At 34.9% G+C, this 72,089-nt stretch overlaps 2 protein-coding genes and 1 pseudogene across 2 annotated transcripts; all 3 read right to left on the minus strand.

Annotated features, from left to right (window-relative positions):
• Nucleotides 1–11,820: 11,820 nt before the first annotated feature.
• On the minus strand, nt 11,821–20,873 carry LOC127540101 (leucine-rich repeat-containing protein 14-like). Its single transcript, XM_051964704.1, is given in 4 exon segments — nt 11,821–12,447; nt 12,450–12,667; nt 15,645–16,271; nt 20,495–20,873. Coding segments are annotated over 4 exon segments (1,554 nt in total). The 5' UTR covers nt 20,857–20,873; the 3' UTR covers nt 11,821–12,100.
• A 13,022-nt stretch (nt 20,874–33,895) lies between these two features.
• LOC127540184 (leucine-rich repeat-containing protein 14-like) lies at nt 33,896–41,884 on the minus strand. Its single transcript, XM_051964822.1, has 3 exons — nt 41,488–41,884; nt 36,120–36,749; nt 33,896–34,802 (listed from the first exon to the last, which is right to left on the minus strand). The coding sequence occupies exons 1-3, from the start codon at nt 41,859–41,861 to the stop codon at nt 34,235–34,237; spliced, it is 1,572 nt and encodes a 523-aa protein (XP_051820782.1). The 5' UTR covers nt 41,862–41,884; the 3' UTR covers nt 33,896–34,234.
• A 27,688-nt stretch (nt 41,885–69,572) lies between these two features.
• The window catches only part of LOC127547945 (leucine-rich repeat-containing protein 14-like), a 6,512-nt pseudogene continuing 3,995 nt past the window's right edge, over nt 69,573–72,089 (minus strand).

A 72,089-nucleotide genomic window follows, 5' to 3' on the forward strand; every position in this document is an offset into this window, starting at 1 on the left:
TTGGTGGGGATGTGAGAAAACTGGGCTATTGGTGCATTATTGGTGGAGTTGTGAAATGATCCAACCATTCTGGAGAGCAATTTGGAACTATGCCCAAAGGGTTATAAAATTGTGTATGCCCTTTGACCCAGCAGTGCTATTATAGAATCTGTAACCCAAAGAAATCATAAAGGAGGGAGAAATATCCACACATACACAAATGTAACAACTCTTTTTATGGTGACAAAGAATTGGAAAGTGAGTAGATGCTCATCAATTGAGGAATGGTTGAATAAGTTATGGTATATGAAAGTAATGAAATATTATTATTCTATAAAAATTATGAACAGACTGATTTTAGAAAGAATTGAAAAGATTTACATGAACTAATGCTGACCAAAACAAACAGAACAAGGAAAATGTTGTATACAGCAACAGCAAAATTGTGTGATGATCAGCTATGAAATATTTGATTCTTCTCAGTAGTTCAGTGATCCAAGGCAATCCCAATTAACGTTGGATGGAAAATACCATCTGCATCCAGAGACAAAATTATGGAGATAGAATGTAAATGAATACATGCTATGTGCACTTTTTTCCCATCCTTTTTCTTCTTCTATCTTTTTTTTTTTTCTGACTGGTTTTACCCTTTCATTCTGATTTTTCTCTCCCAACAAGATTCATAAGGAACCGTATTTTTTAAGGCTTTTTAAAATATAGCTTTTTATTTTCAAAATACATGCATAGATTATTTTCAATATTCACCCTTGCAAAACCTTGTGTTTCAAATTTTTCTCTCTTCTTCCCCCGACCCATACCTTTCCTAGACAGCAAGTAATCCAATATAAGTTAAATATGTGCAATTCTTCTAAATGTATTTTCACATTTATCATGCTGCACAAGAGAATCAGATCAAAAAAGGAAAAAATGAGAAAAAACCAAGTAATATGTTTTTAAATGAATGAACATGTATAATCAGAAAAAAATAATTTAATCAAAAATTAAGAAAAGAGCTATATGTCTTTTTTTTTTTGGTAGCAAAGAATTGGAAAGTGAGTAAATGCCCATCAATTGGAGAATGAATAAGTTTTGGTATATGAAAATAATGGAATATTATTGTTCTATAAAAAAGGATGAACAATTAATTTTAGAAAGGCCTAGAAAGATTTATATGAACTGATGCTGAGCAAAACAAGCAGAACCAGGAACACATTATACAAAATAACAGCAAGATGTGCAATAATCAACTATTAAAGAATTGGTTCTTCTCAGTGGTTCAGTGATCTAAAGCAATCTCAATAGACTTGGGACAGAAAATGCCATCTGCATCCAGATAAAGAATTGTGGAGAATTAATGTAAATCAACATATACTATGTTCAGTTCTTTTTTCTGTTTTTTTTTTTTTATTTCTCTCATGGTTTCTCCCAGTTGCTTTGATTTTTATCCCCCAACATGATTCATAAAGCAATGTGTATTAAAAATAAATAAAATTTAAAAATAGGAAAGAAAGAAAGAAAGAAAGAAAGAAAGAACAAGTAAGGAAGGAAGGAAGGAAGGAAGGAAGGAAGAAAGAAAGAAAGAAAGAAAGAAAGAAAGAAAGAAAGAAAGAAAGAAAGAAAGAAAGAAAGAAAGAACAAGTAAGGAAGTAACAAAAAGAAAAGAACTATGTGTACACATCAAGGTGTTTGGCTTACTTTAAGGCAAAGTTACTGATCCATTCTCTTGGCAGATAGGGCCCCTACTTGTAAAGTATTTTCTTCCTTGGAAAAAATGTGCCTCATTAGAATTTCACTGGCAACACCAGCCAAAACTAAGCCTTGTATAACTTCTATTATTTATTATCTTCTTGCTTACACGTGCTTTTTAATGAAGGTGAAAAAAATTTGCAACTGAGTCTATTACAAATTTAAGTTATATAACCTGATTCTTCTATATACCTCTTATTAACTTATCCCACTCTTCACAACTACTCTTCCAAAACTTTTCATTTTTACTCAGTCCTCTGATTCCTGCTCCATCCTCCCTTTAGGCTGAAAACCTTGCCTCATATTTCACAGGAAAGAAATTGAGATCATTTACCACCAATTCTACTCCCTTCCTTATATATCACTCAGGTACCTTCCTTCACCTCTTTTCACATAATGAAGTGGTCTTGACCTTACCAAGGTTACTCCCTATACTTGTTCAAATGATCCCATTCTTCCCCATCTCCTATAGAAGGATTTCCCTTATGTCATTCTCTACTCTTAAACTTATTTTTCAATATCTCCCTCATTACTGGCTATTTCTGACTGTCTACAAACTATAGTTTCAGAGAATTTATGGCAAAACATAATACACAACACCTAATAGTGGTGATGTATTTTTGGATATGGACTATGTATGCTTTCATTTCACTTTTTGTGACTTTTTTTTTTTACTACTATGGGTTTTTCTCTTTTTTTTTTTTTTTTTTTTTGGTGCTTTTTTTTTTTTGGCAGGGGGGAGTGAAGGGGCGGGGAGGGAAGAGGGAGAATGGAATGGGAAGGAAAGGATGGAAATAGTGATTACAAAAAGAGTATGAGATTGAAATATTTTCAAAAATGCTAGAAGAAAGTAATATGTGGTTTTTATTATATAGTATTTGGTGCAGTGGATAGAGTTCTGAGGTTGATCTGGGAAAACTCATCTTTGTGAGTTCAAATCTAACTTCAAACATTCACTTGTTATGTGACTCTGGGCAAGTCACTTAACCCTATTTTCTTCAGTTTCCTCATCTGAAAAATGAGCTAGATAAGGAAATGGGAAATCATTTTGGTATCTTTGTCAGGAAAACTCTAAATGAGGTCATGAAAAATTATACATAACCAAGCAACAGCAACCACAAACAATTAATAAGATATGAAATAGAGGTTTAGGTTTATTCATATACAATCCTCTTTCTGTTCTTCTATCTAATGGGGATATTCTTTGATTTTTTTGCATTTGGTTTTTAAGTTAAAAATAAAAAAACTTTTTTAAGAGTCTTGGCCAAAAATTTTCCTAGCAGCAATATATGTAATTACAGAAAATCTGAAGCTACCCAAAGATATGAAGATAGTCCAAAAAAATTATAAGACATTAATATATTAAAATACTACATTGTAATTAAGTTTGAGACATAAAAAGAAATCTGCAAGGCATTATTTTAATAAATTTCATCAACACATTATTAAGTCTACTATCTATCAAACATTGTGTTAAGAATAAAGTGTAATTCATTTTATAACTAATCACCTTCGGTAAAATACACACTCAGACACACATACACACTCAAACAAAGGAACCAAATAGAATATGCTAGGGTATTCATGTGTGCTCTTGAGGCTAGAGTTCCAAAGTCTTTCAATCAGATATCACACTTGCTATATTTTATTTATATTTTTCTTTTAACATGGTAGTAGTTAATGTGTTCTCCATTCTTCTGAGTCTGTCCTTTGCATCATTTCATAAATGACAGGCTTCTAGGAATGAGAAGAAAAAAAGGAAGAATATGAAAATGTCTTTCTCTTGTTATCTCTTCCCAACATTTCCCTCTAACTCTCTACTTTTTCCTGCCAGCAGTAATGGCAGCCACAATCACATAGTAATAAAATTATAAGTCTGCCTGGGTAAGTCTCAGTCACAAGATCACTTATTTGGATGTTGGTTTTTTTTCCTTGAACCTGGTTCAATAAGTAGCAAGAAAAATTAGAGATTTCTTAGGCTCTCATGTTGGTTTGAATGGCCCCCAAGAAGGTCCTTCCTACAGCTATATCACCTTCAAAGGAGGTGACTGTTTACATAACACCAAACATGAAAGACACTTGCTTGGCTGAGCAGCAGGTCTGGATATTATAAGTTGTGTCAGCAAATCAATCCTATATACAGAATAAAAGATCTACTCAGAGGACCCACACATTATCATTACCTTTTAGTAACAATATAATGGTGATGATTTGTGAAGCTTATTTTCAACTTCTCAACCATGACTCAGAAGGCAGAGAAATATTTCTTCTAACACCTCAGCAATGATGATCAGTTATTTATTTCTCATTGGGTATACCTGTGTATACTGTGTAAAATGGTCACTCAGCAAAAACTGGGGGAGTTTTCATTTGGATACTGCAATAAAGCTGCTCTTTAAGCTTTGCTTTATAAAAACTTTTTTTAAAGGAAAGATTAATTTTTTTTTACTCACTATATTTTCTCCCAGGATTCCTCTTCTTCTTCCTCCCAGAGAATCATCCCATATAATAAATATTTAAAAGAAAACATAAAAAAACTTCAAAACTAATAAATATGTAGAAAGAGTAGAAAATATGTGTAATGTATCATATTTGTATCTCTTCTCTCTTTCTGAGGTCTAGCATGTTTTTTGTTGTTCATTTTTAGAATCATGCTTAATATCTATAATTTTACAGCATTTACTTTTGATTTTTTAATGGTTGCTATTTCCAGTTATACTGTTTATATTGGGATTTGTTTGTTTATTTGTTTTTGCCTCTGCTCACTTCAATCTGTTTCATTTACTGTAAATCTTTCTAAGCTAATCTGTATTCATCATATTTGTCATTTTTACAGCTAAGAAGAATTCCTTTAATTTCATGAACCACAACTTATTTTGTATTCCCCATTTTATGAACATTCATTTTGATTCCAGTACTTTACTATAAAAATAATGTTACTATAACCATTTTGGTATTTATAGTAGGTACTTATTATCAATCACCTCTTTGGGGAATAAGCCTAGTATTGAAATCTCTGCATCGATGGTTGTACACCGTTCAGTCACAATATTTTGCAAAATTTTAAATTGCTTTCCAAATGATTGTTTTAGTTCAGAGTCCTACAAACAACTCACTAGATTGCATTTTCCCCCACAACCACTCCAATATTGGCAGTTCCCATATTTTCTCACAATTCCCCAATTTTTGAGTATGAAGTAAAAAATCAAAGATTTCAAAAATGTCTTTATGTGGTGTTTTCTACATCACTATAACATTTTCTAGTGCTCCTCTTCTTCCCCATGATCATCCCTCAAAACAGTGTTTTTAAAAAATTAAAAATAATCAAAAGAACCCTGCATAATTGATGAATACATCAATAAGTCTGAAAAAAAAAGTGACATTGTAGATCTCCCACCTCAGCAAAGAGATGGGGCTTTTGGGAGGAAGGGAGGCTTTGCATATCTCTTCTGATGAGCCACACTTGTCCTTTTTACTTTCAATATTCACTTGATTTTTTTTTATCCTTTTACATTGTTATGAACATTGGGTATATTTTTTTCTTGAATTTACATCATCCACATTAGATTCTGTATATCTATACCTCTATGATCATTTCATTATTTCTTTTTTTAAAAAAATAATTATAACTTTTTGTTGACAGAACTCATGCCTGGGTCATTTTTACAACATTATCCCTTGCACTCACTTCTGTTCCGACTTTTCCCCTCCCTCTCTCCACCCTCTCCCCCAAATGGCAGGCAGTCTTATACATGCTAAATATGTCACAGTATATCCTAAATATAATATATGTGTGCAGAACCAAACAGTTCTCTTGTTGACCAGGAAGAATTGGATTCAGAAGGTAAAAATGACTCGGGAAGAAAAACAAAAATACAAACAGTTTACACTCATTTCCCAGTATTCCTCCTCTGGTTGTAGCTGCTTCTGTCCATCATTGATCAATTGATCTGAGTTAGATCTCTTTGTCGAAGAAATCTACTTCCATCAGAATACATCCTCATACAGTATCGTTGTTGAGGTATATAATGATCTTCTGGTTCTGCTCATTTCACTTAGCATAAGTTCATGTAAGTCTCTCCAAGCCTCTCTGCATTCATCCTGCTGATCATTTCTTACAGAACAATATCAATTCATTGTTTCTTATAGTACAGTGCTTTTCCATTATATTTATGTTTCACAATTTGCTTATCCATTTCTCAATCAATGGGAATCTACTTTGTTTCCAATTCTTTGCTATCACACAAAGTGTTACAATAAATATTTTGGTTTGCATTGATACTTTGTTATCATTAGACCTATGAATGGAATCTCTGCTTCAAAGGACACAGACATTTTAGTAAACTTATGTGCATAATTTCAAATTATTTTCCAAAATGGTTGTAGTAATTCACATTCTCAGCAACATTACACTAGTATACTTTATCATACCACAATCCTTCCAATTGTTTTTTATTATTTGGTCAATGTCATTTTGCAGAGTCTGAGTTGTTTTCCATTTCATGAGTTCTTTAGTTTCTAATTCTCTGTTCTAATAAAAGGAACTACTAAAATATTTTTACTTAGATGATCCTTGTTCTCTTTATTTGATCTCTTTGGAGAATAGCCTAGAAATGGCATTGCTGGGTCAAATGTTAGGCACACTCTTTTGACTTTGGAAATATATTTACACTATCTTCTAAACAGTTAGATCAACCCAGGTTTCACAAAGCCTTTGACCTTTATAACAAATCTCATTTTCTTTTTCTTTTTTCTGTCCTATTGACCAATCTGACAAGTGTGAGATAGATATTAATTTGTTTTCTCAGCTGCTCTTTTTTGTTGCTTTCTTGTCTGTATCAGAAAGATGTTTGGAAAAAATAAGGGGAGAAAATGAAATAATGAAATGGAGACAATGAATATGGATTGTCTTTTCCAAGAGTCTGTGTGTGAAAGGAGAGATTGTGGATGCTGGCTAGAGATGATGGTAAAATCAAGTGCATTTTTTTAAGGATAGGAAGTGAAAATGTTTGCAATCAGTAGGGAACTAAACAATAGATCAGAGACTGAAAATTAAGAGAGAGGGATCATCAAAATGGTAATCTCTTGAAAGAGAAGGATGAAGTATCTTATCAGAGGAATTGAAAAGAGCCTCATTTTTTAAAATTATAACTTTTTATTGATAGTACATATGCATGGGTAATTTTTAAATAACATTATCCCTTGCACTCACTTCTGTTCCGATTTTTCCCTTCTCTCCCTCCACCCTCTCCCCTAGATGGCAGGCAATCTTATACATGTTAAATATGTTATAGTATATCTTAGATACAATATATGTGTGCAGAACTGAACAGTTCTCTTGTTGCACAGGGAGAATTGGATTCAGAAGGTAAAAATAACCTGGGAAGAAAAACAAAAATGCAAACAGTTCACACTCATTTCCCAGTGTTCCTTCTCTGGGTGTAGCTAATTCTGTCCATCATTGATCAATTGGAACTGAGTTAGAGCTTCTCTTTGTTGAAAATATCCACTTCCATCAGAATACATCCTCATACAGTATTGTTATTGAAGCATATAATAATCTCCTGGTTCTGTTCATTTCAGTCAGCATCAGTTCATGTAAAGTCTTTCCATGTCTCTCTGTATTCATCCTCCTGATCATTTCTTACAGAACAATAATATTCCATAGCATTCATATACCACAATTTACCCAACCATTCTCCAATTGATGGGCATCCATTCAATTTCCAGTTTCTAGCCCCTACAAACAGGGCTGCCACAAACATTGTGGCACATACAGGTCCCTTTCCCTTCTTTAGTATTTCTTTGGGATATAAGCCCAATATAAACACTGCTGATCAAAGGGTATGCACAGTTTGGTAAGTTTTGGGGCATAATTCCAGATTGCTCTCCAGAATGGTTGGATTCGTTCACAACTCCACCAACAATGCATCAGTGTCCCAGTTTTCCCGCATCCCCTCTAACATTCATCATTATTTTTTCCTGTCATCTTAGCCAATCTGACAGGTGTGTAGTGGTATCCCAGAGTTGTCTTAATTTGCATTTCTCTGATCAATAGTGATTTGGAACACTCTTTCATATGAGTGGAAATAGTTTCAATTTCATCATCTGAAAATTGTCTGTTCATATCCTTTGACTATTTATCAATTGGAGAATACTTTGATTTCCTATATGTTAGAGTCTTATAAAATAGAGTTCACTATATATTTTGGACATGAGACCTTTATCCCAAACTTTAACTGTAAAAATATTTTCCCAGTTTGTTGCTTCCCTTCTAATCTTGTTTGCATTAGTTTTGTTTGTACAAAGGCTTTTGATTTGATATAATCAAAATTTTCTATTTTGTGATTAATAATGATCTCTAGTTCTTTGGTCACAAATTCCTTCCTCCTCCACAAGTCTGAGAGGTAAACTATCCTATGTTACTCTAATTTATTTATAATATCGTTCTTTATGCCTAACTCATGGACTCATTTTGATCTTATCTTGGTGTATGGTGTTACGTTTGAGTCCATGCTTAATTTTGCCATATTAATTTCCAGTTTTCCCAGCAGTTTTTGTCAAATAATGAATTCTTATCCCAAAAGTTGGGATCTTTGGATTTGTCAAACACTAGATTACTATAGTTATTGACTATTTTGTCTTGTGAACCTAACCTATTGCACTGATCAACTAATCTATTTCTTAGCCAATACCAAATGGTTTTGATGACTGCTGCTTTATAATGTAGTTTTAGATCAGGTACAGCTGGGCCACCTGCATTTGATTTTTTTTTTCATTAATTCCCTTAAGATTCTTGACCTTTTGTTCTTCCATATGAATTTTGTTGTTATTTTTTTCTAGGTCATTAAAATAATTTCTTGGGAGTCTGGTATAGCACTAAATAAATAGATTAGTTTAGGGAGTATTGTCATCTTTATTATATTAGCTTGAGGGCCTCATCTTCAACTGATAACAGAAAGAGGAGATAGTAGGGGGAATCTCATCCTGGTGATTCAATGTGTATATTTATGGAGAAGAGAGAGCTTCAATTCCCTCTAGCTTTCCATTCGTTCTGAGACCATTTTCTTTTCCACTGCATGAGCTTTTTGGGCTACCACAGATGTTAATTTTCAATCATTGTCGTTTGCAGAAAAAGAGAAACACAGTAAGATGTCCACAGTTTCCACCTGGTTTTTTTGGTTGTCATTTATCATCCCATGTACTCCATAGAATGATTCTGTTTTCTGATCCTTTCTCAATCAATGAACATTTTTAGTGTTTGCTCTGTTTCAGGCTCTATTCTAAGTGCTTGGGCTACAAAAATAAGCAAGAGTTCCTGCTATCAAGGAGCTTAGAATTTAATGGGGAGGCAATGTACAAACAAATATATTTAAAGTAAGCTATATACAAGTTAGAATAGAAATACTTAACAGTAGTAAGGGACAAAAATTAAGAGGGCTTAGAGAAGATTCCTACAGAAAATGGGATTTTATTGGGGACTCAAAGGAAGCTAAAGTAGTCAGTAGTTGGAGCTTTCTTTTCCAATAAAGTATCTATTTTTTATCTGTCCTTCACTTTTCCTATCAGTCTCAGATAGGGCTGATTCTAAGGGCTGATATTTTTGAAACTTTTTTTTTTCTTATAGAACTCTGTGAAGACTGAGTTAGCACTCTGGATACTTTAGAATCAGCACCCTGAATACTTTAAAATCAGCCAGAGTTAGGTTAAGCAAAAAAGCCCTTGGTCTTTATTCTTTGTCGAAGTGAGAGCAATGGACACAGAAATCTCCACACCTCTCTTCTTCCTCTCCAGCCCAGAAGTAACTCTGGCTTGTCTTACTCCACCCTCTAATCCCTCCTACAATTCTCTGTATACACCAACAAATCAAGCCAACACAGAATAGTGGGGTGGGCCATTTTCCAAGCATATGCTAATAGAGTATTGTCCAATAAGTAATTAGCCTTAAGTGCCCAGCTGTCCAAGTGCATCTGCTCAGTTTCAGGCATTATAGAACTCTAATTCAACTTTAATCCTATTTTTCTACTAGTTAGCATCATTGCCCATGTCTTAAAAAAAAAAAAAAGTCTAGTCAGAAAAACATTTTAGCCTATTGTCTCAGGAAAATTTTTATTCTGCATATTGGTTCATAATCCCCTTGATAGCAGGTTTTAGATGAGTCTATTAGAATCATAGTGGATCATTTATTGAATCAGAGTCTTTCAAAAGTTTTTATTTTTATAACTTTGATATTGTAAGATAAATTGCTTTTCTGGTACCATACACTTCACTCTACATCAGTTCATACAAACATTCCATATCTCTTCAAAACCTTGATCCTCATGCATGATGTTCCATTTCTCATCCCTGGCTTAAACTTTCACCCATATCTAGAATGTATTTCTTTTATTCTTCATTTTTATTTAGTAATCTGTCATTTAGGAAAGATTTTCTGTATTCTTTAAGTGCTACTAGATCTCTGTCTCCTTGCTTTCCGTCCCCGCCCCCCAACTCCAGGTTCATTTGGATTTCACATATAGTCGATCTTTAATTTTTTGTGGGAGAAGTGTTAAAGTAAAAACTCAAAGAGTGAACCAATGGAAATTAGAGATTAGGTCACTGTAATCACCAAAAACTATATTCTTTTACTATAGATTGCTGAAAATATTGTTTTACATATAATTCTTTGTAGCAAACATTATTTCTGAAAATATGCAGTTTTTCTAACACCTATGAAATAATCAATAAAATGCAGGGGAGAGGACAGACAAGCTGGGTGGGATGGGGAGGAGCAGGGGCAATGTCAGAAAAACCCTGAGATGGAAAAAAAAAGGAAAAGGGCAACCTGCCATCTTTAACCTCCCTTTCAGCTTTATGGTTGAAATGTTCCCCAATGAAAAAAACAAATGCTCAGGAATGGTTATTGGCTCATATGTTGCTTAACTTAGTCAGATCTGATCAGTTCAGCCCTGCCAAACTGGGGGAGATGGATCAAGATGCACCTCCTGGCCACGGGCTGGATGTTCAGAATCCCAGTTACAAAGACAATGGCAAAGATAGGATGGTTTCTCCATGATAGCACCAGGGAGAAAGTAGGGATGATTATCATCACATTTAACCACAAACTTAGCCATTCTATATATGTTGGGAAAGAGATTCTCATTCAGGTGTGAGTAGGATTAGATTGCTTATGTACCATATATGTAATATATATAGATTGTAATGTATGTGTGTGTATATATATTTAAATATATGTAATATATTAGATTGCTTGTGTACCATATAGGTAGTATGTATTACATATATGTAATAAGTACATAAACAATCTAATCCTACCCATATTTTTAAAATTAATTTATTTGTTTTTAGTATACATTGCTTTTATGAAACATGTTAGGAGGGGAAAAAAAATCAGAACAAAAGGGAAAAAACAACAGGAAAAATAAATGAATATAGTGCTGTCTTTTGAAAGGAATTGTCTTCCTTTCCCAAGTTGGTGACTCTCTCTTGCATACCTCATTTTTTTTCTCATTTTTATTTCTACCTCTCTTATTTGCCTTTTAAAGTATTTTATGAACACTTCTAAGAAACTTCTTTGGACTGAAGAACAATTCATATCACTCTGAGATTTCCTCTATGGATATTTTTTCCTCTTATGAGTTGGTGTTTTGGTCTTCACTATCACCCTAGTAGTTTTGTATAGTTAAAGTTCTTTTCTGTTTCTTGCTCACCTTCTTTGCTTTTCTTTTGGTATTGTTCTTTTTTCACTTTTATGGTTGAGCTCTGCTCCTGAGGTAAAGGGGACTGTCTCAAGCTTCTTATACAGCTGTGTCTTGGCTTTGAGTACAGGGCCCCCTTGGGTTTGCAGTGGGTAGCTTTTTTATGCATGTATATATACATATGTGCACATGTGTATGCATGCATGGGCATGTGTGTACACATGTGTATATGTGACCACATAGGTATGCACATGTGGTGTGTACATGTATGTATATGTAGATATGCGCACACACAAACCCATCTCAAAACTACCTATAGCTGCTTTATGTTAGACATGTTTTCAATTTTTGGCTAACAAAGTTAAATAATAAATTACGGTATACTCATATAAAACAATGCTTTAAATTTATATTTATTTAAAATGATAAATTAAAAACCTAGAAAGATATGAAAGGTTTTTACACAAAGATTATGAGAATAGTGACTAGTATCTTTATTGTTCTCTTTTGTAAAATGTTAGGGTTTTAGATGAGATTTATTTCTTATTTTGAATATTTGAGTATCTTTCTTGGTTAAGATTATAGTTAAAATAGTTCTCAAAAATGATAAACTAAACTATCATCATCATCTTAGGAGTGTGAGATTTCCCCCCACCCCATTCCTACTAGTCAGCTCACTACTGTAATTCAAAATAGTCACCCATCTCAGGACTGTCACTAAAATTAAACTCACTGGAAGCTTCTTCTCTTATTGCTGATGACTGTAGAATTTTATTCATCATAGAGGAAAACACCTCATTGCCAATAGGACACTGCAATAGTACAGGAGAACGATTATACTGGAGCAGATCTTTACCACATTCTGGGAAGACTAGAACTGATACTGCTTTCAGTTTGGGCAGTTTGCTCTTGCACTGCTTCATGAAAATAAAAATATTCAAGCCAGATAGAGGGTTGCCATACAGACCAAGATGGGAGAGTCTGGCACAGGAATATAGATAGGAAAAGATTTTATAAAAGTCGTGTCATTGATCCTACACATTGACACATTCAGCCACCTCAGTGACTTTGAGACTGACTTTAGAAGTTTCAGGAAGGAGTCTAGTTGATCTGTTATGTTATTGCCTTCAAGATCCAGCTTTATGAGATGGGAGCTATGGTGACTTTGGGACAGGTAGGTTAAGTCTTTGCTTGTTAGAGAGCAAGAAGAAAGTCGAAGGCTCTCCAGGGAGTACTCTAGATCTCTGAAAATAAAATAAAAAATAAAGACATGATTTATATATAAAAACTGAAATGTCCATTTCTATCTCCACTCCTTTTCCATGTTTATGGAATGCCTTCAACTTCTAGATTTCTACCTGAGTAGAACAAATTTGCCCTGTTTATGGAAGATTTACATTTTGACCAAGATAGATACAGAATAGTAATAAATAATATATAAATAATAAATAAATGAACCATAAATAACAGATAATAAATATAAATAATAAATAAATAGTAATAAAATGCGCTAATGAAGAAACTTGCTAATACTGGAGCTTTAAAAAGTTATAGTTTTAAAAAATCTATTAATGACCATCAAAATGAATTTTTTATCATAACCAAAGAAGGCCTGGGTATAGTAAAAGGATTACAAAAAAAGGCTTTGGAAGATTGTTGTGAAGAAATGAAAAATATTCAGCCCTAGAAACCTAGGAAGAGCTAAGAGAAAATACCCTGGAAACATGAGACATGTCATTCTAGCCATATAAGAATTAGAAGTAAGTCAATTTAGGATTTGCATCTCATCTAGAAACAAACAGAAGGTTCTGATGCAGATTGCTAAAATCTTGTTAACCTCACTTTTCATAAGTCCATGTTCCAAGTCTGATTTAAGCAAAATCATCTAAGATTGCGATGGCAGCACAGATAAGATTTATCAAAATATCAAAGTAGCAGCCGGAAAGAAAAATGGAAGGGTCTTCTGTAAAATTCTAGTTGATCCATGTGCTCACAAACCTAGCAATGCTAATTAGAGAGGTCCCATGGCTTCATCAACAGAGAAAAAGCCTCTACAAATGTGAAGGATGGGGGACAGGTGAGGAAGATAAGGAACTGACATTATCTGTACTTTTCTTTCCTCTTAACTAGTCAAAGGACTTTTGAACACATATATGAAACATGTAGAAACAGTTTGGTGAAAAAACATTTAAACAATATAAGGAAGCATTGGATCAAATATAGACTAGTTATATGCAAATCTAATCCCAAATATGGAGGTCAATTTGTCAGGAGAGGATAAAAAGGACAAAAAAAAAAAAAAAATCCAATCTTAGTTGTCTGAACAAGGAAAAGACAGGAAAAATGGAGTATAAAAAGATCACCTATTCTATATCACACTATCAGATTGGCAAAAATGACAAAATAGACAAATGATGATTGTTGGAAGAGATATAGACAGAGAAACATACCCACATACTCTTAGTGGAGTTCTGAATTGTCAACCTGTTTCAGGAAAGCAAAATGGAGTTATATGCGAAAAGTTATTAAATTGCATATAACCTTTGATTTAGTGAGTGGGGTTGCTAGTCATGCCCCAAAGAGATTCAAAGCAAAAGGAAATAATTCAGTTGAATTTTAAAAATATTTATAGAATTGAAAATTAAGGGGGTTTCTATCATCTGGGGAAATTACTGGACAAATTATGAAAAAGATAGATTCTGAGAACAGATGTAAAGAGAGAGTAAAAGAAAAATTAACATTATAATTAAATGACCATAAAGAATTACTTTGAAATACTAAGAACTCTAATACTTTGAAAAGCCAGGACTTAGGAAGACATATGCTAAAGCATAGGACCCGTACGGCCTTATGGAAAAATGATAGACTTGAGAAAGGAAGAGTAATACATTGTTTTGGACATGGCCAATTTATGGATTTGTTTTACATTATATGCTCATTTACAACAAGGAAGTGTCTTCCCCCTCAAATTTGGGGGCTATGATTTTGGAGAGATTATTATCATAATTGAGTGAGGTGGCACATTGGAGCATTGGGCTTGGAATCAGAAAGACTCATGTTCATCTATTCAAATATGGCAACAGATATTTTCTATCTGTGTGACTCCCTAAAACTCACTTGACCCTTTTTGCCTCAGTTTCCTCACCTGTAAAATAAGCTACTGAAAGAAATAATAAATCACTCCAGTATCTGTAAGGAAAACACCAAAGTTGGGGGTTTGTACAATAACTATAAATATGACTGATATGACTCAACCACAACAATAACATAATGACATTACTCAAACGATAAATTGTCAAAGATTCTGAAAAAGTAGTTTTCTAATGAAGAAATCAAAACAATTTATATTCACATAAACAAATGCTCTAAATCATTATCAATTGTAAAAAACATACATTAAAATAATCTTGAGATATCATTTTACACCTACCAGATTGGCTAAAATGATAAAGGGGAAAAGTGACAACTGTTAGAATGGATGTTGAATTCATTGTTGATGGAATTGCAAATTGATCCAATCAATATGTAAAGCAATCTGGAATTATCCCCAAAAGTTATTAAACTACCTATATCTTTGACCCAACAATATCACAAATTAATCTATTTCCAAAGATGATTAGGGAAAAAGGAAAATAATCTATGTTTTAAACTATTTACAGCAGATCTCTTTGCAGTGTTAAACAACTAGGGAATGTTTGAACAAATTATGATATATATTTGATATGATCTTTATATATGATATGATAGATTTTAGAAAAATATGGAAAGACTTGGACTAAATAAGAGTGAAACGAGTAGAACCAAGAGAACATTGTATATAGTAAGAATGACTTTGAGTGAATAAGTCATTTTATCTATCATAAATATTCAAAGTAACTATAAAGGATACATAAAGAAAGATACTGTCCAGAGAAATGATAAATGGAAATATGCATAATTGTACATATATATTTGTGTGTGTGTGCACGCGTGCGAGCAGGAAATTTTGGTTTCAGATTGAAGCCCAGCTTCTGTGACTCTTATCCTGACATTCTTTCCACTGCTTCCCTCTAATGACCTTACAGTGGCTATAAGATGTTTCTGAATTCAGGAATTTAACTTGTTCTTCCTAGCCTAATGGAGCAGATATTGCTGCCAAAAAATCTTCCAATATCCTGGCAGATTTCAAGAAAGGACATTTGAAGAAGATGGGGCTTAGCGTTGTCTCCCAGCCTCACTTACCCAAGTAGATATTCCAGCTGACCTGAAAGACAGATACCGCGTAAGGCAATCTCCCTGAGGTGTCTCAATTGGTTCAGCTTTTCAACCAAAAAGTCAAAGTTGGCCTTTAACATGGGATCTTTCCACCATTGTCTTTTTTCAGCAAAAGTAGGTAGTTTCAAGCTCTTTAGGTTTTGGAAGCTAATAATCTGCGACACAAGCCATCTAATATCTCCCAAGGTTATACTGCTATGAATTAGGTCCATTCTACGTAGTGCCAGAGGGTCCAAAAGAGGCAGGAATTTTGCAGCCTTACTAGCCAAGTCATAGGTACAATAGAAATCTCGGCAGAGCAGAGGCAAAGGGCTACTAACATTGTCCTGGAGAGCTACTTTTAGAAATGCTTCAGAGAAAGGTTCTACATGGAGGTCCACCAGGAGATTCACAAGTGCTTCCACTGAAAATGTTGTGGCTGGAGACACTTCTGTCACCTTGTCCCTTGCTTGACTTTCTAAGTCGCCTGTTGCCTGTTGAGGGAAGATGTGGATATTGGCTCTGCTTTTTGAGATGGCCCACAGCTTCACGAATCTCAAGTTCCAAAGAAAATGTTTATTAAATAATCCTGTCATATCTAGCAGTCGTAGCTTCCTGAATTAAGGAGAAAAACAAACAAACAAAACCCAACATACACACACACACAAAAAAAAAAAAAAAAAAAAAAAATATATATATATATATATCATAAGTTGGCTCAATTTATTTGTTGAGTTCTATTAGCTTTATGATAAGAGGGCCAATGTGGTCCAAAATTCACCTTTTCTTGCCTTTCCTCCTGTTAAGAGATCATTAAATAGAAGAATCAACTGGATAGTCAAGGATGTCATAACTAGTTGATTGGCCAAGAACAGACCTTTTTGTTTTATCCCAAAAGTAATTGGCTCCATGGATTCTTTTGGACAAATAGCCTTTTCTCCCCCAACTATAGCCTTTTCCACCTCCACAATGGAAGTAAATGGAGATGGATGCCTCAGAGTCTGACATCAACTGAAAAATAATCACAGTTCTGCATATCTTTATTTGATCCTCCTTGAGAGTTTTTGTGGCATAATCAAAAACCAGGATTCAAGGAAGACCTGGGTTAAAGTTCTACCTCTGATACATACAGATTGAATAAGTCACCTAATTTTTCAGTGTTCTAGGCAACTTCCCAAGACTGTTTATGGCAGAAAAGTTACCAACAAGCATTGATTATGTAAATGTGGGAAAGATTTATCATTGATTATGATAAATTAGTTAATTTTCCAAGAATTCTCTATTTCAGTGATATCCTAGATCCAGCCCTTATTCTCAACAAAACTGCCCTAGGACAAATCATTCATGCCTTCCTCCTAAACACACTCACACACCATTCTAATTTTGCTTATTTATGTGTCAGATTTCCAGGCCCAGCCCTTATTACCTTAAGCTGTCCCTTAATGTCCACAATACTATCCATCCTTTTTTTCTTGGCTGAGGACATAACTCCTAAAGCTATGACTTCCAAACAATTCTGAAATTCTCTCAGGTGAGAGTTGCACTGCTTGCCATGAAGGCCAGCAATTAATGAGTGGGCCAAACTTTGAAATTTCTAACTACTTGTCTTCTTCAGCGTTTTCTCACCCACTGATAAACTGTCTACACACATTCCTCAGAGTTTAGCACATCTCCACTGCCTCTTACTCTACTTAGTGATACTGAACACCCATGTGTCAATAAGTGCAACCTTCTCTCAAACATAGCTATCTATTTGCTCAATTCCAACAATCTTGCCAAATATACCACCACTCCTTATGCATGCATTTATTCTGTTTTCTAGAAGATCCTTTTTAATAAGGAGCACAACTCTTTTTTTGTTTTTTTAAATATTTCTACCTCTAGCTTCTTCAATTATCTGGTTCTCACTGAGTTGAGATTTCACTGTTCCTAGCTATCGTATTCACTATGACTGTCTTCCCTTCATAACTCTGAATACATTCATCTTGGTGGTGGAAGTCTGAAGACTCCTTACTTCTCAATGATGTAATATTTCTACTCTTAGCACTAAGAAATCACTGCTCCTTTGAAATTTACTCTATTCAAAATTATCAGCTAGGCAAGATCCTAGATGTATCTACCGACTTGTGGCCATCCTTCTTCTCACTCCTGTTCCTGCCTTTGTATTAGGGATATGCTGATGTTCTTAGCCTATTCAGCTCCCCATAATTTACTCTGCCATTCTGCCTCAACCACACTTAGAGGTTATCAACAATCATGACTTTGATCTCATTTGAATGAATCTTCACTTCTGCAGGGGATGATATTTATTTTTTGTAATGCACCTATTTGTCTACTCCTCTGCCTTAGAAAAGAAGATCTTCTATGTAGAGCCTTTCTTGATGCCCTCCAATGTTAGCTTCCTTCCTATCATGAAGAAAAAAAAATCTTTGTAAATGCAGGAAAGATTTATTTTAAATTCTTATAAGAATGGGTGCCTAGGTGAGTAGACTCACCTTTGAAATTCCAAAGGCAGATTTTTTTCCCCTATCCTGAAGCACAAGTCCCTTCTCTGATTCCCCATTAATTGGATGTTGTTATAGAATGAATCTCCACTCCTCATTGCATAGCCAGACCCTGCCCCAAACTTCCTCCTAGAAGGGGGAAAGTAACAGAGCAGGGCTAAGGACAAAGAACAAAATATTCTTTGTCAGTCCTTGCCCCCAAGGAGCTTAATTTCTTTTGGGGAAAATAACTAACTAATCTCCACCCTTGATTATTCTTTGATGTCCTTGTGGATTTCAGTTTTCTACTTTGTTTCATTTCTCCAATTTAATTTTCTATGGAAATCAAATAAATGTCCCTTCATTTCTCATACCTCGTATATATTTAAATATATATTGTCTCTCTTGCAAAATTGTAGTCTTTCTGATGGGAGAGATTAATTCTCTTTGGCATTTTTATACCTAGTGCCAAGTATAGTATCTCTTAGGGCAAGATATAAGACTGAAGATATAATTAATATATGAAATTCAATATAAATTCAATATAGGAAACTCCCTTTACCAATCCATCTTACCACCCTCTTTACAAATTCTATCGAGAATGCCTGTGATAGAATATAGCCTCTAGAGGAGACAGTAATAATTTTAAGGTCCTCTGACCTTAGGGTTCCTCTATTCTAACAATCTGTCAGTGATCCTAAAGTCTTCTGGCTTTGGAATCTGTGATCTTGAGGTCCCTTCCTCTTCCCCCCACCCCACCATGGAGTACTATTGTTCTAGCAATCTATCTGTTGGTGATTGTAAAAGTCTCTGGCCTAGAAATATAATATTTCTTCACTTAAACTTTAGGGAAGATATATTAGTGAGACTTTCTAACCTTAGAATACTGTTGTTCTGACAATCATGTCTGTCAATGATTCTAAAGTCTTCTGGCCTAGAATAGTCCTAAGGTCTGCTGGTCACTCCTCAGATCTTCCTCTAGGATGTAGAATTAGCATATCAATGGCATGAACTGGATAAATTTGTCTCCTTGCTCCAGGTGCTTCACGAAATTCATTTGGAATTTTGCCTGCTTCAATTGGCATTACAATTACATAAACTTTGCCCCTTGATTTGGATATGGGTTCAAGCCTGCAAATTCTTTTGAGACACCTGGAAACACCAGTCTGTGACCCCCATCTTTGGACTGGGGTCCCTTTCCAACAACTTCAGTGACTTGCCCAGTAACTGGTATTAGAGGTGGGCCTTGAACCCAGATCTTCCTGGTTTTGAGGCTAAATCGGTATCTGCTATGTCATTCTTAGGGACTTTATACCAACTGACTGGCAGCCATTGTACTTGTACTGTACATCTTCATCCTTCTCTTCCTTCCTTCTCTTTCCCCTTATGCTCTCTAGTCAGTTTCCAATTGTCTTGATTTTTTGAACACATCTCTTTTGTTGTTTTCCCATCTCCTGTCACATAGCTTGACCTAGCTTAGGAACTAATGGGATTGTTTGAATAGCTTCTTAGTTTGTCTCCCTGCTTCCAGAATCTCCCCATTCCAATCCAACCTTTATATATTGTCTTCAAATTTACATTCCTAAAAGGTAAGTTTGACATCACTTCCCTACTCAGTCTTCAGGTGCTCCCCATTTCCTCTAGAGGAATCCAGTATCAAGATGAAGATTTTTTTTTAACTCTCATGTTTCTTTCTGCTCCTTTCTTCTTTGTATTTATCTCTGGCACATACACTGTCCTGATTAACCTGGTTGACTAATACCTTTTTCCTCCTTTTGACCTGAGTTTTTTCAAAATTCACACTAAAATATATTCCCTCTTTACTTTTATTTCATCACTGAAAGCTTTTTTCAAACAAAAAGAAGGTATTCTTTCCTACTCAAATGATACAATAAGTTTTTAACTCTTTTTTTCTCCAGAAATTTGTTTAATTCTACTTTTGCTTGTCTTTATGTTAAATGTGCCCAACTCTGAGGGAATTACATTAAAATTTCTTATTAATATTTTCTTGTAATTTAGTGCTCATTTAGTTCACTTAATTTTACCTTCATGAATGTGGTGTTCAAAGTTCTAACATTTCTTGCTTGTGGTCATTTTTTCCATCCTCCCTCCACCTCCACATCCACTCCCACCCCCATCCCCACACCTACTCCCACTCCCTAGCATAGTGTTTTTCCCATGTGGAGGTTGCTCTGCATTAAATAATCTAAATATGTACTGTATTCATCGTCTCTTTGAATCCCCACCTTAGTATCCTTTCATATGAAAAATGCTTAGCAAATCACAGCGGAAATAAATTCACAGAATCTGTTTCCCAGAATGAAGTAAAACTTCCCAGGTATTTTAAGGACAAACCTTTTTGGGAGCTGCTGTGGACCATCCATGAGTACTTTCCTTATATATTTCATCAGTCCCAAGAAGATGGCATCAATTTTACCTCTGTTTAACTCACTACGTATGACAGACCACTGACATTCAGGACACTTCTTAGAAGATGTCCAAGACCAGCACCAACATGTTTGCATCAGCTGTTGGAATTTAAGTTGGGAGTAAGGCCACATCTTTACCAGTTCACACAGCAGCTTTTTCTTATTTTCTCTGAAAGCCACCTTGAATAGGATAACATACATGATCCGTGGCATAAATTCCAAGAGTTTACAGGTGACCTCCTCATCCTGGACCAGTTGCCGAGCACTTAGGTAAATCAGAGAGTACATGAGAAGGGCTTTGGGACCTGGGACCCAAACACAGAATTGCCAAGACCTGCCAAGGGGAAAGGTCAGAAATCGAATAATGAATCCTAGGGATTTAATAACACTATTCTACCTTCTCAATCTCACTCATCCTATTCCAGGCCACTAGTAAATGCAGACCAACAAATGTAAATTAGAATTACAAAGGTAGGTATAGGAAATGTTTAATCCCAATCTACCAGTTGCTCCTACTTCCTCAGCTTGCCCTGTTTCCTAGGCTGAGCTAGAAACACCTCCAAAGCTTTTCTTTAAGCTTCCTGTTCTTCAAATTGGGCCACCATATTTTCCCAATAATTTTATCCAATTACCTCGTCCAAGAAAGGTCACCATTGTTATCACCATCACATAAGACATAGTCAGCCTGGCTCATCACAAAGAACTCTGCCCTTAAGGTTAGATCAGTTTTCAAATCTGACACTTTTAACAGTTCTGTGACCTTAGACAAGTTGTTTAAGGTATCTGAAATTGAAAACAGCAATACCCCAACCTACCTTATAGGATTGCTAGAGAAAGGAGGTTTCTAACATTTATGCTATTATGATGATTAGCTTTGAAATAGGAAGTCCTGGAAAGTCAGAGAAGATTGACTTGCTAGAGCTAGAGCAATGGACCTGGAACTTTATTAGGAAACTTGCCCCAAAAAGAGGTCACTCAGTTCGATATAACTGAAAAAACTAAAAAATAAATGTATAAAAATAAATGAAAAAAATGAATTTCCTGCTGCCTCCAAATATCTCATTTCCAATCACATGAACTATTCCTTCTGACAGTCCTCAGCCTAAGCTCCCATGTCAACATCCTCCTACTCTTTTTTTGTAGAAATTCCAAAAGCTACAGAACTAGAAAAAAAACTAGAGACTGTCAACTCCAGCTTTCTGATTATTTTGTAAATGGAAATCAAGGCCCATAGAGGAAAAAGATTTACTACAATTCCATCACAAATTAGTAATATGGCCATAACTGAATTAAATTAGCTCAATGCCTCTCTCTTCTTTTCAATTCTTTTCTTTACTTCTGTTCACTCTTCCCATCCTCTAAAAAAAAAAAAAAAAAAAAAAAAAAAATGAGCCTAGGTAGCCTATATGGAGAAATTGGGTATGGAATCAAGGTGTAACCTCCTGAGGATATCTTCAGAAGATAAAAGCACCAAGAGTCAAAGCAGCAGCAAAACTGTAATCATACTGATCCTTCTCTACCTAAATCTTTGTCTTGTTACCCCTGAATACCCATATTCTGCCACCTTTGTGAGACAAACTTCAAAAATCCACTCACCTAAATAACAGGGTAATGGTCAGCTAAGACATAACATATAACTGGGCTTTACTTGAGGACTACTGAACTCAGGTTGCTTTGGGGCCCATTTAATTTAAAGGTATTATGTTCTTTGCTACACAGACACCTGTGCCCAACTCCATTGTTAGGCGGAGATGCTAGAGAGATTACAGCTGTCTTTATTTTATCACTGAAGTTAGTCTACATAAGTACTCATTAGTTGGCTTTTTTTCTCCAACAATTCAAGGGCTTGGATTTATGGAGGCTTGCTAATGTCAAAGTGAAGATAGATGAAGGACAAGTATTTTTGGAATGAATATGCTAGTTGCCTGGAGTCCCTTAGGGAAAGAGAAGAGTTTATGGACAAGCAATTAGCAAGGATCTGAGGGCCTCCTGTATGCTCCTCAGAACCAATTGATCTTGAGCAAGTGAATAGGAATTTGTTACAAGATTCAGAGGATTTCTCTTTTATAAAATAAATAGGAAAACAGCAGAATCAGGGAGAATATGACATGTTATCTGCCAAGAAAAGAAGCCTCAGGAGACCCTGGAGCTCTCATTTTATATATTATCCTAATGCTGTTCATTTTCTTCTTTACTAATTCATACTTTTCTAGCCATGTTTTCCTAAATTCCTCCTGTCTGTAATTACTTAAAAATCAATAATATTCTATTCATTATGATTTCTTTGACCATTCTAAAGCCAATTGTCCATAATCTTTGATGTAATATGGTTTTGTGATTTGTAATATGTTACAATGATGTAATATGATTTGGGGGAAGAGGCTTCTGCTCTAAGAATAAGTCAGTAATCCTAAATCTCTTGACTTTGGAGTCTATCTCAGGAACTTCCCATGCTCCCAACCTAAGAACAACAATCTGTCTAATTTTGAATAGACCACTCCTCAATTCATTACTGACCATCAGATAGCTTCTATCCTCAAGATAGTCCCATGGACAAAAGTCTTGAGACAATAGTGATAATGGTTAGTGAGAACCAAAGGACCACTCCTCCTTCCTACTTATGAGCCATAGAATTAGCACATCAATGATAGAAAGCTGGACTGTTTCTCTGCTAATTTCTTTTGGACATTCAGCCAGCTTTGTAATGGTGTTACAATTATAATAAACTTTGCCCTTTGGCTAAAGAGATAGGTTCAAGCCTATGAATTCTTTTGAGACATCCTGATACTACTCTATGATCCCAAACTTTCGGGGTCCCCTTCCTAACCTCAAAATCTTCTACCTTCTCTCTACCCTACGCATACCTTTTTCTTCTTATAATGAATGTTACTATAAATATTCTGGTATATATGAGACAATTCATTCTATCATTTACTTCTTTAGCAAACTTATTTATCATTGGGCAGTAGCTTTAAATTGGCCAGTTATTTTCCTTCCAAAATTCAAATTGATTTCCATAACAGATAGATCAATTTAAAATAACATATTTCTAATCTCTAACCAAATTTTTATTGCTCTATATATTTATACCAAGATAAATAGCTAATGAAAGAAACTAAATATCTTATGAAGAACTCCACTGACACACTTATTTTGCATTTTTGCAAGAATGGATGCCTAGATGAGTAGACACACCTTTGAAATTCCAAAGGCAGCATTTAAGTTCCTGCTGAAACATAAGTCCCTCCCCTGATTCCCCATTAATTGGATATTACAGAAGTTACATGACATGAATTTCCACCCCTCATTACATAGCCAGTCTCTGCTCCCAAGGAGCATTACATTCTTCTGGGGTGAGATAACTAATCTCTACCATTAATTATTCCTTGATGTGTCCTGTCCGGCAGGACAGCAACAGTGGGTCATCGAGTGGAGCCAGAGCCGAGGAGGAGCAAAGGCTCTGTAAGACAACAGTCTGTAAAACATGCCGTGTTTGGGAACAGGATCGGAGAGACAGAGAGGCAACTCAAGATTTAAGATGGTGAATGTCTCTGTTTAATGAATGAAGAGGGTTTAATTAAATATGATTTCTGAGTGGGGGGTTACAATGAGAAGAATGTCGGACCATAGGTGTGGCAGAAATCCTGGAGTATACTGTTATCTAGATCTTGGGCAGAGATGACCGATTTCTTGGGACACACATTATCTAATCTCAGGAATTTAGGGTGTTTGCTACTCTTCTTAGCTCTTTGTCTCCTGCGTCCAAGGACATGGTCTCTGGCAGTGTTCAAGGACATGGTCTCTGGCATTGATGTCTTTTCAGTTTTTAGGTTTCTAATTAATTTCATTTCTCAATTTAATTTCATACCTGTGAAAACCCAAATTTCTTACAGTAGGATGACTGAGAGAGAAATAATACTTTAGGTTTACTTTTAAAAAAAAATTTTTTTCCAGGGCACCTAGGTGGTGTAGTGGATAGAGCACCAGCCCTGAAGTCAGGAAGACCTGAGTTCAAATGTGACCTCAGAAACTTAATACTTTCTAGCTGTGTGACTCTCGACAAGTCACTTAACCCCAATTGCCTCAACAATAACAACAACAACAAAAAACAACTTCCTCAAAACAAACCTGCCAGGTAGTCTTAAATATTATTTTAAAACTATTATATCATAATACATATCATATATAATGTAATATAAAGTCATATTATATTATAAAAATATTATCAGCATGATTTTAGAGAAAATGGAAACTGAAGTCTAAAAAACGTACCTGTCTTATCCAAGATTACACAATAATAAAGGAACAAAATTGGAACTAAAGACCAGGAATCCAGGTCTACACAGTCAAGTATTTATTGCAAGTCTATTACATGCCAGGAATTATGTTTAATGCTGAGGATCCGAAGAAAGGCAAAAGACAAACCTTCCTCTTATGGAACTCATAGTCTCACAGTGGTAGGAGTAGAAGGGAAAAATAATATTGTACAAGCAAACTACATGCAAAATAAATTAGAAATCATGGAGGGAAGGCACATTTATTACATTGTTTGGTTTTTCATCAAATATTCCTCAGTTACATGTAAAAAAATTATAACATATTTTTTGAAAAATTTAAGTTTCAAATTCTTCCTTTCCTGCTCTTCCCCCACTTATTCATGGAGAAGGGAATCAATGTGCTATCAATTATACATGTGAAATCATACAAACCATATTTCCATATTTGATATATTAGAAAAATGCAAAAAAAAAAAAAAAAACAAGAAAAATAAAGAAAGTTTAAAAATGAGTGTGCTTCAATCTGCTATCAAGTGTTCACAGTTCTCTCTCTGATAGTGAATAACATTTTTCATGAGTGTTCTTTGGAATTTTGTTGGATTGTTGTCTTAATCAGAGAAGTTAAGTTTTTCTCATTCATTCTTACAATATGCTCTTACTGTATACAATGTTTACCTGGTGCTGCTCACTTCACTTTGCATCTCTTCAGATAAATCTTAAGGTTTTTCTGAAACCCTTTTGCTCATCATTTCATATAGCCCAATAGTATTCCATTACATCTGTAAAATGAACTCCTAAAGGAAATGGCAAATCACACCAGTATTTTTTGCAAGAAAACTTCAAATGGGATCACAAACAATTGAATATAACTGAAATGAATGAACAAGAAGATTCCATTACAACCATATGCCATAACTTTTTCTGTTATTCCCCTTATTATGGGAAGCCCCTAAATTTTTAATGCTATGTTAGTACAGAGAGCTACTCAAAATATTTTTGTCCATTTAGGATCTTTTATATATATTTTTTATCTCTTTGGAATATAAAACTAGTAGAGGTTTTACTCAATCAAAGGATATGCAGAGTTTTATTGTAATGCCGGGAGAAACTGAGGCAGGAGAGAGATTAGAGAGTTTTTAATATTTTATTAATGGGAGAGTAAGATTGACTGGACAGGACTCTCGTCTCAGATTATCCAGTCAGACAGAGATAAGTATACTGGGACCAAGGAATCCATATTGGTCCCAGGGCTGGAGGACCCAAAGAATCCAGCGTCCAGCATACAGCTGCCAGATGCCATACTCCAGCAATGAATGGAAGAACAACAACCTCTTAAATACATTTTTGGAGACAAAGAAGAGAAAGGGAGGGAGAGTTTTTTTATCAGGGAGGGGAAGCCAAAAAACCTAAAAATTCCAGAGACAAAGAAGTAAAGATATCATGTGTTGGTCTTGGAATATTCTAAAGGAATATTGTAAATCCATAAAAGAGTCAGGAGAGCTACTCTTTTATCTTGCTAATTTACAACCCGAGAGCGAATAATCCTTAGTTTTACTGGGTCAGAGACAGAACAGTTAAGGTAACTGAGACAGGGAAACTGAGTCAGGACAGTTAAAGAAAACTGTGGCATAACATTCCACACTCTTTCTCCTAAATATTCAAACCTTTGAATCTTAGCACCTTCCTCTAGATACCCAGGAGGTCTTTGTCCCACCTTATGTAAAGCAAATGAGCCAAAAATAAAACTAGAAAAAATGTAAAGACTCATTGGCAAGAGCAAGTCTCTCCCTGATAACCCCAGAGTTAACAGCTGTAGCTGCTCCCTTGTTGCAAGCATGTCAGGCCCTCTATAGTTCTGGAGCACCATCTCATCCAGAGAATCCAGTTTGAGATGGACAGTTAGGTCTGTGGTCATTTGTGCACTTAACTCAGTCTCTGCTTACAAAGCAGCAGGGTCCAAGGCCCAGTCAGAGAGGCAGCCCTCTCCATGGGGGAAGGATGAGGCTTGTAGTAGCTCCACCTGTCCCCACCCAGAGAAACAGGACTGCTATTGAAACAGGACTGCTATTAGAATACAGATTTCTGAACAGATTATGCACAGTTAGACCATCAAGGCAGGCAAACTCCAAACTTTTTAGGTGTCTCAAGCCAAACTTCAAGGTCCTTTGAAATACTTAATGAACTGGGGTTACAGGAATGGAAAAACAGATCAGAGAGACTGCCAGTGTCACGACAGGTGTCTGATTTCTAAAACTTTTCTAAAAAAATAATCTCAAAACTGAGTCTGCCAGGGAAATTTTAACAAAATAAGGGATTCTAAAACTAAAGCATCCAAATTCAATCTGAACTAGTGAGATAGGGGGTGGGGCAGAGATGCCTAAGGCAAAATGAATAGGAAGCTAGGGGTTCCCATTCTTTCAGGTATTTTGAAAAAAAATATATCAGTTTCCCCAATGTTCTATCTCTACCTCCCTTTTTTTTCCTCACGGAAAGGAATTATCAAATGACCATTCCCCATATAAATGCCAAGAGCAAATCAAAATCCCTATACATAACAGACTAATACAGTAGCATTTCCTAAAAAGGCCTAAAAAGCCCTCAAACATAACAGCAATAATTACACAGTTTTAACAAATCCATATCAAATCTTAAACACATAGAAATAGATAATCCAGGCAAGGTTTAACAGTCAGTCATCAACCATTCCCAAAGTCCCTCATATCAGTCCAAAGTACACTCGATGCAGGGTCAAGTCCATGGTCTCATTTTAAAACTGCTGCTTCAGGCTATGAAGTGATAGGAGGCTCTCATTCCATGCAGAGTGGGTTTGTGCTGTGGTGACAAAGCTGATCAAAGCTGATCCCGGTTCCAGAAGCAAGTCAATATCTGTAATTTGACCAAAATCTAGAACAAAAACACAAATCTAACACATAAAGATTAGATCAGTCTCATAGACTCAGTTCACCAGACTGTTGCAAAATACGAGGAGGCCAAAATGGATTGGCCAGCAGTTTCCTGTGTGACGAGACGAGTTTGCTTTACAGGCCAAGCAAACAGCTGCAGTCTTACAGACCCCTGTTAATTGTCCACTTATCATGTAGAAACCTTAAAGGAACAAAACACAAATATCCAGTAACAGACAGATGACCAGGCGAAATAGTTGCCCAAGCATTTAGGATACAATGACTACATATGACCAGACTGAAAATAGCAAAGCATGACATAATTGAATTGCATTAACAGTTCTATTGACCATTGCTCTGATCAGAGAGAGATCAGTTACAGAAGGAAAAATTCAAGAACATAACTATAACATAACATAAGCAGTTGAGTTTTAACAGCTTATCAATCAATTGTCCCAGTAACTGTCACAGGGTGGAGCTTTAAAACTCCCAAATAGCATTAGCTAATTAACTCTAAGCCCAAAAAATTTTACCTCCAATAACAAATGTCATAACAGAAAGAAATTTCACCTCAGTAAGTTCACAACTTAGAACAATTATCATATCTAGGTAGATGTTACATGAGTGAACATTATACATACAAATCAGTTTGCTTTTAAAATACCCAATACATAGAAAAACATCCCAAACTGCATATTGTCCATAACAAACATTTTCAAAAGGACAAAGAAAAACAACTATTATGTTCAGAGGCCCTTTAAATAACCTCAGGATGACCCAATACAATCAATTTAAACTTATACAAAACACCCAATTCCACATAAAAGAATTCAAGAAGGTTTTTTTTTAACATAGCAATTAAACTTTTAGAAATACTCAGACCAAAGTATGGATCACATTTATGACCATATTCCTCAACCAAGAAAACTTTTATCTATCAAAAAACAAGTATTCAATCAATTTAACCTAAAAGTAAGTATGTTCTTAAAAATCACAGTTAGCTGCACTGGCTGTAATCAGTTAAGAAAAGAAAACGGCAGGAACATACTCAGGAGGGTGAGGGGCGGAGAGGATTCCATGTGGCCATCCTTCCCCCACTCCTGACCCCTAGGAAAAAGAACTTCCCTCGGGTTCCCCACTCAATTTCCTACATGGGAATCCTTTTCAAGATTTAACCCATCAGTTTCCCAATATCAGGTTTCTTCCCAAATCCACCCATTTCCAACTTTCTCTTTCCCCCTGACTACATACTTAAACAATCTCCTTTCCTTTAAATGTTAGCACCTGCTCTTCTATATATATTTTTTTAACTTTCCGAACTTTCAAATCCCTTTCAATCTATTTTTTTTTCCTTTTTTTTTTTTTTTTTAATTTCTTCCTTTCTCTCCCTTTTCTCCCTTTTTCTCACAGGCTGCTGCAGTCAGCCAGAGACAGAGAGAGAGAGAGAGAGATTTTTCAAACTTCTTGATATTTTCTAAGCCTGTAACACAGAAGCTGAATCCTTATCTCTTACAAGCTTACTAACTTTTAACACAGACACACACAGAAACAAACATGGAGCTCCAATTTACTATGCACAGTTGCAACGTTGGTTTTCCAACCAACAACATAACAGACAAACCACACAGAACATGGAACATATGACACAGACTACACAGTTACAACATTAAGCAAACATACCATACCCAGAGGGTATTCTCCAGCGTCCCAGAAAATACCCGTCTCAGAATTTGTAAACCCGTCGGCATTTATTCTGAGACCACAGGTTGCAACAACAGAACAGACCAGAACCAGAACCAGATGGTACCGCAAAAGATACCCAGACAGACTTACTCTCCCGAATGCCGAATCAAATGCCGAATCGATTTCGTTGTCCACTGTAGGCCGGACTGAGGCTGAAGAACTGCTTCCTTTTCCTAGGAGTGCTGGTCTTTTCTCAAGGAACAGACCCAGGTCCTGAGCCCCCCTCAGGCCTAGGTGGAGACCGAGAGATCTCTAATCTCTAATCCAGTTCTCAGTTTCTATTATCTCGAAGGGACCTCCAAATTGTAATGCCAGGAGAAACTGAGGCAGAAGAGAGATTAGAGAGTTTTTAATATTTTATTAATGGGAGAGTAAGATTGACTGGACAGGACTCTCGTCTCAGATTATCCAGTCAGACAGAGATAAGTATACTGGGACCAAGGAATCCATATTGGTCCCAGGGCTGGAGGACCCAAAGAATCCAGCGTCCAGCATACAGCTGCCAGATGCCATACTCCAGCAATGAATGGAAGAACAACAACCTCTTAAATACATTTTTGGAGACAAAGAAGAGAAAGGGAGGGAAAGTTTTTTTATCAGGGAGGGGAAGCCAAAAAACCTAAAAATTCCAGAGACAAAGAAGTAAAGATATCATGTGTTGGTCTTGGAATATTCTAAAGGAATATTGTAAATCCATAAAAGAGTCAGGAGAGCTACTCTTTTATCTTGCTAATTTACAACCCGAGAGCGAATAATCCTTAGTTTTACTGGGTCAGAGACAGAACAGTTAAGGTAACTGAGACAGGGAAACTGAGTCAGGACAGTTAAAGAAAACTGTGGCATAACATTATCACCTTTGGGGCATAGTTCTGAATTTTTCTTTGGAATGGGTGAACCAGTTCATAATACTATCAACAGAAAATTAATATCCCAATTTTCCCACATCCCTGGCAGATTTGTCATTTTCCTTTTCTGTCATATTAGCCAATCTGATAGGAATTCATTTCATGGAGTCATTTTAATTTGCATTTTTTAATCAACAGTGACTTAGAGAAGTTTCCTTTTTCTTTCTTTCTTCTTCCTAGGAAAGAAGGAGAGAGGGAGGAAGAGGGAGGGAGGGGGGAGTAGAGAGAGAGGGAGGGAAGGAGAGAGTGGGGAGGAAGGGAAGGAGAGAGGGGGGGAAGGAAAAGAGGGAGGGGGGAAGGAAGGGAGGGAAGGGAGGAGGAAGGGAAGGAGAGAAGAAGGAAGGAAAAGGGAGGAAGGGAAGGAAGGGGGAGGGAAGGAGGGAGGAAGAGAGGGAGGGCAGGGAAGGAAAAAAGGAGAGAAGGAGGGAGAGAGGGAGGGAAGGAGGGAGAGAAGAAGAGAGGGAGTTGGGGAGAGAGGAAGGAAGGGAGGAAGAAATGGAGAAACAGAAAGAAAGAAAGAAAGAAAGAAAGAAAGAAAGAAAGAAAGAAAGAAAGAAAGAAAGAAAGAAAGAAAGAAAGAAAGAAAGAAAGAAAGAAAGAAAGAAAGAAAGAAAGAAAGAAAGAAAGAAAGAAAGAAAGAAAGAAAGAAAGAAAGAAGGAAGGAAGGAAGGAAGGAAGGAAGGAAGGAAGGAAGGAAGGAAGGAAGGAAGGAAGGAAGGAAGGAAGGAAGGAAGGAAGAAAAAAGAAAGGAAGAAAGAAAGAAAAAAGAAAGGAAGAAAGAAAGGAAGAAGAAAGAAAGAAAGAAAGAAAGAAAGGAAGAAAGAAAGAAAGAAAGAAAAAAGAAAGAAAGAAAAAAAGAAAGAAAGAAAGAGAAAAAGAGTGAAATATCTATAAACATATATCTACATAAATATTTACATCTATTTATATGTATATTTATTGTGTGTATATTAGATACAGGTATAATGAAAATTATAAGAATATGACTCATTTCCCCAGTTGATAAATGGTCAAAGGATAAAAAGGAAGCAGTTTTCAGAAAAAGAAATCAAAGGTATAGTCATATGAAAAAATGTTCAAAATTACTATTGATTAGAGATATGCAAATTAAATCAACTTTGATACCATCTTACACCTATCAGATTGGCTAATATGACAAAAAAAGAAAATTAATTGTTGGAAGGGATGTGCAAAAACAGGGATACTAAATGCACTGTTGGTAGAGTTGTAAATTGATCTCAGCAATACCACCACTAGGTCTGTATACCAAAGATATTAATAGGTCCTTTCTTGAGTTGAACTGCCAAGTATCCATATTTTACTGCGGAGAGTGCATCTCTAATGGGTTGGTCATGTTGTTTGAATGGCAAACAAATATTTGTCCCAAAACTATTTTAAGGACAGTTCACATAGAGGTCAGAGGAAGCCAGAGAAAATCACTCTAAAGGTTTCTATGAAGAACATTGGCATTGATTGTGAGACATGGGAGACATGGCATAGGACCACCTCGTATCGGGTGCCCACACCAAAGTAGGCATTGTTCTATAAGCAAAACACAGTTGTAGTAGTTCAAAAGAAACAAGAAACTTGAAATTTGGAAAATCTCTATCCCAAATAGTCAATAGACTATTTGTACCCACCTATGGTAGAGACTTTTGAACTGGCATTGGTATAATCATCTATGTTTGAACATACCATACTTTGATATTGACCTCATAATTTTGATCATTTTGGTCCTCAACTACAGAGAAAAAGAAATAAAAACAATACTCCAAAGAGATAAAAAAAATATTTATTTATTATATTTATAGTAGCTCTTTTTGTGTTGTCAAAGAATTTGAAATTGGAAGGATGTCCATCAATTGGGGCATAGCTGGAAAGGTTATGGTATATGATTGTGATGGAATACAATTGAACTATAAGACATGATGAGCAGAATGTTTTCAGAAAAATCTGGGAAGGCTTACATGAAGTGAAACAAAGTGAAAAGAGCAAAACTAAGAAAATATTGTAACAGTAATAGCAATTGCAATCCCAAAATTGTAGGATAAATTGCAAATAAATTATATATTCTCAGCAATGTAATGATTCAAAACAATTCCAAAGGACTCAGTAAAAAAAATGCTATCCACTCTAGAGAAAGACCTGATGTCATCTGAATACAGATTGACACATACTTTAAATTTTTCTTTATTATTCAGGGGAGGCATCTTTTTCTTTTGAAACTTGGCAAATATGGACATATCTCAGATAATTACATCTTATAATCTATATCAAATTGTCTTCTCAAAGTAGGGGGGAGGAGTAAAACAAGGAAGGGAGAGAATTTGGAATGGAAAATTTTAACAAACAAATGTTTAAATTTTTGGTTTAAGTGTAATTGATTTAAAAAATTAGTAAATGTAAAAAAATTGTTAGCTACATTAAAATGAGAATGTCTGTTATCCTCTGGATTAGTACATTGAACTTTCTTTCCAATATTTCCAGGCCATGTCCTTGTATTTTTACTTCTAAAAATCCTAAACTTTCCTTTAGATTTTGTTGGAAGGCCAATAGTATCTAGAATGTTTTGTTAATTCCAGTAATCTAATTTTCTTCTTTTTGGTTGGAAAAAACTAGTCTTCTAATTGCCATTGTTGAATTTTATGCTTCTTCTCCCTTTCAACCCAAGACCCCATTTTTTAATATCTTAAATTCTCATGTTACTCTTCTAAAATTATTTTTCCCTCAACATTCTGTTTCCAATTTTATATATTCTAAATATTTCTTGGGATCTGTTATGCTTCTCAACTATAGTCGAGATTCATGTGACCTGTGCCTTCCCTTTTACAGTAGTCATATTACATTATTCATTATAATCTTCTTTCCATCTTGAGCTTTTATTTTGCTTTTTTATTTCAGGGGGTCCTTTTTCTTTATTTTTTGGTCTATTAGTTTTTTTACAAGAACTTTCTACTTGTCCCCCTTTTTTGGGTTGATCTTATTTGGGGTATGGCACTGTTTTGAGTTGGTACAAGTAAATCTGAGCTTAGTCAAAAAAAAAAAAAAAGTTTTTCTTCCTAGGATTTTAAAGAAAAATTCACACAATTACAAAAATTAAAGGGGCATGAGCATCTAATCCTTCACACAGCTAAATCTCCTTTCCCATATTCTTGATAGGTGTTGATTCAACCTTTTTTTTTTTTTTTTTTTTTTTGAGACCTCCACTAAGGGAATATAATTTCTAGGGACTGACAGACTTTGGGAAAGCATTATTTGATAGAATATTTTTCCTTGATGTCCAATCTAGAATTTTCTTTCTGTAGTATTGATTAATTGATTTAAGGTTAGAATGAGTGTGTGTATGTATGTGTGTGTGTGTGTGTGTGTGTGTGTGTGTGTGTGTGTGTGTATACATACCTACATACACTATTACTATAAAAATATCTGTAGCTACTTTATTTGTATTAGCCCCAAATTTGAAATGTCTAAAAAAGAATGACAATAAATCATGATATACTCAGAGAATTAAATAATTGCTTTATTTTAAATGATACATAAAAACATCGAAAGATATGAAAGGCTTTTTTAAAAAGATATCATGAAAATGATGACTAGATATATATATCTCCAACTTGAGATGAAAAATAGTAATTAAAATTTTTTCTTAGTTGTCGGTAAATCCCTGTCTTTTGTAACATGCTATGGGTTTCAGATGTGATCATTTTCTTATTTTGTAAAGTGGATTATCTTTCCTAGTTAAAATTTATTTAAAAGTTTCTCTTAAAATGAGAAATTGAACTACCATCATTATCATCATGGAACTATGAGATTCTTTTCATTTATGGTAGTCAATGCATTACCGTAGATCAAAATAGTCACCCCTATCAAAGCTAAGACTTGTGGTAAACTCAATGGCAGAGTCTCCTCTTGTTTTTTGTGTGTGTTCCATTTCTCTCATGACAGAAAGAAATTTGTTGTTGTCAAGATAATCCTCCAGTAACTGAGGAAGAGGACCATGCTTGGGCAGGTTCCTACAACAATCCAAGAAAATTGAAACTGATATTAACTTCAGATTGGGCAGTTTATGCTGGCATAATCCAATAAAATAGCACACACTGAAGCTAATTAGGGGATTCCGAGATAGACCAAGATGAGAGAGCCTGGAACAGGAATATAGATAGGGCAAAATTTCACAAAAGTCAGTGACGCTGATCCCACACTTTGTCACATTCAGCCACCTCAGTGAATTTGAGACTGATTTTAGAAGTTGCAAGAATGAGTCTTGTTGCTCTGTTATATTATTGCCTTCAAGATCCAACTTTATGAGCTGGGGGCTATGGTGACTTTGGGAAAGGTAGATTAAGTCGTTGTTTGTTAGAGAGCAGTAAGAAAGTTGAAGGCTCTCCAGGGAGCATTGTAGACCTCTGAAAATAAAATAAAAAATAAAGACATGTTGTTTGTATGCTGAAACTCAAAGATCCACTTCTATTTTCATCCCATGCTTGTGAAATACCTTCAGCTTCCCGACTTTCACTTGTATTGGACACATTTACCCTATAGTTGAGAGATTTAGGTTTTGATCCAGATAAAGGTATAGAATAGAAAGAAAACACACAAATGAGGAAACTAGATAATACTGGAGATTTTTAAAAATATGGTTTAAAAAAAAAATTCAATGACGACCATGATGAATCTTTTATGGTACCAAAAGAAAGTTTCGATGTAGGAAAATGATATAAGAAAGAGCTTTGAAAATGTTGTTAAGAAGAAATAAAAAGCATTCAGGCTGAGAGCTTGAAGAGATTTGAGAGAAACTAGCCTGGGGAGCCATGTGGGACCTGTCACTCTAGAAATACTAGAATCAGAAATCAATCTAAGATTTACTTCTCATCTATAAATAAGTAAAAGACTCTAATACAGGTTGTTGACCTGACTTTTAGAAAAGTTAATATCTCAATACTATCCCAGTATCTACGAAACATTCTCAACTAAAACTATAATGGCAGTTCAGATAAGACTTATCAAAATGTCAAGGTAGTGGCTTCAGAGACTAAAGGAAGGGTCTTTCAGAAAAATCTAATTGATCCATGAGCTCAGAAACCTATCAATGGGGAGTAGAGAGATTCCATAGGTAAATGAAACCCATACTGATGTATTTAAGTACTAGAAAATTGTGAAGTTAAATGAACAAATAGGCATGGATAAAGTCAAAACAGGATACTCTAGGGACTCTTGAAGTATTAGGCAAGGCTGATCTGATATGCCATTAAGGGCAGATATTCTAGGTACAAAAGAAAAAGTCTCAACAAATATGGAAGATAGCTGAGGAATCTGAGATCGCTTGAACCTTAATTTCATTTGAATTAAGTCAAAGGTATGAACACATATGAAAACACAGAGTTGGGTAAGAAGAAGAAGGGAGGAGAGGAGAGAAATAAACTACATGAGGAAACAGGAGCTCCATTACAGACTAGTTATAATCAAATTCAACTCCAAATATGGAGATTGGTTTGTCACAAAAGGATAAAAAGGAAAGAAAAAAAGGATAGCTCTTAGAAATCTGAATAAGGGAAAGAAAAAGAAAAGGAGTAAAAGCAGATCAACTGCTGAATGATACTTCACATTCAGCAGATTGGCAAAGATGACAAAGATAAATGGTGACCATTGGAGGGGATTTGGAAAAAGAATAATAGACATGTACTCTCACTGGAACTTTGTGGTACTCTCCCAGCCTCACTTACCTAAGCAGATACTCCACCTGGTCTGAAAGACAAATACTATGCAGACTAATCTCCCTGAGGTGATTTAATTTGGGCAATTCTGCAGCAAGAATGTCAATGTTAGTCTTTAGCATAGGGTGCTTCCCACTTTGCATATCTTCATTAAAATGAGGTAATTTCAAGCTTTGCAAGTTTTGGAAGGTTGTAATCTGTAACATAAGGTGCCTGATATCCATCGAGATTAAAATACTATGACTTAGGTCCACTCTGCGGAGTACTAAAGGGTCCAAAAGAGCCAGGATTTCTAGATCACCATGAACCAAGCTGTGGGAAGTGTAGAAATCTTGGCAAGTCAGGTGGAGAGGGCTGTAGGTGTTGTCCAGGAGAGCTTCCTTTAGAAACTCCTCAGAGGAAGAGCATATCTGGAAATCTACTAGAAGTTCCACATGAGCTTCTACTGGGAAAGTTGTAACTGGGAATCCTTCTGCCACCTGGTTTCTTGCCTGGCTTTCTGAATAATGTGTCTTCTTCTCTAAGGATTTACTGTAGATTTTCGCTCTGGCAATTGAGGTAGCCCACAGCCTCATGAGTTTTAAATTCCAAAAGTAATCTTTACCAAGTAATCCTGTCATATCCAGCTGCTGTAACCTCCTACATCAAGGACAAAAGAAGAAAAATATTAACACCCGGCCCAGAAATTGTTACCTTCTGCTTATCCTCATGATAGGAGGGCCTACTAGTTTCAAAATATATTCCTCCTTTGAATTCTATTTATTAAGACGTCATCAAACAGAAAACTAGCTGTGTTGTAGACAGGAATGTCAGAGCTGGTTGAATGACTGAGAAAAAAAAGCCCTTTTTATATAATCCCATAAGTCATTTGCTCCATGATCTTTTTTGGATAGATTAAATTTTTCCCAATCAGACTTCTCCACTTCCACAATGGAGATAGATACTCCAGAATCTGACATCAATCAAAAAATAATCACAGCTCAGCAAGCCTCTATTTGAAAGAGCAGCATTCAAAGTCAGGAAGACCTGGGTTGAAGTCTTTTATCTGATGTACTAAATGGGAAGTCATATAATTCCAGTGTTCTAGCCAACTTCCTAAGATTGTTGGTGGCAGAAAAGTCAGCAACAAATATGGATTGGGGGGTGAGGGTGGAGAAGGGTAATTCATCCAATAGTTATATATATCAGGAATATATTGTGGATCCAGCCATCATTCCCATGAAAACTACTGAAACATGAAACCCCAGGCCAAATCACTCATACCTTCCTCACACACACACACACACACACACACACACACACACACACAACACACACACACACACACAAACACACATCTTGCTTAATTTCATTTTTGGCTTTCAGATGTTCAAGAACCCAGACCTTACTACCTTGGGGCATCACCAGGATCATAATAATACCCATTCTTTTCTTCCTGGCAGATAACATCCTATGACTTATATAGACTTCAGAAAGTTTCTCAGTGCAGAATCACACTGCTTGGACAGACATGAAGCCAGAAAATTAATGAGAGGGTCTGATCTTGAAACAAATCAAGGTATATATAAATCAAACATTAACTGATAAATCATAATTTCATAACCCCCATATTCAGTTACAGAACCCAATATGGGGATGCAACCCACAGTTTAAGAATCTCTGTTCTAGAACACCTTTTCCATCTTGCCTTTTTTTTTTTAAATATGTCCTTTAGCTCCTTCAATTTTTTGACATTCATCAAAATGTGGTTCCCTCCAGATTTCACTGCATTCTTGGCCATTGTATTTTCTATTGCTTTCTCTTTCTCTTACAATTCCTTAACTAACTGGTCTTGGTGGGAGAAGTCATGAGACTCCTTGATTTGCACTGACATTCTTCTCCCCCTCTTCTCTCTCAGAAACTATTCCTTCTTTGACATCCACTATTCAAACTGATCATCCAGGCTAGATGCTGAAAGTTTCTCCTGATCATTAGACATTTTCCTTCTCACTCTGGTAATTGGCTTCATAGTAGAGGACATAGTGAGATTCTCAGTCTATTCAGCCCCTATATCATTCACTCTGTTATTCTGCCTCAGCGATCAACAACCATAATTTTGCCATCATTTGTGTTCCACTTTCATAACCATGAATTCTGAAAGTTTAGTTACTAATCATAATCTCCCATCATGCCATTTCTTCCTTTATCAAGTAAATCCTAAACCTTGAGTATGCTGGAGCCAGATCAACAAGCTCTTGAGAATCACCTGTTAAATTTTTAATTTGATGTGGGAGAGAGGGAAAAAATTTGGAACATAAAGTTTTGCAAACACAGGTAGGTGAATGCTGAAAACTATTTTTGCATGCATTTGGAGAAATAAAATACTATTAATTTAATTTTTAAAATAAGTGAAAAAAGAAAAAAGAAAAAGAAACCTTCCAAATCAACTCCTGTTTTAAAACATGAGTACCTTTAGACCAAAGAATGCTTTGCTTTGGACACCCCCTGTTCTTAGAAGAGTGCTTTGCATATGGTAAGCATTTAATAAATGCTTGATTTGCCCTTTCATTCAACACTATGAAGCATAGAAAGCTCTGTATTAAAAGGTATAAAGTGAAGTAGGAAGAACCAGGAAAATAAAATATGCAATGATTACTATATTGTAAATATATAAAGTATAATTAAAAAGGAGATGGGGACTGGGATGGGATAAAGGCAGGGAGAGAACTATGTAATTACAGTCATCTAGCTCAGCTCTAAAGAAGGAAAAAGAAAATGCACTTCTCTGTCTTCTTTGCAGAAGTGGGAGATCATGAGTATAATTATTCTATATATCATACCCAACTGATGGGATATTTAATTCTAAGAAGCTAAGTGATAGAGTAGATATAGCACTAAATTTGTACTCAAGAAGACTTAATCTCAAATCATGCCTCAAATATGTATTGGCTATGTGACTCTATGCAAGTCACTTAACCTCTACCTGCCTCAGTTTCTTCATCTGTAAAATGGAGATAAGAATATTTCCCAAAACTATTATGAGGACAAAATGAAATCATATTTAAAGTGCTATGTAAAAGTTAGCTTTATTATTTTACTGAACTGCTTTCTTTTTTTCTTTCCTCTTTTTTTAATTCTTTGTTATAAGAAATGGCTTCTGGGGAGTCAAGGTAGGGTATATTTCCAAATAAAATTAATATTAAAAAATTTTCAGTATGAACATTGATACCTCAAATTGGTAACTGCTTCAAATCAGAGTTTTATTTATGTTTGTCTTGTTTATCTAATCTTTAGAAAATGATCAAGAGAGTAAAGACTGAACTTAAGAACACGTCATATGTGCTGGGGGTGAAGAGGGAGTAGCTTTTTCTCCCCTGGAGAGCCAGTTTTTAAAAATTGGTTAAAATACTTGACTCTTTTGATCTGGCGTTCCTATTACACATGCATGCATACATACATAGACATATGCAAATATATGTACATATATATACATATATGTGCATATATAATATAATGACACCCTCCCACCCCCCCACCAAGGAGTTCATTAAAAAGAGAGCTGTCATATAATCAAAACTATTATAATGGCATTTTTTGTGATATCCAAGACTTGGAAACCAAATATATGTCCATCATTTGGAGAAAAACTAAACAAGTTGTGGCATATAAATATAAATGTAATATTATTATTCTGTTTGAAAAAAATCATTAATAGTAATAAGCATGCAAAGACCTAGATGAATGTGATCATAGTCAAGCACGTAAAGTCACAAAACTTATACAATGATAATAACATTATAAATGTAAAGATCACTAGGAAATAATAGGAAATGAATGCTCTGAATATTTCTCTCATGTACCTAAAGATACATGTTGTCTCTCTTGCAAAACTGTAACCATTCAGAGATTATTTCTCTTTGATAATTTTATTTCCAGTGCCTAGTACAATTCTTGATAGGACTAGGGACAAGACAGGGGATGTAATTACTATATGAAGTTCAAGAAAATAATAAAGCTTATTTTCCATAGCACTTCAAAGATATGATTTCATTTTGTCCTCACAATAGTTCTGGGAAATATTCTTATCTCCATTTTATAGATGAAGAAATTGAGGCAAGTAGAGATTAAATGACTTGCCCAGAATCACATAGCTAATAAGTATAGGAGACATAATTTGAAATTAGGTCTTCCTGAGCACAATACATGTATACACACACACACACACACACACACACACACACACATATGTATATATATATATACATATGTGTGTGTGTGAGAAACTCCCTCAACCAATGCATGTCACCACCTTCTCTGCAAATTCTAGTGAGTGTGTCTGGAACACTGAGAGCTTCATGACTTGCCCAGTCAAGTATCAGAGGCAGGCCTTGCACCCAGGTCTTCCTGACTCTGAGACCAAATCAGTATCTGCTATGTCAGTCCAAAGTCCTTATCACCAACAGGCTGGCAACCATCTCTAAATGGTTTTACTGTGGTCTTTTAAGACCACAATCTCAGTATCATCTTTGCCTTTTCTCTTTCCCCTTAAACTCCATAGCTAGTTTCCTGTCATTTCAATTCTTTGAATACATCTCTTTTCTTATCACCTTATCTACAAATCTACAAGCCTAAAAGGTAAGTCTGATGTCACTTCCCTACTCAATCACCAGGTACTTCCCATTTCCTCTAGATTGAGTTTAAAAAAATCTTCAGTTTGACAATTACTTCTACAGTCTAACTTCCATGCCTCTTTCTAGTCCTTTTGTGGATTTATCTCACTGACATATACTATATATAGTCCCAGTCAACCTGACCTATTAGCTACTGTTTCTTCCTTTCTGAACTGAATCTATTCTGAACTAACAGCTGGTTCCCATACTGAAAATACAATCCCTCTTCATTTTTATCTTCTTCCTGCTAGCTTTGACGTCTAAAAAGAAGATTCCATCTTTTGTCACTCAGATGATACAAGTTTTTGTTTTATTTCTCCAAAAACTTATTCAAGTCTATATTTTCCTGGTTGCTTATCTTTCTGTTAAAGGTATCCAAATTTCAGAGAAACACATCACAGTTTCCTACTAATTTTTTCTTGTGATTTATTTAGTGTTCTCGCAGTTCGGATAATTTTGCCTTACTGAATTTAGGTGATCAAAGTTCTACTCAATATTTCTTGCATGTATGCTTTTCTTATCCTCCTATATCTGTTAGTTTTCTTTCCATCTTGAAATTGCTCTGTATTAAGTAATCTAAATATGTGCTATATCCATTCTCCCTTTGAATCCTCCACCCTAGTATCCTTGCATATAGTAGACACTTAGCAAATGTCAGCTGAAATAAATCCAGCAGAATCCATGTCCCAGAATGAGATAAAACCTCCCCAGGTACCCAAAGGACAAACCTGTATGGGATCTGCTGTGCATCACAGATGATTACTTTCCTTATATAACCCAACACTCCCAAGACGATGGCATCAATTATACCTTTGTTCGACTCATTATATGTGAGTGGCCACTGATACTGAGCATGTCTCTTAGAAGAAGTCCCAGAATTGAATGGACATGTCTGAAGCAGCTTTTGGAATTTAAGTTGTGAGTAAGGCCATATCTTCACCAGTTCATACATCAGCTTTGTCTTATTGTTTCTGAAAGCCACCTTGAATAGAATTTCAAACATATTCTGAGGCATGCATTTCAAGATTTTACATATTTTCTCCTCATCTTGAACCAGTAGGTGATCACTTACAAAACTTGAGAAGTACTTAGTGTGGGCCATGGAACCTGGGATCCAAACATAGAATTGCCAGTATCTGCCAAAGAGAAAAATCATAAAACTAAGATTCAGTCATAACTGTAGCCTATCTTCTAAGTAACACTCATCTCACTCCATGCAACTACAGCATTTGTTTTTCCGACATAGTCAGCAGTATTCATTTGACAAGCTATTTTTTGAGAAGTTGCATAAGTAGTAAAGTCCTTAGCTAAGGCTAGATTTTGTCTTTCCTCCTTTACTCTTGTGATTGATGTTGACCTGCAATTACTATGTTATAGTCATTTCCCTTTCTGGAAGATGCACTTTCAGGCTCTTCAATTTTTCTATCTTCCAGCCTGATTTCTTCAAGTCAGCCAGCACTTTTCTTCTCACATCTACTAATTGAACCCTTGATAGATATAGCACAGTGCTGGCCTTTATTTAACAGGCACCTCTATTTTTACTATTCTCAACATTCAACATCCTTATCTTTTTACCTGAACCACTTGTGGTTGTTGATGTTGGATAAAGTTATAAAGTTTACCAAAAAATATAAGTCCTGCCCTCAAGGAATTCCTACTCTGACAAATGGAAAAAATGCTGCAATAATTATGATATGCAAGCACATTCAATTATGAAAACAAAATAAAAACAAAATGAGCTATAAAGAGCAGAGGGTGAAAGACATGAGAAAAGAATAGTCAAGACTTCCTGAAGTAGTTAAAGTTTTATTTGAGCTTTGAAGGGTAAGTAGAAGTTCCATGGCAAATGTGGGGTCGGAAGGAAAGGGAGCTGTGGTAATAGTCTAAGAGATTCTATTAAGAGCATATTCTAAAAGAGTGGCAGGGGAATGTTTTTAACAGATATAAAAGCTGAACAAACAAAATATACTAGTTGGCTAAGAAAAATAAACTAAGGCAGAGTCTAAGATGATTTTAACATACTAAAAATGGGAGATCTCTGTCACCAGAGAGAAATAGTGAAGTCTGGATGCGAAAGAAATAATGATTTGTTTTTGACATATTTGGCTTAAGGAATTAGTAGGAAATCAAAGGGTTCAAGAATGGAAATGTGGCATTGGAGTTTAAGAATACAGCTGGTTCTAGAGCTTTCTACATATAACTCACTTGTTCAGAAAGCAAAACAACATGAGCTTGCCAAAGGAAATAAAAGAAAAAAAAAAACTAGAAAATCACAGATAGACTTTTAGAATAGTCATATGACAGTCAAAAAGTGACTGAGTAGAAAAAATGATTGGAGAAATAAGTGAATATCAACTGCTTAAGTTTAAGAATAATCAGTAAGCAAGCATTTATTAAGCATTTATGCATTGTCAGGTACAGTTCTAAGCAGTGAGGCTATAAGGAAAGGCAGAAGATATTCCTTGCGATGGAAGGATTCCAATCTATTTGGGAAACAATATTCAATAAATTACACATAGATAAATTATATACAGGATAAATTAAAAATAGCACAGTGAAAACACTAGAATTAAAAGAGCTAAGAAAAGGCTTCTGTAGAAGGTAGAATTTGAGCTGGGACTTGAAGGAGGGTAGAAAACCTAGGATTAAGAGTTGAATAGGGAGAGAATTCCAGATATGAGATATAGTCAGTAAAAATGAAGTATCTTTTTTGAAGAAAAGTAGAGAAATCACTGTCATATGATTGAAGAATATGTGCAACAAGGCATATAGTGTAAAAAGACTGAAAATTCTAAGAGGTTCACCTGTTGAATGACTGAACACAAAACAGATGTTTTTGTCATTGATTTGGCAGTTGAGAGTGACTGAAGTTTTTTGACTAGATGGGGGAACATGTGCAGATATGAACTTTTAGAAAATCTCTTCACTGGCATAATGCAGAAGAATTAATCGAGATCATCAGTCCACTGCTTTAGTCCAGGTATGAGATGAGATTCTGAACCAGAATGATAGCATTATCTAAAGATAAAAAGGGTCATATCTGAAAAATGTGGCAAAGGTGAAATCTAGAGGCCTTGGGAACAAATTAGATATGAGTAGTAAGTGGAAAGTTAAGGATGGCAGAGAGGACACACACATCTACTTAATCTCCATCTTTGCTCTTAGAATTTATTTCATGACAAGCCTCAGAATTAGTGTTTAACTGAAAAAAAAAAAAAAAAAACACAAATAATTACCAACAGAAGATATCCTTGAAATTCACCAGAAAAAGGTCTGTTTTTGCTTGCAGATGGGGATGGTTAGATCGGGTGCAGACTGAAGGCAGGCAGTAAGAGCACAGCAGACAGTGAGAGTACGGAGCTGACTGAGGGGGATGGGGTGTGATCTCAGCCGTTTTTGCAGGGAGATCTTTACCACAGTGTGGATACTTTGCCCTGGTAGCAAACCAGTAGATCAGCAGAGGAGCTGTAAAAACAGGAAGTAAAGACTATAACCCCAAAAAGCTAGGGTCTCTTAGGACCTGGAGTGTCTCAGCATGTTCTCAGAGTTTCGGAGCGCAGATGCAGCACAGCCATTGCTGTCCTGCTAATGCCTCACTGTTGCCCCCCCACAGTCTGTAGAGGAAGCTTGGTAATACCATCCAGTCCCCCTCCCCCCCCAAAAAAAGCAGACTGCATTTGATTTTTTTGCTAGTTTTTTTTTTTTAATTCTTCTTTGACAAAATGAGCAAAAAATTTAAATGAACTCTAACTATTTATAGCTTCTATATGGATAGAGAGCAGACTTTAAACCCTGAGGAAACTAAAAACAGACTGTCTCTAGATGAATCCCCAAAAGGGAATATTATCTGGTTCTCAATACATAAGACACTCATAGAAGAAATTTAAAAGGCTCTCACAAGAGAGCTAGAAGAAAAATGGGAAAAGGAAAGGGAAGGTTGGCAAGAGAGTCTGGATAAGTCATCCGACTCATTTAAAGATAGAGTGGATAAAGAAATCAAATCCTTGAAAAACAGAATTAGTGAATTGGAAAAAGAAAATAGCTCTCTAAAAAATAAAATTGGCAAAATGGAAAAAAATTCCATAGAACAAAACAACTCACTTAAAAACTCAATTGGACAATTAGAAAAAGATATAAAAAAGTGAATGAAGAAAATAATTCATTGAAAATTAGAAATGAACAAATGGAATTGAATGATTCGAGGAGACACCAAGAATCAGTCAAGCAAAACCAAAAAAAAAAAAAGAAAAAAAAAGAAACAATGGAAAAAATGTCAAATACCTTCTTGGGAAAACAATAGATCTGGAAAATAGATCTAGGAGAGACAATCTGAGAATTATTGGATTCCCTGAAAAATATAATGAAAAAAAGAGCTTGGACACTATTATCCAGGAAATTATCAAAGAGAACTGTCCAGAAGTTATAGAAACAAAGGGTAAAATAGACATTGAAAGAATTCATCAATCACTTACTGAAAGGGATCCTAAAATCAAAACTCCAAGAAATATAGTGGCTAAATTCCAGAACTATCAAACCAAGGAAAAAATATTACAAGCTGCTAGAAAAAAAATCAATTCAAATATAGAGAAGCCACAATAAGGATTATCCAGGATCTATCAGCGTCCACATTAAAGGATCGAAGGGCCTGGAATCTGATATTCTGAAAGGCTAAGGAACTTGGTATAAAATAACTTACCCAGCTAAAATGTGCATTTTTTTCCAGGGAAGAAGATGGACATTCAACAAAATAAGTGAATTTCATCTATTTCTGATGAAAAAACTGGAACTAAACAAAAAGTTTGATCTCCAAATATAGAAATCAAGAGAAACCTAAAAAGGTAAAAAGAAATCTTGGGAACTATATTTCTGCTATAAAGATATATAAAGAATTTATTCTAGAAACTAGAGGTGGAAAGGAAATTGTACCAAAAAAAGGGTAAAGTGGGGGTGCTACATCTCACGAAGAGGCAAAGGAAATCTATTTTATCTGAGAGAAAAAATGGAGGGGGATGAGCATAGTGTGTTATTTCACTCTCATCAGACTTGGCTTAAAGAGAAAAATATTAGAAATATTTGATTTATGGTGAAATTTCTTCCGCCTCATTGAAAAGTGGGAGGGGAAAAGTGAAAAGAGAAGGAGTAAGCTAAGTGGAAGGGAATACAGAAATTGTGAGGAAAAGGGGTAAGATAGGGAGAGGAACTCTAAGGTAGGGGGAGGGATACTAAAAAGGGAAGGCTATGAGAAGCAAGTGGTACTCACAAGTTTAATACTGGGGAGGGGGGTAAGGTGGAAGGAAAGGAGAAAAGCATAAGCAAGGGTTAACAAGGTGAAATTGATCATTTTAACCATAAATGTGAATGGGGTAAACTCCCCGATAAAGAGGAAGCAGTTAGCAGACTGGATTAAAAGGCAGAATCCTACAACGTGTTGTTTACAGGAAATACACTTGAAATAGGGCAATGCATTCAAGATTAAAGGTAAAAGGTTGGAGCAGAATCTACTATGATTCAGGTGAAGTAAAAAAAGCAGGGGTAGCCATCCTGATCTCAGATCAAGCAAAAGCAAAAATCGATCTAATTAAAAGAGATAAGGAAGGGCACTATATCTTGCTAAAGGGTAGCATAGATAATGAAGCAATATCAACATTAAACATATATACACCAAGTGGTGTAGTATCTAAATTCTTAAAAGAGAAATTAAGAGCGCTGCAAGAAAAAATAGACAGCAAAACTATAATAGTGGGAGATCTCAACCTTGTACTCTCAGAATTAGATAAATCAAACCAAATAATAAATAAGAAAGAAGTCAAAGAGGTAAATAGAATACTAGAAAAGTTAGATATGATAGAACTTTGGAGAAAACTAAATGGAGACAGAAAAGAGTACACTTTCTTCTCAGTAGTTCATGGAACCTATATAATAATTGACTATATATTAGGACATAAAAACCTCAAATTCAAATGCAGCAAGGCAGAAATAGTAAATGCATCCTTTTCAGACCATGATGTAATGAAAATTACATTCAATAAAAAGCCAAGGGAAAATAGACCAAAAAATAATTGGAAACTAAATAATCTCATACTAAAGAATGATTGGGTGAAACAGCAAATAAATCATAGACATAATTAATAACTTCACCCAAGAAAATGACAATAATGAGACATCATACCAAAATGTGTGGGATGCAGCCAAAGCAGTAATAAGGGAAAATTTCATATCTCTAGAGGCTTACTTGCATAAAATAGAAGAAAAGAAGGTCAATGAATTGGGCTTGCAACTAAAAATGCTAGAAAAGGAACAAATTAAAAATCCCCAGTCAAACACTAAACTTGAAATTCTAAAAATAAAAGGAGAGATTAATAAAATTGAAAGTAAAAAAGCTATTGAATTAATTAATAAAACTAAGAGATGGTTCTATGAAAAAACCAACAAAATAGATAAACCCTTAGTAAGTCTGATTAAAAAAAGGAAAGGGGAAAATCAAATTGTTAATCTTAAAAATGAAAAGGGAGAACTCGCCACTAATGAAGAGGAAATTAGAGCAATAATTAGGAGTTACTTTGTGTAACTTTATGCCAATAAATTCATTAACTTAAATGAAATGGAAGAATATCTTCAAAAATATAGCTTGCCCAGATCAACAGAGGAAGAAATAAGTTGGTTAAACAGTCCCATCTTAGAAAAAGAAATAGAACAAGCTATTAATCAATTCCCTAACAAAAAATCCTCAAGTCCAGATGGATTTACATGTGAATTCTATCAAACATTTAAAGAACAATTAACTCCATTGCTATATAAACTATTTGAAAAAATAGGACTTGAAGGGGTCCTACCAAATTCCTTTTATGACACAGACATGGTACTGATACCTAAACCAGGTAAGTTGAAAACAGAGGAAGAAAATTATAGACCAATCTTCCTAATGAATATTGATGCTAAAATCTTAAATAAAATATTAGCAAAAAGATTACAGAAAATCATCCCTAGGATAATAGACTATGATGAAGTAGGATTTATACTAGGAATGCAGGGCTGGTTCAATATTAGGAAAAGTATCAGCAAAATTGACTATATCAATAACCAAACTAACAAAAATCATATGATCATCTCAATAGATGCAGAAAAAGCATTTGATAAAATCCAATATCTATTTCTAATAAAAACACTTGAGAGTATAGGAATAAATGAACTTTTCCTTAAAATAGTCAGGAGCATATATTTAAAAGCATCAGTAAGCATCATATGTAATGGGGATAAACTAGAATCTTTCCCAGTAAGATTAGGAGTGAAATAAGGTTGCCCACTATCATCATTATTATTCAATATTGTATTAGAAATGGTAGCTTTGGCAATAAGAGTCAAGAAAGAGATTAAAGGAATTAGAGTAGGTAATGAGGAAACCAAATTATCACTCTTTGCAGATGATATGATGGTATACTTAGAGAACCTCAGAGATTCTACTAAAAAGCTATTGGAAATAATTCACAACTTTAGCAAAGTTACAGGATACAAAATAAATGCACATAAGTCATCAGCATTTTTATACATCACCGACAAAATCCAACAGCAAGAGATACAAAGAGAAATTCCATTCAAAATAACTGTCGATAGCACAAAATATTTGGTAATCTATCTGCCAAGGGAAAGTCAGGAACTATATGAACAAAATTACAAAACACTTTCCACACAAATTAAGTTAGATTTAAGTAAGTGGAGAAATATTAAATGTTCTTAGATAGGCCAAGCGAATATAATAAAGATGATAATACTCCCTAAACTAACCTATTTATTTAGTGCTATACCCAATCAGACTCCCAAGAAACTATTTTAATGACCTAGAAAAAATAACAACAAAATTCATATGGAAGAACAAAAAGTCGAGAATTTCAAGGGAATTAATGGGGAAAAAAAATCAAATGAAGGTGGCCTAGCTGTACCTGATCTAAAACCATATTATAAAGCAGCAGTCACTAAAATCATTTGGTACTGGCTAAGAAATAGATTAGTTGATCAGTGGAATAGGTTAGGTTCACAGGAAAAGATAGTCAATAACAATAGCAATCTAGTGTTGACAAACTCAAAGATCCCGACTTTTAGGATAAGAATTCATTATTTGACAAAAATTGCTGGGAAAACTGGAAATTAGTATGGCAAAAATTAGGCATGGACCCACACTTAACACTTTACACCAAAGATTAGATCAAAATGGGTCCATGATTTAGGCACAAAGAACAAGATTATAAATAAATTAAAGGAACATAGGATAGTTTATCTCTCAGACTTGTGGAGGAGGAAGAAATTTGTGACCAAAGAAGAACTAGAGATCATTATTGATCATAAAATAGAAAATGTTGATTACATCAAATTAAAAAGCCTTCATACAAACAAAACTAATGGAAATAAGATTAGAAGGGAAGCAACAAACTGGAAAAACATCTTCACAGTAAAGGTTCTGATGAAGGCCTCATTTCCAAAATATATGGAGAATTGACTCTATAAGAAATCAAGCCATTCTCCAGTTGATAAATGGTCAAAGGATATGAACAGACAATTTTCAGATGATAAAATTGAAACTATTTCCACTCATATGAAAGAGTGCTCCAAATCACTACTGATCAGAGAAATGCAAATTAAGACAACTCTGAGATACCACTACACACCTGTCAGATTGGCTAAAATGCCAAGAAAAAATAATGATGAATGTTGGAAGGAATGCATGAAAATTGGGACACTGATGCATTGTTGGTGGAGTTATGAACAAATCCAACCATTCTGGAGAGCAATTTGGAATTATGCTCAAAAAATAATCAAACTGTGCATACCCTTTGATCCAGCAGTGCTACTACTGGGCTTATATCCCAAAGAGATACTCAAGAAGGATAAGGGACCTGCATGTGCCAAAATGTTTGTAGCAGTTCTTTTTTGTAGTGGCTAGAAACTGGAAATTGAATGGATGCCCATCAATTGGAGAATGGCTGGGTATTGTGGTATATGAATGTTATAGAATATTATTGTTCTGTAAGAAATGACCAGGAGGATGAATACAGAGAAACTTGGAAAGACTTACACAAATTGATGCTGAGTGAAATGAACAGAACCAGGAGATCATTATACACTTCAACAACAATATATGTTGAATATATGAATAAATGGGGATGTATTCTGATGGAAGTGGATATCTTCGATAAAGAGAAGATCTGATTCAGTTCCAATTGATCAATGATGGACAGAATCAGCTACACCCAGAGAAGGAACACTGGGAAATGAATGTAAACTATTTGCATTTTTGTTTTTCTTCCCAGGTTATTTTTTACCTTCTGAATCCAATTCTTCCTGTGCAACAAGAGAAATGTTCGGTTCTGCACACATATATTGTATCTAGGATATACTATGACATATTTAACATGTATAAGATTGTCTGCCATCTAGGGGAGGGGTGGAGAGAGAGAAGGGAAAAATCGGAACAGAAGTGAGTGCAAGAGATAATGTTGTAAAAAAATTACCCATGCATATGTACTGTCAATAAAAAGTTATAATAAAAAAAAGAAAAGTTAAGGAGGACACCCATACTGCAAGCCTGGGCAACTGGAAGGATATTGACATTCTCAACAATAATGAGGAAGTTTAGCAAAGATAAAAAAATTTTTTGGAGCAAGTTAATGAGTTCAGCATTGGACATGTTCAGTTGATGTTGTCTATAGAAAATTCAATTTGAAACTTGAGGCAGAAATTTGAGCCTGGAAGTCAGCAGAGAAGGTAGGGCTACTTATGCATATTTGAAAATCATCAGCATAGAGATGATCATTTAATCCAAGGGAAATGATGATTTCACCAACTGCAGTATTACAGAAGAAGAAGAAAACAAGATGCAGGACAGAGTGCTGAGGAACACTCACAGTTAAATGATATATATTCAAATGAAGATCCTGCAAAGAAGACTGAGAAGGAATGGTCAAATAGATAGGAAGAGAACTAGCAGTGAGAAGTATCATGAATCTAGAGAGAAGAAAGTATAAATCAGAAAATGGAGACCTCTTGAATCAAAGGTTTCAAGGAAGTGAAAAAAGATAAGGATTCAGATAAGTGTATTCGATTTTGTCATTGAGAGATCATTAGTAATTGTGGATAGAGGAATTTTGGCTGAATGATGCAATTGGAAACCAGTCTGTAGAATGAATGTGAGAAAAGACATGAGCAACAGCATGGTGGATTAGATACTTTCTATATTTCCAGAACTTCTCAAACCTCTCTACAACAGAAATTACAGTACCAAAATGTAATGTTCTTCTTTTTCTAAAATGCATTCATTCTCTGGGAGCAGATTTCTTGTGGGGCTTCTGGAGGCAGCCTTAGTTTCAGTTCAAAGTAATAATCACCTCAAATGCAACCAGGGATTAAAGTACACTCCTTTATTGTCTCTTCCAAAATAGCCCAGTAAGCTTTCCTTGGTTCCAACAGCTCTTGTTCCTAGTCCTTTGCCTCTGCTTCTGCCAGCTTCAGCCTCTCCTCTTCCGAATACCCAGTTTAAAGTACCAAAAGTAAAGTAATTTCAGCTATCTTCATGGTCTAGGACTTGTGAAATTAAAAAGAAAATTTAAAAAAGAAAATTCTATCCCCCCAATTACTCTTTAAATGGACCCTTGATTGCATTCAGTATGCTCTCCTACTTCTCACATTACCAATAAGGAATCTGTATTAGCAGATCCAAAGACATGACACAGGCTTTCAAAACAGCCAAGCTCACACCCCTCAAGCCAATCCCTTGTTCCAGTTGTTTTTACTCTGTGAAAGGCAATCAGCTTACCAGGCGTAAAAACCTCTTGGCACCATGATCTGGTAGCACAAGCAATACAAAGGTGTGAAATGCTGTTGCTGGGGCAGACTTCTATGTTGCTCCAGTAGAACCAGGGCCCATCCAGTAGCCCCATTTCACCTGTAGATTGGACATTAGGACAGAAAACCTTGAATTTCTGCAAAAACCTGGAGCTGGACCAATACTTGCATAATCTAGAATTACTTTCAACATCCCTATGGCATCAGCAGTAAAAAGTTCCAAAAGATTGAGTTGAAGTCAAAGAACTGAGAATTAGAACAAGGAAGACAAGACACTATTCATATGATGGGGTCATGTAGCATTCTACCATACCTAAGATAAAGAGCATAGTGATTAGCTGTGGCCAATTCTGACCACCGAAAAGCCAGATGGAACAGAGATCTAGAACGATGAATTGTTAAAAATGGAAGGAGTCTGAGGCACTTTGAGATCCAGTCCCCCGCAAAAAACCAGAAAACGAGGAATAGGAAAAATATGGAGGAAGAAATGAAATAACTTGTCAGAAGAAGAAAATTCAGAATTGGATGGAATTTAATTCCATTATATTTGAATAAAAATAGATAAAAATCAATAGAAAAAGCAATATCAACAATAGGAAATATTTCTTTCAGATCTAGTTAACTAAGTTAATACTTACTACAAGTAAATATTGCAAAACAAAGGAAATTAATCCATAATTTGCTTAGACAAAGAATCCTGCGAAATTTGAGAATACAGAACAGAAACTTGCATGGTTCAAAATAAAAATGAGGCATATGAAAACAGAATTTAAGACCTCTACCACAAAAAAAAAATAAGCAGAACAGAAAATGGAATTTGAAGTAGTAAACTTCAAAGAAACAAAGAGGAAAAATTGATTGGAAAGGCAAATACACAGAACAAAGGAAACAAATAATATTATTAAAAGAAACTATGCTAACCATGCATGCAAATATAATTGTTTTGAAGAAAATATAGAGACAACCTCAAGATCATATGTCTAACATAAAAGTCTTTAGTAAGAAAATCATATTTTCATAAGCCTACATTATCAAAATAGAAAAAGAGGATTAATGAACTAAATGGACTGAAAATATAAAACCAACAAATAAAAAATTTAAAATAAGCTTAAAAGAGGCAACATGAAAAATTAAAGGAAAAGTTGAAAAGAAATACCTCATAGAAATGGTGTTCTTTGAAGAGACAAACAAAATTCATAAAAGCTTAGCCAATCTGATTAATAAGGGAACATCAAAACCCTAAAATAGCAAGTGAACAAACTTCAATCACAGAAAAATCAGAAGAAATATAAAGAATAATCCAAATTTTTATGCACAGTTATATGCTAACAAAACCGAGAACACAGGAGACAAAGGAATACGTTCAAAAACAGAAACTACCAAAAACTATCAGATTCCCAGCTTCCTTAAGTGAGGAGACCTCAGACTGTAGATATGTTAGTACCCCAATCTTTCCATTTCCTCCTGGACACACTGTGTCCCCCTGATGAAATTCTCCTCCTGCTTTATGGCCAGTCTTTTTAGATGAGAAGACCTCAGATAATGGGGCTGCTGGGGGCCATTCATGGGTTTGGGGGACCAGGCTGTGAAAACTGTCTTCACAGTTTAACTTCAATCTTTACAGAACTGTCTCCCATTTCCTGCTGCCAGCTCATCGTTAGCATCCTTGGCTGGGACCTTGGTGCACTAGGAACAAGCTTTCCAGGCACAGCGTGTTCCCCGAGGAATGTCGGCCAAGACCAAAGTCTGAAGTCTTCCATCTGCCCCAAAGCAATCACTCACAAGGCATCTTTCACCTTATTCTCCCAGTCCAGTCTCCCAAATCGGATGTGGAAACCTTCCAGTGCAAAGAAAAACAATCCTGCTTTCTACTTGAGGCCTCCCATCTCCTGCAGTCCTGTCTTTTGTGGATAGAGGCTCTCCACTCAATGATGATCATTCTCATATCTGTTCATACTTCTCACATCACAGCGATTCAAAAGTCCTGACCATCATCATCCAGTCCCTATTCCACACCTCTACCGCCTAATTCCTTATTCCTGTCTATCTCATCTCCCTACCCCAAAGTTTTATCCTAAATTCACGGAGAGGTGCCCTCTGAAATAACTGTTCTACAGTTACAAGCTTTGCTTCATCTTAAAATCATTTCTTTCCCCTTTCTTAAATTTATTAGCTCTTTTTTAAATCTGGCTTTTCACAGATAACTGTCTCCCTGGCCACCCTAACCCTGTCCTTCATTCATTCTCCTCAATTCACTCTGCTTGAAATAGGAGAGTTAAAATACTCCTCCACTGCCACTTCCATGCTCTGAGTTTACTATCAACTTATCACATAAGCTGAAGTGGGCCCTCACTGATGCTAGGCAATTCTTGTATATCTCTTATTAATTAATTATCCATTCCTCTCCAAATCTTGCATAACTCCCACTCTACCCACTTTCTACTGAGAACCTTCCCTCATATTTCACAGAAAAAAAAATGAGGTCATTTACCATATGTCTTTTTCTCACTTTTTCCTCATTTTAAATTTGTGTCTATTGTTACCTTCTCTTCCTTTATCCATGTTAAATGTATTAAAGTGGATTTTCTCCTTATCTAACCCACCATACTTCTTCAAGTGATCCCACTCCTTCCCATATCACTCAGTAGGGTCCCTCTTCTGTTATCCCTACTCTTGCACTTTTTTTCAAGTTCTATAGCATTACTCATACTGCCTACAAATATGCCGCTGTCTGCCCTATCCTCAAATATCCTCACTCAATCTTTCCACCCTGCTAAGTATTGTCCTGTATCTATTTTGAGCTTTGCAACTAAATTTCTTGAAAATACTATCTTAAAAGGTGCTTCCACTTTCTCTCCTCTCATTCCCTTGCAATCTGGCTTTTGAATTATCATTCCACTGAAATTCCTCTCCCGAAAATCACTAATGATGTCTTAATTGACAAATCTATTGACTTGCTCTCAATCCTCCTTCTCCTTGACTTCTCTACAGCTTTTGCTGAGCACTCTCCCCTCCTTAATACTCTCTTCTTTCCAGGTGTTCAGGACTCAATTCTGTCTAAATGTCTTCCTACCTAAGTGCTTCCTCTGTTTTTCTTTTCCTGCTTCTCTTCCATAGGTGTCCTTCAAATCTATATCCTGGGCCCTCTTCTCTTCTTCCTCTATACTACTTCACTTGGTGATTTCATCTGCCCCCATGGTTTTAATTACCATCTTCTTGATAATGATTCTCAAAATCCCAATGTCTTTGCCCCAATCTTTTTGTTGACTTCCAAACTCATATCTCCAATTACCTTTCAGGTAACTCAGACTGAATGTTCAGTAGACACAGCCAATAAAGAACTCATTACCTTTTTTCCTAAACTCTCCCTACTACTATAGATGTCACCATCATCTTCCCAGTCCCTTAGAGTTACAGCTTAGAAATTGTCATTAATTACTATTGCTTATCCCCCATTTCTAAGATGTTTTACCACTACCAGATTCTCCTTCAACTATAAAGAATTAGTAACCTCTTTTTCCTTTAGAAAAAGTGTCATACTCCTAGTATCAGACTATAGTAATATATGCAAGAAATCATTCATTATCACCAAGTGAAATTTATACCAGGGATGCAAGGTAGTTCATAATCAGGAATGCAATCAACATAATTAATCAAATTAAAAACAAACACTCAAAATCATATGAACTTCTGAATAAATGCAGAAAAAGCTTTTTCCTAAATTATAACAATCTTTTATGCTAAAAACACTACTAAGTACAAGTACAGAAGGTCATTAGTTTTTAACATTATAAAAAGAATCTAATCAAAAACCAAAAGGAATACCATATGAAATGAGAATATTTTACAATCTTTTTCAATAAATTCTCAGAAAGAAGCAAAGATGTTCTTATTCCAACATTTGTTGGTTATGCTTCTGGAAATGCTAGCAATAGCCAGAACTCATGAGAAAGGAATTAAAGAATGATAAGAGGAAACAAAACTGTTCCTGTCTTCTTATGATATGATTGTTTACTTGGAAAATCCCAGGGAATCCATGAAGATGCTCACTGATACAGTGAGGAGCTTCAGCAAAATTGAAGGCCACCAAATGAATACATAAAAATCAATAACATTTTTCTATAATAATATCAAAACACCTGAAGTAATTATGGAAAATGAAATCTCATACCAAACAAAGTAGGCAATAGTGTTATGTAGATTCAATTACAATGTTATGGTCAGAAAGAACAGGATTTGGCATTGCAAAGCAGGGAGAGAGGTAGAATGACAATCAATTATGATCAAAGAAGAGATTTTAAAGTTCACAGACATGAAAATGGGGGATTTGTGGTTGATGATAGAATCAGGGTATGACCATAACATGTGATTTAATATAAACAGAGTATACTTGAGTTGAGTAGAAAAGTAGATCATATAAAATGAATATATATCTGATATTTAAAGCACTGTATAAATATATGCCCCTAGGATAGTTAGTTTTGAAATGGGATTAGCCCTAGAAAAGTCAGAGAAGATCAATTTCCTTTTTAGCCTTTCCCATCAAATCTTAGGGCAGCTAGATAGTGCAGTGATAGACTACTGTGGAGCTTTGGAAAGAGAAATCACACCTCAGAAAAAAGGAGGTCATGAAGAGTTGGGCACATCTAAAACGACTAAACAACAACAAATAAATTAAATATTAATTAATTGCCTTCAGCCCCCAAATAGCTTGTTTCTAGTTACATGCATCACCCATTCTGACAGTCCTCCACTATGTCCTTATGTAATTTAACAGACTGCTAATCCCTTTTCATAAAATTCTAAAAAGCTACAGAACTGGAAAACAACCTAGAAACTATCAGCTCCAACTCTTTTATTTCATAATTAGAAAAAAAAAGATCCAAAAAGAAAAAAGATTAACCCACAATCACTGTGAGTTAGTAACATGACCTCTCTCTTCTTTTCAATATCTCTCTTTACTTTTGTTCCTTATTCTCACCCTCTAACAAAAAAAAGGGCCTTACACATAGGAGAGGATAAGTAATCTCTATGGAGTAATTGGGTGTGGAATCAAGGTCTAACCTGCTAAAAGTAAAAGGCCTATGGACCAATAAGACAACAGTTCTGCTACTGCTGCCTATTTACACTATCTCTGCCTTACGACCCTTGAATACTAGTTTCTTGCTGCTTCACATTTGGGGCTACTCCCAACTCACCTGAAGTCTTCTCATAAAATATTCTAACAATAAAATGTAATCATCTGTTAGGGCACACACAACTCAGAGCCTCTGGGCATTACTTGAGGAACACTGAACTCAACTTGCTCTGGGGTCCATTTAATTTAAAGTTATGTCCTCTGTTCCACTAAGACACCTGTGCCCAACGCCTTATTAGGCACAGATGCTAGAGAGATTACAGCTGTCTTGATCACACTGATTAGTTGACATAAGTATTCATTAGCTGACTTTTTTTTTCAGCAATGCAAGACCTTGGATATATGGGGGCTTGCTAGTGCCAAAGTGAAGGTAAATGAGAAACAGGCATTTTTGCAATGAATGTGCTAGCTCCGTGGAGTCCTTTGGGGTGACATGAAGAGCCTCTGGACAATCTATTAGCCAGAATCCAAGGGCCTCCTGCTTGCTCCTCTGAATTAAATATATTGATCTGAAGGAAGAAAGAGTGACAAGGCTCCAATGTATAAAAACTTTCTCTGTAGAGAGGTAAGCAAGAAAATAGCAGGATTGGGGAGAATATTGCATGCTATCTGTGAAGAAGAGGGTTTCACAAGATCTTGGTGCCATCATCTTATAATACCACATTATAGTTTGTCAGTATGATTTCTCTAATCATTCTATAAGCAATGGGCCCTAATTACTCATTTTTCCTATTATACTGAGTGTTGCAGAATAAATATTCTGTAATATATGAGATATTTCATTCTGTCACTTACTTCCTTGGCATATATATTTGTCAGTATTGCACCTACTGGGACAAGGATTTTGAATTGGTTCATAATTTTCTTCCCAAAATCAAAATTGATTTCTAGAGCAAATTGTCCAATTCAGAATTGTTTATTTTCATGTTTCTCACTAAATCTCCATTACTATGTTTACCTAGAGTGAGATGGAGAGGACACTAGATGGACAGACAAATAATACTTTAGATTCATAAAGAAATTTCTTCAAAACAAACCTGGTAGGTAGTAAACATATCATTGTAATTTTACAGAGGGGAGAAGATCTAGAGAAATTGCCTCACTTATCAAATAAGAAAAGGGCAAAGTTGGAACCAAAGTTCAGGCTTTCTGAATCCATTTCTAGCCAGCAAATGCTTATTTCATGCCAATTAGATGCCAGGCATTGTGCTAAAAGTTGGGGATCCAAAGAAAGGCAAAAGACATTCCTTACTTTTCTATACTTCATAGTTTAACAATAGTGGATGTTGAGGGGAGAAACAATATTGTACAAACAAACTACATGTGCAATAAATTGGAAATAGCCAACAGAGGGAAGATACTAACATTTTTAAAGTATTTTATTTATTTCATAAAATGAATTTCAAATACATGTGAAAAAATTTTAATATACATTTTTGAAAATTTTAAATTCCAAATTCTTCCCTTACCATTCCTCCCCTACCCATTAAAAAGGGAAGCCAGATGATATCAATTATACTTGTGAAGTTATATAAAACATGTTTCCATATTAGACATGTTGCAAAAGACATGTAAAAATACTTCAATCTGCATTCAAAGTTCACTCTCTAGAGGTTAATACCACTTTTAATAAGTGTACTTTGGAATTTTGTTAGATCGTTGTAAGATCAGAATAGCTATTTTTTAGCTGATCATCCTTTTAATATTTTTGTCATTATGTACAATATTCTCTTGGTACTGCTTACCTGACTTTACATCACTTTGTATGTCTTGCCAGATTTTTTTGAAACAGTCATACTCATCATTTCTAATAGAATAATAGTATTCCATCACCATTGGAAAATTAACTGGGAAACTACTACAGTATTTTTGCCAAGAAAACCCTAAACAAGATCAAAAACACTCTGATATAATAGAAATAAATTAAAAACAACAATAAAAAATTCTATCAATTATATTCCACATCTTGTTTAGCCAGGCCAGTTGGATGGACATCCCATCAATATTTAAAACTTTGTTGACATAGAAAACTGCTGTATATGTGTGTATATATATATATATATTCTGTATGTATGTGTATATATATATATGTACATAGGATATGTATTTATCATTTATCATTTCCTCTTTGATCCAATTTATTTAAGAGTGAGCTTTAAGTATTGCCCAGACTCCCACCATTTCCCTATCCAGTGTAAAATTTCTTCCTTTTGTTTCTCTTTAATGTGAAATTATTTCCTTCATTTTTTCTTTCCCATACTCCTCTCTCAAGAGATTCCTCTTTCTCATTCATCCATTTTTTACATCACCCCCACATATTTGACTCATTCCCATGCCTTCTATGTATAATTCTTTTAACTGCCCTAACAATAATAAAGTTCTTAGACGTTACATGTATCTTCTTCCCACATAGAAATATAAACAGTTTAATGTTATTCTGTTCGTTATAATTTCTCTTTCATGTTTATCTTTTTGTGCTTCTCTTGTCCTTTTTTTTTTTTTTTTTTTTTTTTTTTTTGGAAAGTCAAATTTTCTATTCATCTCTGGTCTTTTTATCAGGAATATGTGAAAGTTCTCTGTTTCATGAAACAACCATGTTTTCCCTTGAAAGATTATACTCAATTTTGCTTTATTCTAACTTGTTCTAAACCTGGCTACTTTACCTTCTGTAATATAATATTTTGATCCTTCCACTCCTTTAATATGGTAGCTGCTAAATCTTGGATGATCCTGGCTTTGGATCTATGACAGTTGAATGATTTCTTTCCAGTGCCTTGAAATATTTTCTCTTTGATCCAGGAGTTCTGGAATTTGGCTCTAATACTCGTTGGAGCCTTCATTTTAGAGGCTCTTTCAGGTGGGATCAGTGTATTTTTTTTCCTTTGATTTCCATCTTATTCTATGTTGTAGAGACCCAGAACTCTGGAGGAGTGTACTTAAAACAAGAATTCTTATAACAAGGTGTTAACTCCGTGGAATTGATAAGACAATTGTTATCTAGTTTAGCATGGTGATTAATAGTTCTCTAGTTCAGTATGATTGATATTAATCTTACAACAAATAATGGTTCCCTAGTAATATAATGATTGGCTTATACTCAGTATGATGAATGGTTTTAATTGTAATAGAGTATTTAACAGGTCAGAGTCAAACCTAGAGGAGGACAAATGCTCACTTTTAGAGTCATGTTTAATTTCTGTAATTGTGCAGCATTCACTTTTTTTATGATTATTCTTTCCAGTTACATTATTTATGTTGGGTTTTTTTGGGCTCTGTTCATTTCGGTATGTATCATTTTCTATAAAATTTTCCATACTTCTATGAATTCATTATATATGAACCATTTTTGCAGCTAAGTAAAATTTCTTTACTTTCATGTACCACTATAAACATTTTGGTGTATATGGTATGGCTTTCTTATCATTCACTTCCATAGGATATAAGCTAGTACTGGAAGACATTGCAGTCATTTTATTTGCATAATTTAAAATTGCTTTCTAAAATGATTGTTGTAGTTCAGAGTTCCACTAACAATGCACTAGACCACATGATGAGTTCACATGTATATGCTTCCATATCTCTATGTTTATCCCATTCATTGATTTTTGCAGCATGGTGCATTTTCATTATGTTCAAGTACCACAATTTGCTTAGCCATTCAGTTGATAGGAATCTACTTTGTTTTCAAGGCACACAAAGTGCTACAATAAATATTTTGGTATATATTGATATTTTGTTATTATCAATGGCCTAGGAACACAATCTCTACTTCAAAGGGCCTGTACATATCAGTCACCTTGTGTACACAATTTCAAAATATTTTTCAAAATGATTGTAGTAATTCCATTTCAGCAACATTACACTAGTGTGCTCATCTTCCAACAGCTCTTCCAATAATGTCTACTATTTGGTCACTTTTGCCATTTTGCAAGTGGAAACTATGCTGGGGTTGAGGAGCCCTGCTGCCAGGAGCTTAGTGGGTAGGGATAGGAGATTGAATGATTATCTTAAAGATTCTTCTTTATTGTTAGTCCAACCGGTTTTTAATTTCAGGTTCTTAGTAACCTAGACCAAGGAAACTTCTAAAAATATTTTATCTCTTGTGTCTAATTTCTATTTTGGAGAGATTTTGAAATTTTCTGGTGTTTGGAGAAAATGTGTGATTTCCAAGTTCTTAATAAATACTTTTTGAAAATTCATCATGTCTTCAACATATTGTCAGAAGATAGGCAGCCCTTTTCATAGTGGCAAGAAACTAGAAACTGAGTAGATGTCCACCAGTTAGAGAATGGCTGAATAAGTTATGGTAAATGAATTTTATGGAATATTATTGTTTTATAAGAAATGATCAGGAGGATGATTTTAGAAAGGCCTGGGGAGACTTCCATGAAGTGATGCTGAGTGAAATGAGCAGAACCAGGAGATCACTGTACACAACAACATCAATATTATACTATGATCAATTCTGATGAACATGACAACAATGAGATGATTGATACCAGTTCCAATAATCTTGTGATGAAGAGAGCCATCTACACCCAGAGAGAGCACTGTAGGAACTGAATGTGTATTACAACATTCTCACTCTTTTTGTTGTTGTTCACTTGCATTTTGTTTTCTTATTCATTTACTTTCTTTTTTTTTTTTTTTTGATCTGATTTATCTTGTGCAGAAAATTGTATAAATATGTTTGTACATATTTTAATATGTTTAACATATATTGAATTGCTTACCATCTAGGGGGAAGGAAGAGAGAATCTGAAACACAAGGCTATGCAAGGGTCAATGTTGTCAAATTATCCATGCATATGTTTTGAAAATAAAAAGCTTTATAAAAAATAAAAATAAATAAGATGGGTAGCATGCTTCGTCATCAGTTCTTTGGAATTATTGTTGTTAACTGAATTGACCAGAGTTCTTAGGCCTTTTAGTGTTGTTGTTCTTTACAATGTTACTTCATAGGAAGTAGTGTTGACATGTAGTAGAAGAATAAAAAACAAGTATTGCTTTTAAAGGGAATTAAATAAAAGGACTCGTGTGTGTGTGTGTGTGTGTGTGTGTGTGTGTGTATAAACAAAAAAAGAAAAGGGAAATATATTATATTAGGGGAGAAAGGAAGAAAGGCAGCAAAAATTACAATTTCATATATTCTAGGTTTAGGAGAAAAGTGTATCAAAACAGAGGATTGTATATGCCAACTTCATCCCTGATTTTTATTTTTTCTTTAAATTCTGCTTCATAATCCATTTACTAGCAGGAAAGTTTGTTTTATTTGTAACTATTTTCTTATCTATTCTGCCCTATATCTTTGATTCTTTCTAAAGCCCTCCTTTCTTCTTGAGTTTAATACTTCCTATTCTGAAATCTGTGTCTGTGTGTTTCTGTAATTGTGTTCCTTTTTTTTTTTTTTTTTAACTCCAGGTCAGATGAAAGAGATTTATGAGATTCCTATGTTCCCTTATACCATCTTTCCTGATTATATACTTTTCATCTGATGAATTTCTATTATATGATTATGATTTTCCTTTTTCATTCCCTTCCATCTCATCAACCACTATTATCAAACATTTAGTGGCTTTAGAAATAAGCTTCTGCTATAGCCATGATAATGTTTTTTTTTTTTTTTTAACAAATTAAGCCTAAAATAATAAATTAACTAAAAAGAAGCCCTTTGAAAAAGAGTAACAAAGATAATAAATCCTTAGCTAATCTGATTTAAAAAGAGTAGGAAATCAAAATCATAAAATAGGAATTAAAAGGTAAAATCAAAGGAACTCATACCTGGGCTGGAAAAATGATTCATTATGACTTTTGTTTTGCTTTCCTAATCAAAATTCAAACTAGTATATATTCTAGATCATTATAGAGAAGGGAGAGTGGCAAGCTAGACTCAAATGCTTCCCCTTGCTCTGCAGTCTTGACTTCTTCCATTCAAAAATAGAATTTTTAAGTGACAAAAAGATAAAAAGAAATAGAGGGGAAAATGAGTACAACCGAACAATCCATTTGAAAAAGTCTGAAAACATATATGTGTAATGCCTGTGGTCTTCCCATTTCCAATATGTGCTAATTGTGTGACTTCTTTTGATTTATGGTTGATTATGATAATATTGCTACATTCACTTTTGATGTGTGTGGAGGAAGAGAATTGTTCTTTCCATTTACATTGTTTTACTCATCATGGATATGGCTTTGATTGCTTTTCTCTACCTCAGTTCATGTAGATCTCTTCAATCTTCTTTATATTTCTCACATTTATTGTTATTTATCCCACAGTACCTTCCATTCCTTAATCAATGGGCATCTAATTTGTTTCCAATGTGTTACTATCACAAAAAGTATTGTGGAAGGCTGAAACTCTGAAAAGTGTACTTGAATCAGATAGCAGAGCACTTAAAGCTAATGAACTATTTGATGTGTTATAATGGTTCTATATACATATATTTAGATCAGAGGGTGATGTGATGGCTCTCCTCACCATTGGTGTTTGCTGAATGTGTGATGGTGAGGTAATTGTAGGCAAGGATTGGAGGGCTGAGGGAGAGAGTCAGAGTTGCTCTGCCGAAGGACGAGGAGGAGAGAGATTTCAGGCTCTGGACTCCAGAGTCCAGGATTTCTCTTTGGTAAGCCGCATAGCAGCTTGCCTGCCTCCTTCACTTCTCCCCCTAAAGACCAAGGACTTTGATGGATCCTGACTCTGACTGATCCTGAGGAACTCCAGAGAGTTAGCCTGGACATTAAAGAATTAACCCTTTATATATATATATATATATATATATATATATATATATATATATATATTATATATATATATATGTTATTATTATTATTATTATTATTATTATTATATTATTATATACTTACCTTATAAGTACTTCCCTAAATATTTTGGTGTATGTCAGAACTTTCTTCTTCCCTATAATTCAATTTCTAGTTCAAAGAGTATGGATCTTTTAGTCACTTTGTTTGCAAAATTTCAAATTGATTTTCAAAATGGTTGTATTAAATCACAGCTACACTGACAATTGATTAGTCTGGAAAGAGGGAGATAGGACTGAGGTGTAGGGGTCAGTTTTGTTGTAAGCCTGTATTGTGTTCTTGGGTTTACTAGTACAATCACACTGCCAGTTTTGTGGGAGAAGAGATACTAAGTGAGATCTGGGTCCATGAGTGTCAGTTCGTAAGTTTAGGATTTTTTAATCTAGCTTTGAATTCTGAATGTCCTCAACCAAGGAGATAGCTTTATCTTCAACAAGTAATTTCTGTTTTGGAGAGGTTCAGGAGGTCATGGGAATCACAGACATTCATCTTATTCCTCGAATGATCAAGAAGTATCAATAGGATCTTTAATGTTAAAACTTTATATCCATTATAATATATAATATATAAATATATAATTATATTAACTGGGCCTATCCATGATGTTGTTCACTTGTTTTTCAGGATTGTCTGACTTCTTGTGATACCATTTTGGGTTTCTTCACAAAAATTAAATATATATATTATATATATGTAGTTTGCCATTTCTTCTCCAGCTCATTTTATAGATGAGGAAACTAAGGTAACAGGAAAAAAGATCTTCTATAAAATCCAGGATCAGAGTAGGAAAAAAACAAGAGTATAGTCCCATATCCTTCATAGTAGAGCCAGAGTGTGCAGGATACTTTGTCCAGAGTCATCTGGAGTGGAAAACTCCCTAAAGAAATTCTTCAAGGCCATTATTAACCTAAAATGAGGCCTTTGAAAGTTCTAGGGAACAATAGGCACCAGCATGAACAAGATTTAGGTCAGTGCTTCTGGGAGCCAGTCCTCAGATCACTATTCTGAGATCTGATAGAGGACCTTGAAAACTTAAAGAGCCTAGAAAAGAAGGGAAAGGAATCTAATATAGATCACTTTGGTGAGAATCAAAGGAATGAGTGACAGAAGCAACATTATGGCAAAAACATTCTAGAGATCTTCTAGGTGTGTGATAGGATGCAAATCTCTAAAGAATTGAAATGAAGATGCTCATAAACATAGAGACAGTATATGGGAATCACAAAGTACAGTTTTCAAAGATAATTAGTAATAACAGGCCTTAAAATTAAAGATTTTATTTTTCACTTAGAAGTTAATAAGCAATCCAAACATTTTTCAGTTTAGGAACATTTGGGGAGAGGGGGAGAAGAAGATAAATCCCTCTGGTGGCTTTTGAATGAATATGTTAGCATGGTGCTATTATTCTGAAGATTCATTTTAAGTTGTTATTTCAGTTACAAATAATAGTGTCCATTCATTGCCTAACTTTGTTAGCAATAAAGAAGATATTTTGCTTGATCCTCCAAGGTATTGCACATGATAAGATATTTGGCTTATAGGAGATCCTATACAACATCCTTTCATTATGTTAAAATAATTATAATCTCTTCCTAAGGGACAGATGAATTAGAACCACATTTAGATAAAGATAAATGTAGTTTTTTTAATTATATGAAGCAGGAGGTAGCTAGCTGACACAGTGTAAGAGTACTAGCCCTGAAGTCAGTAGGACCTGATTTCAAATTCTGCCTCAGGTGCTTAACATGTACTAACTGTATGGTGCTGAGCAAGTTATTTACCCCAATTTCCTTGCCAAAAGCAAAAAAGGAAAGAAAGAAATTAAATGGAGCACACAATTTTCAGGAGCAAATAGGCATGCACACCATTGCTCTCAATATACATGACAACATAAGAAGAGCTCATTTTACAAGTCAAACCTTCATGCATTTGTTTTAGGATTAAAAGCAATGTTCACATGAGATATAAAGGAGTAGGGAAATAAAAGTCAGAGACATGTAAGACTTAAGTTATCTGAAATTTCAGGAGTGGGTTCCTAATTTTATGTTCTATAGTTCACTACCTCAACTAGTTACAAATTGTATTAAGATCTGTTTTGTAAAGATTATAGGAAGAATACCCAAGACCCTCTGCAAGTGATTTTGAAGCATCCCTTCTATGAAGACCCATGTTCAAAACTGTTATCAACTGAGACCTACTCCAGAATAAAAGACCAGGTATCACATAAACAACTAAGACATCTGAAATTCAACTTGAAATTAAATGGTCATTGGGAGTGACTTATTAGGGGTCAAAGGTATTTGACCATCATATTAACTGGAATATGTGTAAATTCTTCCTTTTCCATGTGCTGCTTTCTCTGAAAAGCTAGCTTACTGAAAGGGACTGGCCCCAATGAACTAATACAACATGTTAATGGAGAAGGCATGAGAGACTTATCACCTTTTTCTGAGCCATTTACAATAATTAATCAGCACCAATAATACTCGACCCTCTCATGGGTCAAATGTTGCATTTAGCAATTCTTCCTTTCTATTGCCCCATTGCTAATTTAATTCTAGTGAATGATCATCTTTCTTAATTATATCAGTTTGGTTAAGAAATCCTGATTCATTGAATATATGTCTCCAAAGAATCAAAGTAGGGAATGCAAAATTGAAAATTGATACCCTATTTTATTTTGTATTATTTTCAAAGACTTTACAGGGGATGTAAGGCAGTCTAGTACTAAAATGTTTTCCTGCCATGAGACTTTTCAGAGGATGTTAAAAAGTAAGGAGGTATTAAGGAGGTATTACTTCAAAAGTCTTCTGCTCCCCTCTAGACATACACATTATTTCCATTTCAATCTAGATGAGAAGAAATTACAATTTACCAGGCCTCCACTCCTAGCTGTTTACTCTGTATTACTTCTTCCATTCACATTTCAATTTTATGAAATAATTGTTTCTTTTCACCTTTTCCTACCCAATTTTGGTTTTTAGAGTCACTTCATAATACATAATTCAGCCCCAATCTTACTTCCAAACTATCTTAGTAATAATGACAGTTTTGAGAATACTGATATTTTCATATAAGTAAACAATTTGATTTTAATGAGTCCCTTATAACTAGTCTTTACTGTTTTCCTTCTATATCTTCTGGATCTTCTATATCAAATTATCCATTGAGTTCTGGTCTTTTTGTCACAAATACATGAAAATATTTCATTTCATCAAATATCCTTTTTTCATTCAGAATTATACTTAAATTTGTTGAGTAAATTAATTTTTGTCACAACCTCAGTTCTTTTGCTCTTTGAAATATAATGTTCCAAGATTAGAAGGGAAGCAACAAACTGGGAAAACATCTTCACAGTTAAAGGTTCTGATAAAGGCCTCATTTCCAAAATATATAGAGAATTGACTCTAATTTATAAGAAATCAAGCCATTCTCCAATTGATAAATGGTCAAAGGATATGAACAATTTTCAGAGGATGAAATTGAAACCATTACCACTCACATGAAAGAGTGTTCCAAATCATTATTGATCAGAGAAATGCAAATTAAGACAACTCTGAGATACCACTACACACCTGTCAGATTGGCTAAGATGACAGGAAAAAATAATGATGAATGTTGGAGGGGATGCGGGAAAACTGGGACACTAATGCATTGTTGGTGGAGTTGTGAACGAATCCAACCATTCTGGAGAGCAATCTGGAATTATGCCCAAAAAGTTATCAAATTGTGCATACCCTTTGATCCAGCAGTGTTTCTACTGGGCTTATACCCCAAAGAAATACTAAAGAAGGGAAAGGGACCTGTATGTGCCAAAATGTTGGTAGCAGCCCTGTTTGTAGTGGCTAGAACTGGAAAATGAATGGATGCCCATCAATTGGATAATGGTTGGGTAAATTGTGGTATATGAATGTTACAGAATATTATTGTTCTGTAAGAAATGACCATCAGGATGAATACAGAGAGGCTTGGAGAGACTTACATGAACTGATGCTAAGTGAAATGAGCAGAACCAGGAGATCATTATACATTTCGACAACAATATTGTATGAGGATGTATTCTGATGGAAGTGGATCTCTTTGACAAAGAGACCTAACTGAGTTTCAATTGATAAATGATGGACAGAAGCAGCTACACCCAAAGAAAGAACACTGGGAAACGAATGTGAACTATCTGCATTTTTGTTTTTCTTCCCGGGTTATTTTTACCTTCTGAATCCAATTCTCCCTGTGCAACAAGAGAACTATTCAGTTCGCAAACATATATTATATCTAGGATATACTGCAACATATCTAACATATATAAAACTGCTTGCCATCTAGGGGAGGGGGTGGAGGGAGGAAGGGGAAAAATCAGAACAGAAATGAGTGCAAGGGATCATGTTGTAAAAAAATTACCCTGGCATGGATTCTGTCAATATAAAGTAATTATTAAATAAAATAAAATAAAATATTAAAAAAATAAATTAAAAAAAAGAAAGAAATATAATGTTCCAAGAGTTACCCACAGAGTTTTAGTGAAGAAGCTGCTGGGTTTTGTAAAATCCTGACTATATTTCTGGAGAATTTAAATTATTGTTTTTTTAATGTTACTTGCAGGATTTTCTCCTTAACCTAGGAGTTTTGAAACTTGACTATGATAATCCTATAAGTTTTCCTCCTTAGATGTTTTTCAAGTGATGAACAATAGATTTTTCCAAATTTCATTTTATCTTCTTGTTCTAAACCCTCAGTGCATTTTTCCTTAATAATTTCTTGTAATATTACATCTAGATTTTTAAAATAATTCTCACATAATCCAACAATTTTTATACATTGTTTTCTTAATCTATTTTCCAGAGTAGTTATTTTCCATTGGGATTTTTCAGATTTCTTTTCTATTTTTTCTAGTTTTATTATTTCACTTACATCATTCAATTCATCTTGTTTAATTCTAGTTTTCAAAGAATTATTTTCTATCATAAGATTTTAGATGTCTTTTTGGTTAACTTGGTTCTCATATTTTTCATGGATCGCTTTAATTCCTTTTTAAAATTTTTGCTCATTTTTCCTCAAACTCTTTCATTTGACTTTTGAATTCTTTTTTTTTCTTTTTCAACTTAGGATCATTTGACATTAATCTTTGGGGTTAGAAGTAGCTAGGTTTTTTTAACCTGTTTTCCTCTAAACATGAACGCAGATCTTCTTTTAGACGATAGAGCTATCTATGGTCAGTTCTTTTACCTACTCATTTTTAATGTTTATTTTGTTTCATTTTATTTTTAGTAGCTTATTATTTTAAATAGGGTTTAATTTCTAATTATAAGTAATGCTGTCTTAAGGTTCAATCTCAGACATTTCTATCCTCTCCTAAGCCCATAGTTAGTACCCCCAGTCATACTGGCTTGAAAATATTCTTGTTGCCTGTGGTACTGCATTCATTGCATATGTGCTCACTGTTCCTTGCCCACAGCCACAGCCTGGGATCATGTCTGGTGAATACCACAAGGCATGGCATCTGGAAACATCAGGGGTCCTTCAATCTTTCCCCAGTCAGCTGTCTACTGAATGTGTATGAGGTAAAAGTTCATGAGGTAAAATTTCTCCAAGTCTAACCTGCTTCCATGAAACTGCCCCATTTAACTGACAGGGGAGGAAGTGGGGAGGAAGGGGGAAGAAAGGAAGGGAAAGGGAGGAGAGAAAGGGGCAAATCAGAGAGGAAGGGGGAAGGAAGAACAGACATAAACAACAACAATCAGAATTTAAATATGTCTGACTGGTCACTGTATAAATCCTATCTTTTTTTAAGCTGTTCTATCAGTGCATCCTACCCTATTGAGATATCTTGGATCTTTGCAATACCCATTAATTGATTTCAGGTCCGAATGTGTGGGGAGGGCAAGGGAATGGAATATGTATGTGTGAATAGGTGTATACATACTATCTCTATTAAAAAATATCTGTAGTTATTTTATTTGTATTGCCCCCCAAATTTGAAATATGTCTATAAAAGAATAACAATAAATTATGATATTAAACAATAGCTTGCACTAAATATTTATTTGAAATACATAAAAACAGAGAAAGACATGAAAGATTTTTACATAAAGATGAATGAGAATGAAGACTGGCTATAATTGTCTTCAATTTGATATTAAAATAGTAATTAAACATTTGTTTCTGGTTGTAAATTCCTATTGTTCTGCTTTGTAAAATGCTATGGGTTTTAGATGAGATCACTTTCTTATTTTGCATATTGAATTATCCTTCCTGGTTAAAATGTATTTAAAAGTTTCCTTTAAAAATGAGAAATTGAATCATCATCATTATCATTGTGAAACTCTGAAATTCTTCTCATCTATGGTAGTCAACCCATTACCGTAGATTGAAATAGTCACCCCATCAAAGCTAAGATTTGTAGTAAACTCAATGGCAGAGTCTCCTCTTGTGATTTGTATCTGCTGATTATCTCTCAGGACAGAGAGAAATTTGTCAGTCTCAAGATAATTCTCCAGTAACCAAGGAAGAGGTCCATGCCGGGACAGTTCTTGCAACAATCCAAGAAGACTGAAATAGCTATTAGCTTCAGATTGGGCAGTTTGCGCTTGCATGCCTCCAGGAAAAGGAACATACTTTTGCCAGATAGTGGATTGTCACTCAGACCAAGATGGGAGAGCCTGGTTCAGGAATACAGATAGGGCAAAGTTTCATAAAAGTCAACGTCCTTGATCCCACACATTGTTACATTTAGCCACTTCACTGATTTTGAGATTGACTTTAGAAGCTCCAGGAAAGAGTCTAGTTCTTTTGTTAAGTTGTTGCCTGTAAGATCCAACTTTATGAGATGGGAGCTATGATGACTTTGGGCCAGATAGGTTAAGTCTTTATTTATTAAAGAACAGGAAGAAAGTTGAAGGCTCTCCAGGGAGCATTGCAGATCTCTGAAAATAAAATAAAAAATAAAGACATGTTGTTTACACACCAAAACTCAGACATTATCTTTAATCTCCACTCCTATCTCATGCTCATGAAATACCAGACAAATATGTTGGACATATTTGCCCTATAGGTAGGTAATTTACGTTTTAATCAAGGGAAGGGTACAGAATAGGAAGAAAATGAGCTAATATTAATGATTTTAAAAAAGGTTCAAAAAGTTATTCTATGATCAAGACGGTGATCTTTCATTTATGGTAACCAAAGAAGGTTTAGATGTAAGAAAACTGACTCTAAGAAAGTTTTTTGAAAATATTAAGAAGAAATGGAAGCATTCAGCTGGAAGTTTGGGAAGACCTGAGAGAAATTAGCCTGGGGAGCTATATGGGACCTGTCATTCTAGAAATACCAGAATCAGAAGGAAAATAAATCAATCCAGTATTTGCATCTCACCTGGAAATAAATAAAAGATTCTAATACAAGTTATTGAAATCCAGTTAATCTGATGTTGAAAAAAGCTAATGTCCCAGGACTTTGATCTATAAAATATTGTCAACTAAGACTATGGTGGCAGTTCATATAAATTTATCAAAATGTCAGGGTAATAGCTGTAGGCAACTGAAGGAAGAGTCTTCCAGAAAAATCAAATTGAGCCATGTGCTCAGAAATCTATCAAGATGGAACAAAGAGGTTCCATGTAAATGAAACCCACACTGATGTATCTAAGTGCCAGAAAAATGTGAAGTTTAATGAACAAATGGGCATGGATAAAGTCAGAACTGGATATTCTAGGTACTCTTAAAGTATTGTAAAAGGCTGAACTAATGTGCCCTTGAGGGCAGATATTCTGGGTACAAAAGAAAAAGTCTCAACAATATGGAGGATAGCTGAGGAACATGACATCACTTGAATCTTAATTTCACCTGAATTAAGTCAAAGGTATGAACACATATAAAAACGAGTTAGGGGGAGGGGGAGATAAACTACATGAGGAAATAGGAACTCTATTACAGACTAGTTATAATCAAATTGGAGATTGGTTTGTCACAAAAGGATAAAAAGAGAAGAAAAAGAATAAAGACCCAATCTTAAAAATCTGAATAAGTGAAAGAAAGAGAAGAGGAGTAAAAGGAGATTACCTGTAAGTGATACTTCACATCTAGCAGATTGGCAAAGATGACCAAACAGATGAATGATGATTGTTTGAAAAAGAAAAAAATAACCATGTACTCTTACTGGAGCTATGGGAATTGTCTCCTAGATTCACTTACCTAAGCAGTTAGGTAACCTGATCTGAAAGACAAATACAATTTAAAGCAATCTCCTGGAGGTGACTTAATTGGCTCAACTCTGTAGCAAGAACTTCAATATTGGTTTTTAGCATAGAGTGTGTTCTCCTTTGCATATCTTCATTAAAATGAGGTAATTTCAGGCTTTCCAAGTTTTGAAAGATTGTAATCTATGTCATAAGGCACTTGATATCCATGAAGGTTAAAACACTTAGCCTTAGGTCCACTCTGTGGAGTACCAGAGGATCCAAAAGAGCCAGGATTTCTAGAACATTATAAACAAATCTGAGAACAGTATAGAAATCTCGACAGGTCAGGTGCAGAGGGCTATAGGTGT

Source organism: Antechinus flavipes, chromosome 1, assembly GCF_016432865.1.
Source record: "Antechinus flavipes isolate AdamAnt ecotype Samford, QLD, Australia chromosome 1, AdamAnt_v2, whole genome shotgun sequence".
Classification (NCBI taxonomy): Eukaryota; Metazoa; Chordata; class Mammalia; order Dasyuromorphia; family Dasyuridae; genus Antechinus; species Antechinus flavipes.

Bases quoted from the DNA above. Each gene is read 5' to 3' on its own strand.
- LOC127540184 (XM_051964822.1), bottom strand. From the start codon at position 41,861: ATGGCCCACACTAAGTACTTCTCAAGTTTTGTAAGTGATCACCTACTG. The intron at 36,750-41,487 runs GTTTGTCCTTTG...TCCTTGATGTAG, and splicing joins GCACAGCAGATCCCATACAG to GAGGTTACAGCAGCTGGATA. The intron at 34,803-36,119 runs GTAAGTGAGGCT...TTTTATTTTCAG, and splicing joins CAGGTGGAGTATCTGCTTAG to AGGTCTACAATGCTCCCTGG.